Raw genomic sequence first — 72,089 nt, forward strand, 5'->3', positions numbered from 1 at the left:
TGGACTAGGCTACATGCAGACAGTTTTGGACTAGGCTACATGCAGACAGTTCTGGATTAGGCTACATGCAGACAGTTCTGGACTAGGCTACATGCAGACAGTTTTGGACTAGGCTACATGCAGACAGTTTTGGACTAGGCTACATGCAGACAGTTTTGGACTAGGCTACATGCAGACAGTTCTGGACTAGGCAGAATTCAGAGGAATTCATGTGGAGAGACTTTTATAAGACTCTTCTGACCAGCATCCCGTTGACCCTCCCAACTAGCCCAACCCCTAACCTTAACCCTAACCCAAACCAGTTGACCCTCCCAACTAGCCCAACCCCTAACCTTAACCCTGAACTAATTGTAACCAATTCAGAAATTAAATATTGGTTTGCACGTCATCCACGTCTCCTTACTTTTTATGGCCGTCATATTTCAGGGCCCTCGAAGGCGTGGCCTGGAGAGCAATGTAAACATTCTGTGTTCCCACCATTGAAACTGAACCCCTCTCCACGTACAGACACACCATGTGACCCTCCCACAGCCTAGTGGTCTACAGCTACATATCAAATGGCAACCAATTCCCTCTATAGTTTCACCAGGGCAACAGTAGTGGACTACAGTATAAAGGGAATAGGTTGCCATTTAGGACACACCCTCGTGGTTCTGGTCTGGTGGTCCTCTCAGAATAGCTAGTGGCCTTTACTTAGGGACTCTACCATGTGTAATGACAGTCAGTGGTGGGCTGGGGCTGAGGGCTGGGGCTTAGGCTGGGATATATCTGGGTCAGGGAAGGGGAATGTAATCACGTATGGCGGGTCATATTTTCAAACCTTTTATTGGATAGTTCAAAATAATGTTAGGTTAGAATGTTATAGAACGTTAGGTTAGAATGTTATAGAACGTTAGGTTAGAATGTTCGGTTAGAATGTTATAGAATGTTAGGTTAGAATGTTATAGAACGTTAGGTTAGAATGTAATAGAACGTTAGGTTAGAATGTTAGGTTAGAATGTTATAGAATGTTAGGTTAGAATGTAATAGAACGTTAGGTTAGAATGTTAGGTTAGAATGTTATAGAATGTTAGGTTAGAATGTAATAGAATGTTAGGTTAGAATGTTAGGTTAGAATGTTATAGAATGTTAGGTTAGAATGTTAGGTTAGAATCTAATAGAACATTAGGTTAGAATGTTATAGAATGTTAGGTTAGAATGTTGTAGAACGTTAGGTTAGAATGTTAGGTTAGAATGTAATAGAATGTTAGGTTAGAATGTTAGGTTAGAAAGTTATAGAATGTTAGGTTAGAATGTAATAGAATGTTAGGTTAGAATGTTATAGAATGTTAGGTTAGAATGTAATAGAACGTTAGGTTAGAATGTAATAGAATGTTAGGTTAGAATGTTATAGAACCTAATATAATGTTAGCTTACGATGTTAGTTTTCTTTTCACTCAATGACTCCTGTTTCTATGACTGTGCAGACTACTGTCTCTATTGGTAACACACTCTATGACTGTACAGACTCCGGTCTCTATTGGTAATACACTATATGAATGTACAGACTCTTGTCTCTATGACTGTGCAGACTCCTGTCTCTATTGGTAATACACTATATGACTGTACAGACTCCTGTCTCTAATGGTAACACACTATATGACTGTACAGACTCCTGTCTCTAATGGTAATACACTATATGACTGTACAGACTCCTGTCTCTAATGGTAACACACTATATGACTGTACAGACTCCTGTCTCTATGACTGTACAGACTCCTGTCTCTAATGGTAATACACTATATGACTGTACAGACTCCTGTCTCTATGACTGTACAGACTCCTGTCTCTATGACTGTACAGACTCCTGTCTCTAATGGTAATACACTATATGACTGTGCAGACTCCTGTCTCTAATGGTAATACACTATATGACTGTACAGACTCCTGTCTCTATGACTGTACAGACTCCTGTCTCTAATGGTAATACACTATATGACTGTACAGACTCCTGTCTCTAATGGTAACACACTATATGACTGTACAGACTCCTGTCTCTATGACTGTACAGACTCCTGTCTCTATGACTGTACAGACTCCTGTCTCTAATGGTAATACACTATATGACTGTACAGACTCCTGTCTCTATGACTGTACAGACTCCTGTCTCTATGATTGTACAGACTCCTGTCTCTAATGGTAATACACTATATGACTGTACAGACTCCTGTCTCTAATGGTAATACACTATATGACTGTGCAGACTCCTGTCTCTAATGGTAATACACTATATGACTGTACAGACTCCTGTCTCTATGACTGTACAGACTCCTGTCTCTATGACTGTACAGACTCCTGTCTCTAATGGTAATACACTATATGACTGTACAGACTCCTGTCTCAATGGTAATACACTATATGACTGTGCAGACTCCTGTCTCTAATGGTAATACACTATATGACTGTACAGACTGCTGTCTCTATGACTGTACAGACTCCTGTCTCTAATGGTAATACACTATATGACTGTGCAGACTCCTGTCTCTAATGGTAATACACTATATGACTGTGCAGACTCCTGTCTCTAATGGTAATACACTATATGACTGTACAGACTCCTGTCTCTAATGGTAATACACTATATGACTGTACAGACTCCTGTCTCTATGACTGTACAGACTCCTGTCTCTATGACTGTACAGACTCCTGTCTCTAATGGTAATACACTATATGACTGTACAGACTCCTGTCTCTATGACTGTCTCTAATGGTAATACACTATATGACTGTACAGACTCCTGTCACTATGACTGTACAGACTCCTGTCTCTATGACTGTACAGACTCCTGTCTCTAATGGTAATACACTATATGACTGTACCGACTCCTGTCTCTAATGGTAATACACTATATGACTGTACAGACTCCTGTCTCTAATGGTAATACACTATATGACTGTACAGACTCCTGTCTCTAATGGTAATACACTATATGACTGTACAGACTCCTGTCTCTATGACTGTACAGACTCCTGTCTCTAATGGTAATACACTATATGACTGTGCAGACTCCTGTCTCTAATGGTAATACACTATATGACTGTGCAGACTCCTGTCTCTAATGGTAATACACTATATGACTGTACAGACTCCTGTCTCTATGACTGTACAGACTCCTGTCTCTAATGGTAATACACTATATGACTGTACAGACTCCTGTCTCTATGACTGTACAGACTCCTGTCTCTAATGGTAATACACTATATGACTGTACAGACTCCTGTCTCTATGACTGTACAGACTCCTGTCTCTATTGGTAATACACTATATGACTGAACAGACTCCTGTCTCTATGACTGTACAGACTCCTGTGTCTATGACTGTCTCTAATGGTAATACACTATATGACTGTACAGACTCCTATCTCTATGACTGTACAGACTCCTGTCTCTAATGGTAATAAACTATATGACTGTACAGACTCCTGTCTCTATGACTGTACAGACTCCTGTCTCTAATGGTAATACACTCTATGACTGTACAGACTCCTGTCTCTATGACTGTACCGACTCCTGTCTCTAATGGTAATAAACTATATGACTGTACAGACTCCTGTCTCTATGACTGTACAGACTCCTGTCTCTATGACTGTCTCTAATGGTAATACACTATATGACTGTACAGACTCCTGTCTCTAATGGTAATACACTATATGACTGTACAGACTCCTGTCTCTATGACTGTACAGACTCCTGTCTCTAATGGTAATACACTATATGACTGTACAGACTCCTGTCTCTATGACTGTACAGACTCCTGTCTCTATTGGTAATACACTATATGACTGTACAGACTCCTGTCTCTATGACTGTCTCTAATGGTAATACACTATATGACTGTACAGACTCCTGTCTCTATGACTGTCTCTAATGGTAATACACTATATGACTGTACAGACTCCTGTCTCTATGACTGTCTCTAATGGTAATACACTATATGACTGTACAGACTCCTGTCTCTATGACTGTCTCTAATGGTAATACACTATATGACTGTGGAGACTCCTGTCTCTAATGGTAATAAACTATATGACTGTTCAAATGAGAATTTGAATTAGAAAATCATTATTGTTCACCAAATGTGTGCATTCGTCTTTGACTTCAGAATAACACGATTGACATACAACCAAAATAAAAACGTTGAAAAGATGAATGTTTGTGTTTTCTCCCAACGTTCCAGAGAGACAACGACAGAGAGCACAAAGTCAGGCTGGCCATTGGTAACGGTGTGAGAGCAGAGATATGGAAGGAATTCCTGAACCGCTTTGGGAGCATCTACGTGAGGGAGTTTTATGCTTCAACGGAGGGCAATGTGGGATTGATCAACTACACCGGGAAGATAGGAGCTATCGGACGAGTCAACTACCTGCACCGGGTAAGGACTGACTCCTGAACAGCCCTGTCTCCTGGGCCCGGATTCATAATGTCTCACTACCTGCACCGGGTAAGGACTGACTCCTGAACAGCCCTGTCTCCTGGGCCCGGATTCATAATGTCTCACTACCTACACCAGGTAAGGACTGACTCCTGAACAGCCCTGTCTCCTGGGCCCGGATTCATAATGTCTCACTACCTAGGACCAGGTAAGGACTGACTCCTGAACAGCCCTGTCTCCTGGGCCCGGATTCTGATGAATGTCTCACTACCTACACCAGGTGGACTGACTCCTGAACAGCCCTGTCTCCTGGGCCCGGATTCATAATGTCTCACTACCTACACCAGGTAAGGACTGACTCCTGAACAGTCTCCTGTCTCCTACCTACACCAGGTAAGGACTGACTCCTGAACAGCCCAGTCTCCTGGGCCCGGATTCATAATGTCTCACTACCTACACCAGGTAAGGACTGACTCCTGAACAGCCCTGTCTCCTGGGCCCGGATTCATAATGTCTCACTACCTACACCAGGTAAGGACTGACTCCTGAACAGCCCTGTCTCCTGGGCCCGGATTCATAATGTCTCACTACCTCAGGTAAGGACTGACCTGAACAGCCCTGTCTCCTGGGCCCGGATTCATAATGTCTCACTACCTACACCAGGTAAGGACTGACTCCTGAACAGCCCTGTCTCCTGGGCCATAATGTCTCACTTCATAATGTCTCACTACCACACCAGGTAAGGACTGACTCCTGAACAGCCCTGTCTCCTGGGCCCGGATTCATAATGTCTCACTACCTACACCAGGTAAGGACTGACTCCTGAACAGCCCTGTCTCCTGGGCCCGGATTCATAATGTCTCACTACCTACACCAGGTAAGGACTGACTCCTGAACAGCCCTGTCTCCTGGGCCCGGATTCATAATGTCTCACTACCTGTCACCAGGTAAGGACTGACTCCTGAACAGCCCTGTCTCCTGGGCCCGGATTCATAATGTCTCACTACCTACACCAGGTAAGGACTGACTCCTGAACAGCCCTGTCTCCTGGGCCCGGATTCATAATGTCTCACTACCTACACCAGGTAAGGACTGACTCCTGAACAGCCCTGTCTCCTGGGCCCGGATTCATAATGTCTCACTACCTGCACCAGGTAAGGACTGACTCCTGAACAGCCCTGTCTCCTGGGCCCTGGACTGACTCCTGAACAGCCCTGTCTCATTCAATGTCTCACTACCTACACCAGGTAAGGGACTGAGCCCTCCTGATACAGTCTCACTACCCTACTCTGAACAGCCCTGTCTGGGCCCGGATTCATAATGTCTCACTACCTACACCAGGTAAGGACTGACTCCTGAACAGCCCTGTCTCCTGGGCCCGGATTCATAATGTCTCACTACCTACACCAGGTAAGGACTGACTCCTGAACAGCCCTGTCTCCTGGGCCCGGATTCATAATGTCTCACTACCTACACCAGGTAAGGACTGACTCCTGAACAGCCCTGTCTCCTGGGCCCGGATTCATAATGTCTAACCTAGACAGGTCTGACTCCTGAACACTGGGCCCGGATATATAATGTCTCACTACCTACACCAGGTAAGGACTGACTCCTGAACAGCCCTGTCTCCTGGGCCCGGATTCATAATGTCTCACTACCTACACCAGGTAAGGACTGACTCCTGAACAGCCCTGTCTCCTGGGCCCGGATTCATAATGTCTCACTACCTACACCAGGTAAGGACTGACTCCTGAACAGCCCTGTCTCCTGGGCCCGGATTCATAATGTCTCTACCTACACCAGGTAAGGACTGACTCCTGAACAGCCCTGTCTCCTGGGCCCGGATTCATAATGTCTCACTACCTACACCAGGTAAGGACTGACTCCTGAACAGCCCTGTCTCCTGGGCCCGGATTCATAATGTCTCACTACCTACACCAGGTAAGGACTGACTCCTGAACAGCCCTGTCTCCTGGGCCCGGATTCATAATGTCTCACTACCTACACCAGGTAAGGACTGACTCCTGAACAGCCCTGTCTCCTGGGCCCGGATTCATAATGTCTCACTACCTACACCAGGTAAGGACTGACTCTGAACAGCCCTGTCTCCTGGGCCCGGATTCATAATGTCTCACTACCTACACCAGGTAAGGACTGACTCCTGAACAGCCCTGTCTCCTGGGCCCGGATTCATAATGTCTCACTACTACACCAGGTAAGGACTGACTCCTGAACAGCCCTGTCTCCTGGGCCCGGATTCATAATGTCTCACTACCTACACCAGGTAAGGACTGACTCCTGAACAGCCCTGTCTCCTGGGCCCGGATTCATAATGTCTCACTACCTACACCAGGTAAGGACTGACTCCTGAACAGCCCTGTCTCCTGGGCCCGGATTCATAATGTCTCACTACCTACACCAGGTAAGACTGACTGACTCCTGAACAGCCCTGTCTCCTGGGCCCGGATTCATAATGTCTCACTACCTACACCAGGTAAGGACTGACTCCTGAACAGCCCTGTCTCCTGGGCCCGGATTCATAATGTCTCACTACCTACACCAGGTAAGGACTGACTCCTGAACAGCCCTGTCTCCTGGGCCCGGATTCATAATGTCTCACTACCTACACCAGGTACAGGACTGACTAAGGACCTGAACAGCCCTGTCTCCTGGGCCCGCATTCATAATGTCTCACTACCTACACCAGGTAAGGACTGACTCCTGAACAGCCCTGTCTCCTGGGCCCGGATTCATAATGTCTCACTACCTACACCAGGTAAGGACTGACTCCTGAACAGCCCTGTCTCCTGGGCCCGGATTCATAATGTCTCACTACCTACACCAGGTAAGGACTGACTCCTGAACAGCCCTGTCTCCTGGGCCCGGATTCATAATGTCTCACTACCTACACCAGGTAAGGACTGACTCCTGAACAGCCCTGTCTCCTGGGCCCGGATTCATAATGTCTCACTACCTACACCAGGTAAGGACTGACTCCTGAACAGCCCTGTCTCCTGGGCCCGGATTCATAATGTCTCACTACCTACACCAGGTAAGGACTGACTCCTGAACAGCCCTGTCTCCTGGGCCCGGATTCATAATGCCCCCCTGTTCATGAAACCTTATTCATTATGATCTAAAAGGCAAAACTGGATCCCTAGATCAGTACTCCTACTCTGAGACACTTTATGACTAAGGGGCCTGAAGATCTGACTCCTAAAGAACCATGGTTGGGGACAATTCCATTTAATTTCAGTTACTGAATTGAAATGGAATTGACTCCAACTCTACTGAGATATCATGCTTTCCTCTACATTTAAATGCCATTTGAATAATTTAGAAGACGTTCTTATCCAGACTCACAGTTAGTACATTTATCTTAACATAGCTAGATACTTATATTTGTATTAAATTGGTAAAGCTTGTACTTCTTACATTGGACATTTTACCAGGGTTGGGATCCGAACATCAACTGAAATGCTGTGTCTTTGTCATAATGATGTCTCTCCTGTCTCTGTTATAGAATCTGTTTCACTATGTTCTGATCATGATGTCTCTCCTGTCTCTGTTATAGAATCTGTTTCACTATGTTCTGATCATGATGTCTCTTATAGAATCTGTTTCACTATGTTCTGATCATGATGTCTCTCTTATAGAATCTGTTTCACTATGTTCTGATCATGATGTCTCTCCTGTCTCTTATAGAATCTGTTTCACTATGTTCTGATCATGATGTCTCTCCTGTCTCTTATAGAATCTGTTTCACTATGTTCTGATCATGATGTCTCTCCTGTCTCTTATAGAATCTGTTTCACTATGTTCTGATCATGATGTCTCTCCTGTCTCTTATAGAATATGTTTCACTATGTTCTGATCATGATGTCTCTCCTGTCTCTTATAGAAGCTGTTTCCTTATACTCTGATTAAATACGACACAGAGAGAGATGAACCAATCAGAGACTCTACCGGACTGTGCGTAGAAGCTCCTAAAGGTGAGATGCTCTTTCGTAGCTGTGTTAGTATTGGCCTTTATTTAACCAGTGAGGTTACTGTGGACACATTCTGGTGTACAATAATGACCTGAAAATCACACACATCTCAATGTACATTATGCTATTCATGTTTGGGTGTTCGGCCCGTTCCCTAAGGAAGAGACAGGACTGTTCGTGTGGGTATACATTATTGTGCGTGTGTGTGTGTGTGTGTGTGTGTGTGTGTGTGTGTGTGTGTGTGTGTGTGTGTGTGTGTGTGTGTGTGTGTGTGTGTGTGTGTGTGTGTGTGTGTGTGTGTGTGTGTGTGTGTGTGTATGTGTGTGTGTGTGTGTGTGTGTGTGTGTGTGTGTGTGTGTGTGTGTGTGTGTGTGTGTGTGTGTGTGTGTGTGTGTGTGTGTGTGTGTGTGTGTGTGTGTGTCTTCCTGAAGATGAAACAGGACTGTTGGTGTGCCGGATCACAGGCATCGCTCCTTTTGTTGGATACGCTAACAGCCAGCAGACAGAGAGGAAGAGACTGAGAGACGTGTTTCAGAAAGGAGATCTGTACTTTAACAGTGGAGACCTGCTGAAGATAGGCCAGGACAACTTTATTTACTTTCAGGATCGAGTCGGAGATACATTCAGGTACGTATTCTGACCTACAGTATGGCATTATATTTAGTTGAGTTGTATTGACCCCTACAGGTGGAAGGGAGAGAATATATTATATTATATTTAGTTGAGTTATATTGACCCCTACAGGTGGAAGGGGGAGAATATATTATATTATATTTAGTTGAGTTATATTGACCCCTACAGGTGGAAGGGAGAGAATATATTATATTATATTTAGTTGAGTTATATTGACCCCTACAGGTGGAAGGGAGAGAATATATTATATTATATTTAGTTGAGTTATATTGACCCCTACAGGTGGAAGGGAGAGAATATATTATATTATATTTAGTTGAGTTACATTGACCCCTACAGGTGGAAGGGAGAGAATATATTATATTATATTTAGTTTAGTTACATTGACCCCTACAGGTGGAAGGGAGAGAACATATTATATTATATTTAGTTGAGTTACATTGACCCCTACAGGTGGAAGGGAGAGAATATATTATATTATATTTAGTTGAGTTACATTGACCCCTACAGGTGGAAGGGAGAGCATATATTATATTATATTTAGTTGACTTGTATTGACCCCTACAGGTGGAAGGGAGAGAACATATTATATTTAGTTGAGTTGTATTGACCCCTAGAGGTGGAAGGGAGAGAATATATTATATTATATTTAGTTGACTTGTATTGACCCCTACATGTGGAAGGGAGAGAACATATTATATTATATTTAGTTGAGTTGAATTTACCCCTAGAGGTGGAAGGGAGAGAATATATTATATTATATTTAGTTGAGTTATATTGACCCCTACAGGTGGAAGGGAGAGAACATATTATATTATATTATATTTAGTTGAGTTATATTGACCCCTACAGGTGGAAGGGAGAGAACATATTATATTATATTTAGTTGAGTTGGATTGACCCCTAGAGGTGGAAGGGAGAGAACATATTATATTATATTATATTTAGTTGACTTGTATTGACCCCTACAGGTGGAAGGGAGAGAACATATTATATTATATTTAGTTGAATTGACCCCTAGAGGTGGAAGGGAGAGAATATATTATATTTTATTTAGTTGAGTTATATTGACCCCTACAGGTGGAAGGGAGAGAATGTGGCCACAACTGAAGTAGCTGACATCCTCACCCTGATAGACTTTGTCCAAGAGGCAAATGTCTACGGCGTTCAAGTACCAGGTAAATCTAACCCTAACCTTAATCCAAGTAGCAGGTAAATCTAACCCTAACCTTAATCCAAGTAGCAGGTAAATCTAACCCTAACCCTAATCCAAGTAGCAGATAAATCTAACCCTAACCTTAATCCAAGTAGCAGGTAAATCTAACCCTAACCCTAATTCAAGTAGCAGATAAATCTAACCCTAACCTTAATCCAAGTACCAGGTAAATCTAACCCTAACCTTAATCCAAGTAGCAGGTAAATCTAACCCTAACCTTAATCCAAGTAGCAGGTAAATCTAACCCTAACCTTAATCCAAGTAGCAGGTAAATCTAACCCTAACCTTAATCCAAGTAGCAGGTAAATCTAACCCTAACCTTAATCCAAGTAGCAGGTAAATCTAACCCTAACCTTAATCCAAGTAGCAGGTAAATCTAACCCTAACCTTAATCCAAGTAGCAGGTAAATCTAACCCTAACCTTAATCCAAGTAGCAGGTAAATCTAACCCTAACCTTAATCCAAGTAGCAGATAAATCTAACCCTAACCTTAATCCAAGTAGCAGGTAAATCTAACCCTAACCTTAATCCAAGTAGCAGGTAAATCTAACCCTAACCTTAATCCAAGTAGCAGGTAAATCTAACCCTAACCTTAATCCAAGTAGCAGGTAAATCTAACCCTAACCTTAATCCAAGTACCAGGTAAATCTAACCCTAACCTTAATCCAAGTAGCAGGTAAATCTAACCCTAACCTTAATCCAAGTAGCAGGTAAATCTAACCCTAACCTTAATCCAAGTACCAGGTAAATCTAACCCTAACCTTAATCCAAGTACCAGGTAAATCTAACCCTAACCTTAATCCAAGTACCAGGTAAATCTAACCCTAACCTTAATCCAAGTAGCAGGTAAATCTAACCCTAACCTTAATCCAAGTACCAGGTAAATCTAACCCTAACCTTAATCCAAGTAGCAGGTAAATCTAACCCTAACCTTAATCCAAGTAGCAGGTAAATCTAACCCTAACCTTAATCCAAGTAGCAGGTAAATCTAACCCTAACCTTAATCCAAGTAGCAGGTAAATCTAACCCTAACCTTAATCCAAGTAGCAGGTAAATCTAACCCTAACCTTAATCCAAGTAGCAGGTAAATCTAACCCAAACCTTAATCCAAGTAGCAGGTAAATCTAACCCTAACCTTAATCCAAGTAGCAGGTAAATCTAACCCTAACCTTAATCCAAGTAGCAGGTAAATCTAACCCTAACCTTAATCCAAGTACCAGGTAAATCTAACCCTAACCTTAATCCAAGTAGCAGGTAAATCTAACCCTAACCTTAATCCAAGTACCAGGTAAATCTCATCTTAATCCAAGTAGAAGGGAACCCTAACCTTTACCTTAAAATCAAACAGTACAATAATCCCCATAATAATCTGTCAGTTTAAACTAGAGATATCTTGCATTGGCGTCTCAATCCACCACATCTGCCGTTGTCGCACTTCTGCAGTGATCGGTGACGGAGCGGTGTTGTCAGACCAATAGGACAGGCACTTCAGAACAAACTTGTTATTCAATGTGTTCGTATGGGCTAATAGCAGTAAGGACAAATTCACTTTGACATCAAATCAGTGCTTTCTATCTTTTTTTTATACTTCAAGGGGTCTTAGAATTCTAAATCAAATATGTGGTCCTTCTGTGGCTCAGTTGGTAGAGCATGGCGCTTGTAACGCCAGGGTAGTGGGTTCGATTCCCGGGACCACCCATACGTAGAATGTATGCACACATGACTGTAAGTCGCTTTGGATAAAAGCGTCAGCTAAATGGCATATATGCCCCGTTTAGACAGGGTTTAGAGACTGTAGAGGTGTTTAAAGGGTTTAACAGTCCATTCACTCTTACATGTAATTAACCAGTAGGTCCCAATCATAAGAATACAAAAACACAACCGTGACTATAAGCATTTCCCAAATGAAATGTACAACTATTGCTTCCCATTGCAAACATATTTTTCACATTCAGCACTAAAAAGTAACCAGTGATCTAAAGATGAACTAAAACAATGTTTCGCACAGCAAGCGAGCTGGTATAAAAAGTACAGTTCCACTCACCACATGATCATAATTTCAAACTTAACTTCGTAATAAAAGTGAAAGGAAAATTCCCATCCAAAAACGATCTTTTGGTATTGTTTTCATTCGTCCACTGTTGATACAGTCCCAAAATGTTTTGCATGTCAAAGGACTGGAACTTTAAAATACAGGACGTGTCGTCACCGAATGATGCGTTCTGATGGTTTAGTTGTTGGAATGAGGCATTGTTGTATTCTGTCTCCAAGGCAACGAGGGGAGGATAGGAATGGCTGCCGTCACGGTGAAGGGAGGAGAACAGTTTGATGGCAACAAAACGTTCAGCCATGTAGCCAGCTTCCTACCGGCGTATGCACGGCCCCGCTTCATACGCATCCAGGTAACTATTCAAAAGTCTTTCTTCCTTATATTTACATCATTAATTGTAGACAATTCATGTTATTATTTATTTGAAAGTAGATTAAAAAAAAATGTTTGCTTTTGTTTCAACCTACGGGTTGAAAAACGCTATGTGGGAGCATATCGGAGTGCGTGGACTCTTTTTGTGGTTATGAGATCAGGGGGTTATCTGGATTAAAAATTAACGTAAATGCTGGAGGTGACAGGGAGCGCTATCAGCCCGTCGGCTTGGCTGCATTTTGGAGACAATTTTAGAGGCCCCCATCTTGGAGAGAAATATTTGCATTTTGAAGTCAATTTCCTACAATTCTACACGTCTCAATGGAGCTGAAACAAGTTTTTGCAGGTTTAAAGCTAATTTCCTTCAATTCTAGGCATTTAGTTGAATGCTGTGTTCTTTTGTTCAACCTAAAAAACAAAATCTATACGATCCAGGCTGTATCACATCCGGTTCCGGCCGTGATTGGGAGTCCCATAGGGGGGCGCACAATTGGCCCAGTGTTGGCCGGGGTAGGCCCTCATTGTAAATAACAATTTGTTCTTAACTGACTTGCCTCGTTAAATAAATCTTACATGTAAAAAATAAAACAAATCTATAATGCTAAATTCATTGTTTTTGTAATGTTCTATTCTCCCTGACTCTCTAGCTTTTATTTTGGTTATTGTTAGTTCTCAAAGATTATATTATTGAAAAATAATATTTTACTCGTTTAAGTTTACACTGAAATGTTTTTTTTTCACCCCAAAAAGGTATTTAAAAATACATTTTTACACTGTTTGGACTTAGTCGACCAGAAGAACCGCTTCGGCGGCCCGCCCAAGGATTTCAATGGCAGAAAAATCTCTGGAGATGAATAGTGAATAGTCCACTGAGCCCAAAGCCTGTGTGTGTTTACATGTCTCTCTCCTGTCTGTCTGTCTGTCTGTCTGTCTGTCTGTCTGTCTGTCTGTCTGTCTGTCTGTCTGTCTGTCTGTCTGTCTGTCTGTCTGTCTGTCTGTCTGTCTGTCTGTCTGTCTGTCTGTCTGTCTGTCTGTCTGCCCCCCCATCCATCCAGAATGAGGTGGAGATGACGGGGACCTTCAAGCAGATGAAGGTGAGGTTAGTGGAGGAAGGTTTCGACCCGGCAGGCATCACAGACCCTCTGTACATCCTACAGGAGAGTAATCAGAGTTACACACCAATGACTGGCCAGATCTACAGCTCCATAGTGTCAGGCATCATCAAGCTGTGAACAGATCTGTGGTGATACTACTCCTGGGTCCTATTCATTAGGACATGCAATTGAAAACGTTTCAAAAATGTTTTGCAACGGAAAACAAAAATTAGTATTACTTAGTCCCTCCCTGTTTTAGTCCACGCCAGCCCTCATTCTTTACCTGCGGCATCGTCTGAGACCGGCCACCCGGACAGCTAATGAAACTTAGGAGTATTTCTGTCAGTAAGTAATAAAGCCCTTTTGTGTGGAAAATCTCATTCTGATTGGCTGGGCCTGTGTTGAAGTGATTTAAATGTTGAAAGATAATGATGAAATAATTCCACTCTGAAACCTTATAACTGTATGAAATTGATTAGAATCATATAATTATTATCTGATGGTTTTGTGTAGTTTTAGTCAGTAAAATTATATATCTGTGAGTGTAGTTTTAGTCAGAATTAGGGTTAAACAATATATCTGTACAATATGTCTTTAGCGTATCTTAAACACAGACTCTCTGAGAAACATTCAGTGCCGACCTGGCTAGAGGTTTGGGAGAGTACAGGGAGTACTTTTCAAGGTCTCCCTAATCTTTGTCGGTTGGGTAATGATACAGTATGTGCGTAGGATACCTACTGTTTGTGTGTGGAAGTATGTGCGTAGGATACCAACTGTTTGTGTGTGAATGTAAGTGCATAAGGAGCCAGTATATAATGAATGGTTTTGTACAACGGACCAGCGCTCTCATGAATAAACATTTTGACTATCATAGCTGGGACTCGTCTGTTTCAATCAACCAGTATCTTACACATTCTGGGTTGCAGACTGAGTAGTTTAATTGAATTGGGTTTTGAACATTGAGAACATAATTCTCGTGACAGCCTGGGCCTGGCTCCCAAGTGGGTGGGCCTGGCTCCCAAGTGGGTGGGCCTGGCTCCCAAGTGGGTGGGCCTGGCTCCCAAGTGGGTGGGCCTGGCTCCCAAGTGGGTGGGCCTATGCCCTCCTTGGCCCATCCATGGCTAGCCTACACCTTGACCAGGGGTCAGAGAGCAGATATTCCATCTATATAGACTAGGTAGAGCCTACACCTTGACCAGGGGTCAGAGAGCAGATATTCCATCTATATAGACTAGGTAGAGCCTACACCTTGTCCAGGGGTCAGAGAGCAGATATTCCATCTATATAGACTAGGTAGAGCCTACACCTTGTCCAGGGGTCAGAGAGCAGATATTCCATCTATATAGACTAGGTAGAGCCTACACCTTGTCCAGGGGTCAGAGAGCAGATATTCCATCTATATAGACTAGGTAGAGCCTACACCTTGACCAGGGGTCAGAGAGCAGATATTCCATCTATATAGACTAGGTAGAGCCTACACCTTGTCCAGGGGTCAGAGAGCAGATATTCCATCTATATAGACTAGGTAGAGCCTACACCTTGTCCAGGGGTCAGAGAGCAGATATTCCATCTATATAGACTAGGTAGAGCCTACACCTTGTCCAGGGGTCAGAGAGCAGATATTCCATCTATATAGACTAGGTAGAGCCTACACCTTGACCAGGGGTCAGGGCAATGATATTGGCTGTATACCACCCTCATATTCATATCTGGGCATCGAAGACGGTTCCACTGCTTTAAGAAACATCTATTGTTCATATCCGTGATTATTTTAGACCTGGGACACCAGGTGGGTGCAATTAATGATCAGGTGGAACAGAAAACCAGCAGTCGTCTGGCCCTGGTGCATTTCAATACCCCTGGTAGAAGACAGGGGTCAACAATGAAACCCTTTTACACAAATAGGAAATAAAAGAATGAAAACTGATATGTTGGTTGATGTATTTATGAAGGTCTAATGTAAAACCCACAGCCATAAACACAGAGACAGTGATTGAACGGTGTTGCTGAGATTTATTACAATGTAATAAAAAGGTCTGTTTGAGCCTTCTGACTCTCTCAACAGGACCGGCATGTAGCCTGCCTATGCTGTTACAGCCCCACAGGCCATAACACAATAACATGTCTACTCTCAAACAAGGAGAAGTTATATAGATCTATGGATAGAGGTCAGCAGGGGTAAACTGGGACCAGAAATCAGCTCTGGCATTTCCAACACCCCCCCCAAAAAAAGTTGGATTGGCCCTATAGGCAAAAGATGCCAGATGGCCAGTCTGCCCATGGAGGTCAATGTCCTAGAGGTGTCTGTCTGTAACATGTCACTGCCATGGTCATAATTAGAAGAATAGAATATCCTACTACTTCCTTTCTTTATAGTCTTCGCAACGTCATTGGCTGTTGGGGATTTCACGCCGACATGCGTCCAAAGGTCGTGGAGAGTTGTGGACTGGAGGTGTTGCAATAACCTGTTACTTTCTTAAATAGCACGGCCAAGAAGGAGACACCTTTTATTGACAATCACAAATAAGTAGACCTTAACTTTCAACATGTACGTGTTATTTTATACCATTTTGGCAGGATTGGCTATACTGCCACTCTTCCTTTATCTCAGAAATCCTTATTTTACGCAGGACCTGCGCTACACAGTAACTTGCATCTTACTCGGGTTACGAATTAACAGAATCAAGAGGAGCAAACCGTTCTACAGCATGCTGGACTGTTTTCTCGATAAGGTCAAAAAACACCCCAACAAACAGTTTATTGTATTCGAGAAGAGTTCGTATACATACCGGGACGTTGACAAGCAGAGCAACAAGTTGGCCCGGGCGCTCTCACAGCACGCCAGCGTGAAGGAAGGGGACACTGTCGCGCTCTTCATGGGTAACGAGCCCATGTATGTGTTTATCTGGCTGGCCCTGGCTAAACTTGGATGCACAGCCGCTCTGCTCAACTACAACATCAGGTCCAAGTCCTTATTGCACTGTTTCACCTGCTGCGGAACCAACCTGCTCCTGGCTGCTTCAGGTAAGTCCAGCCCACTTACCTTGGTGTTGCCGTTTACAATATCATTGTTAATACAGCTATTTTGAATAATAATTAATATATCTATAATAACTAGTGTAGAGACCTATGGTGTCTAGATCGGCAGGTAGCCTAGTGGTTAGAGCGTTGGGCCAGTAACCGATATGTAGGCTAGTGGTTAGAGCGTTGGGCCAGTAACCGATATGTAGGCTAGTGGTTAGAGCGTTGGGCCAGTAACCGATATGTAGGCTAGTGGTTAGAGCGTTGGGCCAGTAACCGATATGTAGGCTAGTGGTTAGAGCGTTGGGTCAGTAACCGATATGTAGGCTAGTGGTTAGAGCGTTGGGCCAGTAACCGATATGTAGGTTAGAGTGTTGGGCCAGTAACCGATATGTAGGCTAGTGGTTAGAGCGTTGGGCCAGTAACCGATATGTAGGCTAGTGGTTAGAGTGTTGGGCCAGTAACCGATATGTAGGCTAGTGGTTAGAGCGTTGGGCCAGTAACCGATATGTAGGCTAGTGGTTAGAGCGTTGGGCCAGTAACCAATATGTAGGCTAGTGGTTAGAGCGTTGGGTCAGTAACCGATATGTAGGCTAGTGGTTAGAGCGTTGGGCCAGTAACCGATATGTAGCCTAGTGGTTAGAGCGTTGGGTCAGTAACCGATATGTAGGCTAGTGGTTAGAGCGTTGGGCCAGTAACCGATATGTAGGCTAGTGGTTAGAGCGTTGGGCCAGTAACCGATATGTAGGCTAGTGGTTAGAGCGTTGGGCCAGTAATCGATATGTAGGCTCGTGGTTAGAGCGTTGGGCCAGTAACTGATATGTAGGCTAGTGGTTCGCGCGTTGGGCCAGTAACCGATATGTAGGCTAGTGGTTAGAGCGTTGGGCCAGTAACCGATATGTAGGCTAGTGGTTAGAGCGTTGGGCCAGTAATCGATATGTAGGCTCGTGGTTAGAGCGTTGGGCCAGTAACCGATATGTAGGCTAGTGGTTCGCGCGTTGGGCCAGTAACCGATATGTAGGCTAGTGGTTAGAGCGTTGGGCCAGTAATCGATATGTAGGCTAGTGGTTAGAGCGTAAAAATATGTCGTTCTGCTCCTGAGCAAGGCAGTTAACCCACTGTTCCCTGGATGCTGAAAACATGGATGTTGATTATGTCAGCCTCTCTGATTCAGAGGGGTTGGGTTAAATGTGGAAGTTCAATGCGTTCAGTTGTACAACTGACTAGGTATCCTCCATTCCCTCTATGCAGCTAGTGGGAGGCAATGCTAGTAGTGCACAGGCCAGAATTCATAGGATTCTGTCTCATGCTTGCTCTGTCTGTGTCCCTCACTCTCTCCTCCCCCAGAGTTGCGTGGAGCGGTAGAGGAGGTTCTCCCCACCCTGAGGGAGCAGAGTGTAAGTGTGTTTGTGCTGGGTGAGGAGGAGGAGAAGTGTGTGACGGAGGGAGTGAAAACTCTGAGCAGCAGCAGGATACAGCAGGCCTCAGATCAACCTCTGGACCCACAGCTCAGGTCAAAGGTCACCTTAAAGAGCCCTGCCCTCTACATCTATACGTCAGGAACTACAGGTAAGCTGGGCCAAACCAAGCTGGACTGGACTGCCTGGTTATGCATCCAGCATAGTTGCAGGAAGTCTGCTAGAAAGAACAATGTGAAAAATAAAATGTCCAGACCAGTACAGTATGTCTCTGGTCAGCCCTGTAGTGTGAATTAGACAGAATACTACTGATGTCCAGACCAGTACAGCATGTCTCTGGTCAGCCCTGTAGTGTGAATTAGACAGAATACTACTGATGTCCAGACCAGTACAGTATGTCTCTGGTCAGCCCTGTAGTGTGAATTAGACAGAATACTACTGATGTCCAGACCAGTACAGCATGTCTCTGGTCAGCCCTGTAGTGTGAATTAGACAGAATACTACTGATGTCCAGACCAGTACAGTATGTCTCTGGTCAGCCCTGTAGTGTGAATTAGACAGAATACTACTGATGTCCAGACCAGTATGACTCTGGTTGGCCCTGTAGTGTAAATTAAATAGAATACTACTGATGTTTATGGCAGACAGGTAAATATTTTTAGATTACACAACTCTGATTGGTCAAAGATATAAGGTACCATTTGAGATTTTCATCAGCCTTGATTCTCTGTTTCCTGCCCTTCCTGTTGTCTTGTCCTCAGGTCTGCCGAAGGCTGCGGTGATCACACAGGAGAGGCTGTACATGGCCTCCTCTATGCAGGCCATCTCAGGTGTGGCCTCTGATGATGTCATCTACATCTACCTGCCTCTCTACCACACCGCCGGCTTCATAATGGGTTTCACTGGAGCCATAGAGAGAGGTACACTACTGCACTGTATGGCACAGTTGGTGAGAGTGTTGTTCTCGCAGTCGCCAGGTCGTGGGTTCAATTCCTGCATGGATAACATGCACCTCATAGTAGTGCAGTATATGGGAGAAAGATATGAAGAGGTGTGAAGAACTGAACTAGTTCAGAACTTCTTAAGAAATGGTTCAGAACTTCTCTCGATCTGGTTCAGAACTTCTTTAGATTTGGTTCAGAACTTCTCTATATCTGGTTCAGAACTGGTTCAAAACTTCTTTAGATCTGGTTCAGAACTTGTCTAGATCTGGTTCAGAACTGGTTCAGAACTTCTTTAGATCTGGTTCAGAACTGGTTCAGATCTTCTTTAGATCTGGTTCAGATCTTCTTTAGATCTGGTTCAGAACTAGTTCAGAACTTCTCTAGATCTGGTTCAGAACTGGTTCAGAACTTATTTAGATCTGGTTCAGAACTGCTTCAGAACTGGTTCAGAACTGGTTCCATGCCATCTCTAGCAATTACAATGACTACATTCGAATGGAATACAAATGGAGAGAGAAAAACATAATAATTGAAATTCTCTGTAAAAATCACTCCTGACTTGGCACTGATGATGAAGATAAAAAATGCAAATGTCTCTGAATACACGTTCCATGTTATTTGAGGGCCGTCATGTGTAATAACGTTGTTATGATGTTGACCAGGGTTTACTAAGGGTTGTTTAACGGAGTGTCTCTTTACTCTGGGCATTGGAGTAGAGGTGACTTGGCTCTGAGGTGACTTCTAGTACTTCCAGTTCCTGAGTGCATTCAAAATGGCATCCTATTCCCTTTATAGTGCACTACTTTTGTTTTTTGACCAGGGTCTATATGGCTCTGGTCAAAAGTAGTGCACTATATAAGGGAATAGGGTTACATTTGAGACGCACCCACAGAGTTCCAAGCTGTTTATGTCAACAATGACCTTAGACTCTCAAATCAACCAGGAAAAACTCATAGGCCTTAGTGGTGCTGTAGCCTTTAACTAGGGCCCAGAGTTATTCCTTCCTGGTCCGGTCACATGGTCAGGAACAACTCCTGGCCCTAACCAGAACCATTCAGAGGGGACTGCTTTAGTTAGTTAGCTAGCTAGTTAGTTAGTTAGTTAGTTAGGTAATCATTTAGTCAGTCAGTGAGTTAGTTTGTTAGGTAATCATTTAGTCGCTCAGTAAGTTAGTTTGTTACGTAATCATTTAGTCAGTCAGTTAGTTTGTTTGTTAGTTACGTAATCATTTAGTCAGTCAGTCAGTTTGTTAGTTAGTTACGTAATCATTTAGTCAGTCAGTCAGTTTGTTAGTTAGTTAGGTAATCATTTAGTCAGCCAGTTAGTTAGTTAGGTAATCATTTAGTCAGTCAGTGAGTTAGCTAGTTAGGTAATAATTTAGTCAGGCAGTGAGTTAGTTAGTTAGCTAGGTAATCATTTAGTCAGTCAGTGTGTTAGTTAGTTAGTTAGTTAGTTAGTTAGTTAGTTAGTTAGGTAATCATTTTGTCAGTAAGTTTGTTAGTTTGTTTGGAAATAATTTAGTCAGTTAGTGAGTTAGTTAGTTAGGTAATCATTTAGTCAGTCAGTGAATTAGTTAGTTTGTTAGCTAATCTTTTAGTCATTTAGTGATTTAGCTTGTTAGGTAATCATTTAGCCAGTCAGTGAGTGAGTTAGTTAGTTAGGTAATCATTTAGTCAGTCAGTAAGTTAGTTAGTTAGTTAGTTAGGTAATCATTTTGTCAGTATGTTTGTTAGTTAGTTAGGAAATAATTTAGTCAGTTAGTGAGTTAGTTTGTTAGGTAATCATTTAGCCAGTCAGTTAGTGAGTTAGTTTGTTTGTCCATGAGGTTGTGAGCTCTGTTGAATGTTGGTGCTTTATCTTCTCCTCTCAGGCAACACCGTTGTCCTGAGGTGTAAATTCTCTGCCTCTAACTTCTGGGATGACTGCAGGAAACACAAGGTGACAGTGATCCAGTACATAGGAGAGATCATGAGGTACCTCTGTAACTCACCCAAGGTACTGAAACACACGCCACCTGTTACTTTCATCATTCAGACCATTAAAGACCCTAAATAAATGGGCTGATAGTATTAAATCATTTATCAATGTAAACCAAATGCCTGTACATCCTATCCTCTCTTCTCTTCTCTCCTCACCTCACCTCTCCTCTCCCTACCTCTTCTCTCCTCCCTTCTCCCCTCCCCTTGTCTCTTCACCTGTCCTCTTCTCTCCTCAGAAAGATAATGACAGGCAACACAAGGTACGTCTGGCCATGGGTAACGGGCTTAGAGCAGACACCTGGTCAGAGTTCCTGCAGCGTTTTGGTGACATCCGTGTCTGTGAATGTTACGGAGCCACAGAGGGAAACGTCGGCTTCATCAACTACATCGGGAAAGTCGGAGCGATTGGCAAAGAGCACTTCCTTCATAAAGTGAGACTACTGTCTGGGGCAATAATGGCTGTTGTATTCCAAATACCAGCCTATTCACTTTCCAGTGCACTACTTTCAACCAGGGTCCCTAAGGCTCTGGTCAAATGTAGTGCACTATAGAGGGAATAGGGTGCCGTTGGGATGCAGACACTGAGCTTCTGAGAAAGACTACCTCGTTTCTGTTCCTTAACAGTCTATGTGAGATGTATTACGTTAGTGTGATGAAGTGTGTCAGGACACTATTTTTTATGGAAACTCAAAGAGAAGTAGAACATCTTTGTTTTCTGGTGGCACTATACTATCTTCATTGTTATTGTAATGCAGCAAAATAGGAAAAATGCCAAGGCTGAATACTTTTGAAAGATTCCTTTTTGTGACATAGATACAGTATATTACCCTGTTTATGTACATACAGTGTTATGATTTGACCCTGCTGGTCATCTATGAACATTTGAACGTCTTGGCCATGTTCTGTTATAATCTCCACCCGGCACAGCCAGAAGAGGACTGGCCACCCATTATAGCCTGGTTCCTCAAGGTTTCTTCCTAGGTTCTGGCCTTTCTAGGGAGTTTTTCCTAGCCACTGTGCTTCTACACTTGCATTGCTTGCTGTTTGGGGTTTTAGGCTGGGTTTCTGAATAGCACTTTGTGACATCAGCTGATGTACGAAGGGCTTAATAAATACATTTGATTGATTGTTTTCTCTTGTTATGTGTTGTCTGTCTGTCTGTCTGTCTGTCTGTCTGTCTGTCTGTCTGTCTGTCTGTCTGTCTGTCTGTCTGTCTGTCTGTCTGTCTGTCTGTCTGTCTGTCTGTCTGTCTGTCTGTCTGTCCGCAGGCAAACTTCTCCTACGTTCTGATTCAGTATGACACAGAGAGAGAGGAACCTGTCAAAGACTCTAGAGGTTTTTGTATCAAAGTCCCTAAAGGTGAGAACACACACACACACACACATAAACACACACAAACACACACCTCATTACTTGTTGTTTTGGTCCTCAGGAGAAACTGGATTGCTGGTTGCCAAGATTACGGCGCAGGCTCCGTTTAGTGGCTATGCTAATAACGAGCAGCAGACAGACAGGAAGAAGCTGAGAGATGTGTTTGTTAAGGGAGATCTGTACTTCAACAGTGGAGACCTGCTGAGGATCGACCACGAGGGCTTTGTTTACTTCATGGACCGCATCGGAGACACCTTCAGGTCAGAAACGCTTTAGCTGTTTTTACTTTAGTAGTTATCAACTAAAGGTTTAATAATGAGCTGGGTTATTAAAGTTATTTATGGGGTGGCAGGGAACCTAGTGGGTAGAGCGTTGGACACTTAACCGAAAGGTTGCAAGATCGAATCCCTGAGCTGACAAGGTAAAAAAAATCTGTCGTTCTGCCCCTGAATAAGGCAGTTAACTGTCATTGAAAATAAAAATTAGTTCTTAACTGACTTGACTAGTTAAATAAAGGTTAAAAAAATACAATGTCCTGTTCTGTGAATCACCTGCAGGTTGAGATATGAGTTGGGTTTAATACTATAGATGTCATGTTACTGTCCTGTTCTGTGAATCACCTGCAGGTTGAGATATGAGTTGGGTTTAATACTATAGATGTAATGTTACTGTCCTGTTCTGTGAATCACCTGTAGGTTGAGATATGAGTTGGGTTTAATACTATAGATGTAATGTTATTGTCCTGTCCTGTGAATCACCTGCAGGTTGAGTTATGAGCTGGGTTTAATACTATAGATGTAATGTTATTGTCCTGTCCTGTGAATCACCTGCAGGTTGAGTTATGAGTTGGGTTTAATACTGTAGATGTAATGTTATTGTCCTGTTCTGTGAATCACCTGTAGCTCAGTTGGTAGAGCATGGCGCTTGTAACGCCAGGGTAGTGGGTTCGATCCCCGGGACCACCCATACGTAGAATGTATGCACACATGACTGTAAGTCGCTTTGGATAAAAGCATCTGCTAAATGGCATATATTATTATTATTATTATATTACCTGCAGGTTGAGATATGAGCTAGGTTTAATACTGTAGATGTAATGTTATTGTCCTGTCCTGTGAATCACCTGCAGGTTGAGTTATGAGCTGGGTTTCTCTAGGTCTCTTCCTTCTTGGAAGGGTTTGAAGTCTGCTTCTGCTTGCTCTTTGGGTTCTATGCCAGGCTACTGTCTGAATTAATTTGATATGAGTCAACATCCAGGTGGAAAGGAGAGAACGTGGCCACCACGGAGGTGACTGAGCACCTGATCATGGTGGAATGTATCGAAGAAGCCAACGTCTACGGTGTCAAGGTTCCAGGTGATTTGACTTTTGATTTTAGTCATTTAACAGACGCTCTCATCCAGAGGTAGCTAGGTTCATTTAACAGACGCTCTCATCCAGAGGTAGCTTGGTTCATTTAACAGACGCTCTCATCCAGAGGTAGCTTGGTTCATTTAACAGACGCTCTTATCCAGAGGTAGCTAGGTTCATTTAACAGACTCTCTCATCCAGAGGTAGCTTGGTTCATTTAACAGACGCTCTTATCCAGAGGTAGCTAGGTTCATTTAACAGACGCTCTCATCCAGAGGTAGCTTGGTTCATTTAACAGACGCTCTCATCCAGAGGTAGCTTGGTTCATTTAACAGACGCTCTTATCCAGAGGTAGCTAGGTTCATTTAACAGACTCTCTCATCCAGAGGTAGCTAGGTTCATTTAACAGACGCTCTCATCCAGAGGTAGCTAGGTTCATTTAACAGACGCTCTTAGCCAGAGGTAGCTAGGTTCATTTAAGACTCTCTTATCCAGAGGTAGCTACTTTCATTTAACAGACTCTCTTATCCAGAGGTAGCTAGGTTCATTTAACAGACGCTCTCATCCAGAGGTAGCTTGGTTCATTTAACAGACTCTCTTATCCAGAGGTAGCTAGGTTCATTTAACAGACTCTCTCATCCAGAGGTAGCTAGGTTCATTTAACAGACTCTCTTAGCCAGAGGTAGCTAGGTTCATTTAAGACTCTCTTATCCAGAGGTAGCTAGGTTCATTTAACAGACTCTCTTAGCCAGAGGTAGCTAGGTTCATTTAACAGACGCTCTTATCCAGAGGTAGGTAGGTTCATTTAACAGACGCTCTTATCCAGAGGTAGCTAGGTTCATTTAACAGACTCTCTCATCCAGAGGTAGCTAGGTTCATTTAACAGACTCTCTTATCCAGAGGTAGCTTGGTTCATTTAACAGACTCTCTCATCCAGAGGTAGCTAGGTTCATTTAACAGACTCTCTCATCCAGAGGTAGCTAGGTTCATTTAACAGACGCTCTCATCCAGAGGTAGCTAGGTTCATTTAACAGACTCTCTCATCCAGAGGTAGCTAGGTTCATTTAACAGACGCTCTCATCCAGAGGTAGCTAGGTTCATTTAACAGACGCTCTCATCCAGAGGTAGCTAGGTTCATTTAACAGACTCTCTTAGCCAGAGGTAGCTAGGTTCATTTAACAGACTCTCTTATCCAGAGGTAGCTAGGTTCATTTAACAGACGCTCTTAGCCAGAGGTAGCTAGGTTCATTTAACAGACTCTCTTATCCAGAGGTAGCTAGGTTCATTTAACAGACTCTCTCATCCAGAGGTAGCTAGGTTCATTTAACAGACGCTCTCATCCAGAGGTAGCTAGGTTCATTTAACAGACTCTCTTAGCCAGAGGTAGCTAGGTTCATTTAACAGACTCTCTCATCCAGAGGTAGCTAGGTTCATTTAACAGACGCTCTCATCCAGAGGTAGCTAGGTTCATTTAACAGACTCTCTTAGCCAGAGGTAGCTAGGTTCATTTAACAGACGCTCTCATCCAGAGGTAGCTAGGTTCATTTAACAGACTCTCTTAGCCAGAGGTAGCTAGGTTCATTTAACAGACTCGTTCATTTAACAGACTCTCTTAGCCAGAGGTAGCTAGGTTCATTTAACAGACAGAGGTAGCTTGGTTCATTTAACAGACTCCAGCCAGAGGTAGCTAGGTTCATTTAACAGACTCTCTTATCCAGAGGTAGCTAGGTTCATTTAACAGACGCTCTTATCCAGAGGTAGCTAGGTTCATTTAACAGACTCTCTTAGCCAGAGGTAGCTAGGTTCATTTAACAGACTCTCTCATCCAGAGGTAGCTAGGTTCATTTAACAGACGCTCTCATCCAGAGGTAGCTAGGTTCATTTAACAGACTCTCTTAGCCAGAGGTAGCTAGGTTCATTTAACAGACTCTCTCATCCAGAGGTAGCTAGGTTCATTTAACAGACTCTCTTAGCCAGAGGTAGCTACGTTCATTTAACAGACTCTCTTAGCCAGAGGTAGCTAGGTTCATTTAACAGACGCTCTCATCCAGAGGTAGCTTGGTTCATTTAACAGACGCTCTTAGCCAGAGGTAGCTAGGTTCATTTAACAGACGCTCTTGTCCAGATGTAGCTAGGTTCATTTAACAGACTCTCTTTGCCAGAGGTAGCTAGGTTCATTTAACAGACTCTCTTGTCCAGATGTAGCTAGGTTCATTTAACAGACTCTCTTTGCCAGAGGTAGCTTCTTTCATTTAACAGTCTCTCTTATCCAGATGTAGCTAGGTTCATTTAAGACTCTCTTATCCAGATGTAGCTAGGTTCATTTAAGACTCTCTTATCCAGAGGTAGCTAGGTTCATTTAAGACTCTCTTATCCAGAGGTAGCTAGGTTCATTTAAGACTCTCTTATCCAGAGGTAGCTTCTTTCATTTAACAGTCTCTCTTATCCAGATGTAGCTAGGTTCATTTAAGACTCTCTTATCCAGAGGTAGCTAGGTTCATTTAAGACTCTCTTATCCAGAGGTAGCTAGGTTCATTTAACATATGCTCTTTTCCAGAGGTAGCTAGGTTCATTTACCAGATACTCTTACCTCATGAAACATTTTATTTTTTATAGAATAGGTTTATTCATAGAATGTTTTATATACACTACGCACAGTTGACATAATATATATAACTACATATAACAATACACACCTACAACACTCACAGTCACATCATTGTGTAGTTGTCATCCCAGTGTGTTCTTCTCATGTCAAGCTGTGAATGACCAGGACATTATAAAGGGGGAGAATTCAAAATCAATAGTAATTTCTGAACACGTATCAAAGTCAGCTGTCTCTCTTGGTGATCGTGCTTGGTGACGTACCCCACAGGACACGAGGGGCGGGTTGGAATGGCAGCGATCAAACTGAAAGATGACATGGAGTTTGACAGTAAAGCCACGCTGGAGCACGTCAAGACCTCCCTGCCCAGCTACGCTCGACCGCGTTTCATACGCATACAGGTGATCCCGTGGAAATAATGTCCTAATTACAATCATCGTCATGGCACCTTTTATTTGCACTCAAAGCCACCGTCTGGGACATGTTGAAGAGATTCCCTGATCCCAGGTTGTACCTTTAATTAAACATATATTTTAATGTAATGTATTTTGTATTTTAAATATCCCAGAATTCCCTGACTGTGACTGGAACATTCAAGCATATGAAGGTGAAGCTAGCCGAAGAGGGATTCAACCCATCCATGATGCAGGATCGATTATACTACCTGGAGGACAGTAAGGGATACATCCCCATGACACAGGAGATGTACCACTCTATTTCTGATGGAAAGATACACTTATGATTGATTTTTTTTATTTACATATTTTCTAACTGTTAATCTCTTATTTTAAAATTAACTGTCAAATTATTCATCTGATGTACATTTTATGACTATAGAAAAACAATGTGAAAATTGAAAACTGTATGGAACATTTATAAATAAATAAATATAGATTGATTTTGTAATAAATACAAAAAACACATTGTATATCTATCTGAGATGTGTGGCTGTGTCACTTAAAAAAATGATATCTGATAAAACAAATCTAAAATAAATTAAAGAGCTCTGCCATCTCTACACCCTGAAACCACAAAGGTGTTTTTTGGGAAACATTTGGTAGGGAGACTACAGGGTCGTATGCATCAGGCACCAAATGGAAGAAAATGGATTGGACCAAGGTGGTCTTATACAATAAGAAACATTAATTTTCATTTTCCATTGCAAAACATTTGTTGTGCCTAATGAATACGACCCAGGAGCTAACCTTGGCTACAGTAGAGCAGGAAAGTTAGCGGTTATCTACTGGAGTCACAGGGGAACAAGACCAACGGCGGAGTCTCCTACACCCAGAGGAGGACCAGGGTTTTGGGGAGATCTGAGCTTTGGGGCGATCTGAAGTCCCCTGACAGGGCAGCACACCTGGTAGTGCCCACACTGCACCCACAGGTGGCAGAAACTGGGCAAGCTGTAGAACTTGGTGAGCTTCCTCAGGACCCGTTTTCCCAGCTGGTTGGAATTGGTTGGAGAAGGCCACTCTGGGATCTGAAAGAGGCCTGAGGGGCTTGGGCTGGAAGAGAGACGTCTGAGCTGGGTGTCATTTAGGGGGTGGACGAGGTCTGGGTCTTTATGTCCAGGCTGCGTGTCCGTGACAGAGCTAGAGAGATGCTTAGAAAGGGGGTCAGTGTTATGACCAAACAGGGGCCCAATGGGGCCAGGTAAGGGCTCACTGCTGCAGCTCAGAGAGCGTACTGTCCTCCTCGGCCTGTTCTCAGACCCAGACTTTTCTTTATCCATCCAGAATGGTGGTTGTGGTCTAAATCCAGTCTTATCACTGTCCAAGCGGAGCTGTGGTTGGACCCTCTGAACTCTGAAGGCAGCAGTACAGGGGATCTCCTCAGGGCCGTCTCTGGCTCCTGTCTCTGGGTCCTGGCTGGTCTGGGCCAGGCTGGTCCCAAGCTCTCTGGGTCCTGTCTTGGGGCTGGTCTGGGCCAGGTTGGTCCCAAGCTCTCTGGGTCCTGTCTTGGGGCTGGTCTGTGTCGGGCCGACCTCTAGCTCTTTAGATCCTGTCTTGGGACTGGTCTGTGTCGGGTCGACCTCTAGCTCTTTGGATCCTGTCTTGGGACTGGTCTGTGTCGGGCCGACCTCTAGCTCTTTAGATCCTGTCTTGGGACTGGTCTGTGTCGGGTCGACCTCTAGCTCTTTAGATCCTGTCTTGGGACTGGTCTGTGTCGGGTCGACCTCTAGCTCTTTAGATCCTGTCTTGGGACTGGTCTGTGTCGGGCCGACCTCTAGCTCTTTAGATCCTGTCTTGGGACTGGTCTGTGTCGGGTCGACCTCTAGCTCTTTAGATCCTGTCTTGGGACTGGTCTGTGTCGGGCTCTCCAACTCTTTCGGTGTTTTCATTGGTTCGTCCTCTGTGTCACTGATGGCCTTTTCAATCTCCTTTGGTTTCCTAGTCATGAGAGAGGCAGCCAAGCCCTCTGCTGCTGTTGTTGTGTGATTCCCCGAATCACTATTTGTCTCTGACAGCTTCTCAACAGTTTTTCTGACTGGAGACTGCTGCTCCTCCATTTTACTGACCGCCTGTTTTTTGACCTCCTCGGCCAGAAGGTCGGCGGCCATTTTGCGAATGATGTCCCAGTCCCTGATGATGTCCTCTGAGGTGGTCAGCTGTGACGTCACGGTGAAGCGGATGATGCGTTTCCCATCGATGTCGGCGGGGACAAGGTACATGGTGCGGGACCGCGTCAGTCGCCGTAGCAACTCCTGAGTCAGAGCATTCCCTTCCTGAGAGAGAGAGAGAGAGGGAGGGAGGGTGAGACAGAGAGGGAAGGGGGGAGAGAGAGATGGGTAGACAGAGAGGGAAGGGGGAGACAGAGAAAGAGAAGGGGGAGATGGGGGAGACAGAGAGAAGGGGGAGAGAGGGGGGGAAACAGAGAGAGATTTGATAGTTGAGAGAAACCTGTGTTTGGCCCTTTTCTCATTCATGTAAGTTTGAGGAGAGGCAGTGCGACGAGATTTCAATTGACATAATATGTAAGTAAGCTCTGTATTTATATCCTAAAGTAGGCCCATTTATTTGTGATCAAATTTGAATTTTTCATTCAAACTAGAGTTGGGTTCAATACTTAGGCTCGGATCTAATCCAGTCAGGTTGGAGTTGGGTTCAATAGTTAGGCTCGGATCTAATCCAGTCAGGTTGGAGTTGGGTTCAATACTTAGGCCGGGATTTAATCCAAATCAGGTTGGAGTTGGGTTCAATACTTAGGCTCGGATCTAATCCAGTCAGGTTGGAGTTGGGTTCAATACTTAGGCTCGGATCTAATCCAGTCAGGTTGGAGTTGGGTTCAATACTTAGGCTCGGATCTAATCCAGTCAGGTTGGAGTTGGGTTCAATAGTTAGGCTCGGATCTAATCCAGTCAGGTTGGAGTTGGGTTCAATACTTAGGCTCGGATCTAATCCAGTCAGGTTGGAGTTGGGTTCAATAGTTAGGCTCGGATCTAATCCAGTCAGGTTGGAGTTGGGTTCAATACTTAGACTCGGATCTAATCCAGTCAGGTTGGAGTTGGGCTCAATAGTTAGGCTCGGATCTAATCCAGTCAGGTTGGAGTTGGGTTCAATACTTAGGCTCGGATCTAATCCAGTCAGGTTGGAGTTGGGTTCAATAGTTAGGCTCGGATCTAATCCAGTCAGGTTGGAGTTGGGTTCAATACTTAGGCTCTGATCTAATCCAGTCAGGTTGGAGTTGGGTTCAATAGTTAGGCTCGGATCTAATCCAGTCAGGTTGGAGTTGGGTTCAATACTTAGGCTCGGATCTAATCCAGTCAGGTTGGAGTTGGGTTCAATAGTTAGGCCGGAATTCAATCTATTCAGGTTGGAGACAATGCTGCTTTTAAAGGCAATGTTCCCACGTTAGCAGAGACCTCATTAAAATGCTGCGTATGTAGACTCAACCAGAAATAACCTTTAAGTGGAGCATTGTCCAAAGACTGTGATTAGATTGAATCCCAGTCTATAAAGGTGGGTTGGGCACACCCAGGTTATCCATGTGAAGGAATGATCTCTGTCAGTGCTCTGCCCTTTACGGGGTGGCAGGTAGCCTAGTGGTTAGAGCATTGGAATAGTAACCAAATCCCCGAGCTGACAAGGTAAAAATCTGTTGTTCTGCCCCTGAACAAGGCAGTTAACCCACTGTTCCTAGGCCGTCATTGAAAATAAGAATTTGTTCTTAACTGACTTGCCTAGTTAAATAAAGGTAAAATTTTAAAAACTAAACCTTGACCATCATAATAACACACATACCTGTTACCTCATAGGCTTAAACCTGCAATGACTGACCTTTGAACTCCTCGCTGTAATAGCAGTTGCCAATTGCCATGAACAAGCCTTGTCAATCATTATCCAGCTCAGAGCAACAGACTGACTTAAGACCTATACAGTGTGTTCACAGGTGACAATGACATCTAAGAACTAGCTATGTGGACATTGCAGAGACCTATCTCTATCTCTATACTGTGTTCTGTCTCTATCTCTATACTGTGTTCTGTCTCTATCTCTATACTGTGTTCTATCTCTATCTCTATACTGTATCTCTATCTCTATACTGTGTTCTATCTCTATACTGTGTTCTTTATCTCTATACTGTGTTCTATCTCTATACTGTGTTCTATCTCTATACTGTGTTCTATACTGTGTTCTATCTCTATACTGTGTTCTATCTCTATCTCTATACTGTGTTCTGTCTCTATCTCTATACTGTGTTCTGTCTCTATCTCTATACTGTGTTCTATCTCTATACTGTGTTCTATGTCCCTATCTCTACTGTGTTCTATCTCTATACTGTGTTCTCAATCTCTGTGTCTTCTATACTACAATACAACACAACTATTTTACAATACAACACAACTTACAACACAGATGTTCTATCTATCTCTATATGTCTATACTGTGTTCTATCTCTATGTCTATACTGTGTTACAAAACAACTGTACAACACAACTTTACAATACAACACAACTTTACAATACAACTTTACAATACAATACAACACAACTTTGTGAGATGTACAACACAACACAATCCTGTACAATCACAATGTTACAACACAACTTTTCAATACAATACAATACAACACAACTTTACAACACAACTTTACAATACAACACAACTTTACAATACAATACAACACAACTTTACAATACAACACAACACAACTTTACAAACAACACAACTTTACAACACAACTTTACAATACAACACAACACAACTTTACAACACAACTTTACAAACACAACAGAACTTTACAACACAACTTTACAAAACAACTTTACAATACAACACAACACAACTTTACAACACAACACAACTTTACAAAACAACTTTACAATACAACTTTTACAACACAACTTTACAATACAACACAACTTTACAACACAACTTTACAACACAACTTTACAATACAACACAACTTTACAACACAACTTTACAATACAACACAACAACTTTACAAAACAACTTTACAACTTTACAAAACAACTTTACAAACAAAACAACTTTACAATACAACACAACACAACTTTACAAACACAACTTTACAACTTTACAATACAATACAACACAACTTTACAATACAATACAACACAACTTTACAATACATTACAACACAATTACAACACAACTTTACAATACAACACAAATGTACAATACAATACAACACAATGTAAAATACAATACAATACAACACAACTTTACAATACAACTTTACAATACAATACAACACAACTTTTACAATACAACACAACTTTACAATACAACACAACTTTACAATACAATACAATACAATACAACACAACTTTACAATACAACACAACTTTACAATACAACACAACTTTACAATACAACACAACTTTACAGTACAACACAACTTTACAATACAATACAACACAACTTTACAATACAATACAACACAACACAAGTATAGGCCACATACCTTGAGACAGAAGACCACCAATCCAAGGTGTCTATCAGCAGGAATGTCAAAGTTAGGGTCACATCTAACCAGGGACTCCAGTAGCTTAGCCATCTCTACACCCTGAAAACACAAACGTAGAGGTCAGTCCCTGTAATGTAGCATCTCAAATTACAGAGGGAGAAAGAAACAGACAGACAGGCAGACAGACAGACAGACAGACAGACAGACAGACAGACAGACAGACAGACAGACAGGTTACATACGTGTCTGATGTGTCCCTGAAGGTTCTTCAGACCGAAGCAGCGCATCACAAACCACAGCTTCAGAGAGCGGAACCGTCGACTCAGGGGGATCTGCCAATGCTGATAGACACACAGACAGACTCAGGGGGATCTACCAATGCTGACAGACACACAGACAGACTCAGGGGGATCTGCCAATGCTGACAGACACACAGACAGACTCAGGGGGATCTGCCAATGCTGACAGACACACAGACAGACTCAGGGGGATCTGCCAATGCTGACAGACACACAGACAGACTCAGGGGGATCTGCCAATGCTGACAGACACACAGACAGACTCAGGGGGATCTGCCAATGCTGACAGACACACAGACAGACTCAGGGGGATCTGCCAATGCTGACAGACACACAGACAGACTCAGGGGGATCTGCCAATGCTGACAGACACACAGACAGACTCAGGGGGATCTGCCAATGCTGACAGACACACAGACAGACTCAGGGGGATGCTGACAGACACACAGACAGACTCAGGGGGATCTGCCAATGCTGACAGACACACAGACAGACTCAGGGGGATCTGCCAATGCTGACAGACACACAGACAGACTCAGGGGGATCTGCCAATGCTGACAGACACACAGACAGACTCAGGGGGATCTGCCAATGCTGACAGACACACAGACAGACTCAGGGGGATCTGCCAATGCTGACAGACACACAGACAGACTCAGGGGGATCTGCCAATGCTGACAGACACAGTGGATCAGGATCAAGGTTAACATTCAAATCAACATTAACATATATAGTAAGATAATGATCCAGATCAGGTTCCAGATCAGGTTCAAGATCCTGATCAGTTTCAAGATCCAGATCAGTTTCAAGAAGATTTGCATGCTTTCCCGACAGTGGTTAATGTTAGGATTTGGGTACTGCTGATCCTAGATCTGTGTTAAAAGGCAGAGGTTGGACCAACAATGTTGATCATCAAATGTATTTATAAAGCCCTTTTTACATCAGCCGATGTCACAAAGTGCTGGACAGAAACAGTCTATGTTATGGAAAGAGCAGGTGTCCTTAATGTTTTGTACACTCAGTATATGTTGTGTCTTATCAGCTCATTCCCACAATAAAACTGCAGAGGGAAGCCGTACCACCCAGTCAACCATCAGACTCCATTGTGAGATGTCTCACGGAGGATATTCAAACATAATTGCAAATCCAAGATCTCAATATCTTTACAGTAGAAGCTAACAAAACACACAACCTGACAAGGTGCACACTGATCAGTAAAGAGAAGAGAGGCTACCATTCTAGAATGCTCCCTTCTTTCTGCACGGTTCTCACAGTGAGGATTAGGATTACAAGACTGCTCTACTACTTTCTTCATTTGATCCAATTCAAAGTTGCCAATTATTTTATGGGATGAGAATTAGGTGGAGTGACTAATCTGAGTTGATGAGATTATCACATGAGTATACAAAAGGTAGGTAGTGTGTACTGTGAAGTAAAGGTCAAAAATACAGTCTGCAAATTGGTAGATTAGTATAGAGTGTGGCTCAGTTTGCAACACCAGGGTTGTGGGTTCGATTCCCACGGCGGACCAGTCCGAAGAAAGTAGGAAAATGTCTGCACTCACTACTGCAAGTCGCTCTGGATAAGCGCGTCTGCTAAATGACTAAAAAAGTAAAAATGTAGGTAGTTTGTACCATGAAGTCGGTGGCTTGGTCTGAGTTTTCGTGTCTGAGGTAGACAGGGTCGACACTGAAGGTTTGTTGGAGCTTGACCTTGTCCTTCACCCTGTTAGGACCACCGTAGAAAAACATGTCAAATCAAATTACATTTTGAGTTTGTATCCCAATATTACATTTTATATACATCACAGAAGTCTAAATATAACACAACCGTTTGACATAGAAACACAGGATTTCCGTCTGTCTTTCTGAAAGAATGTTAATTTAATTATTGTTAATATTCCACCCATGAGGCCACTAGAGGGTGTTTTGGTCATTAGACTGCAGGACAGGATGACAACCAGGTCTTCCTCCCTCTCTCCCCTTCCTCTCTCTCCTCTCTCTCCCTCCCATTCCTCTCTCCCTCTGCATTCTCTCTCCCTCCCATTCCTCTCTCTCTCCCCCCTTTTTTCCTCCCTCTCTCTTCCTTTCTCCCCTTCCTCTCTCTCCCGCTCTCTCCCTCCCCTTCCTCTCTCTCCCTCCCCTTTCTTCCTCCCTCTCTCTTCCTTTCTCTCCCTCTCTTCCTCCCTCCCTCCCCTCCGCATTCTCTCTCCCTCTCTCCTTCTCTCCCTCCCTCCCTTCTCTCTCACCAGAAGGCAGTGCAGTCGAAGTGGACCATCATCCATTTGGAGGGGTTGAACGCGAAGGAGTCGGCGTACTCCATACCCCCCAGAGGTCCTCTCAGCTCAGGGCAGAGAAACGCTGAGCCTGCGTACGCTGCATCCACATGTAGCCACAGACCTTCCTCTGCACCTAGGTCAGGCAGGGGGAGGAATACAAACACGTTTTGCAGAGAATCTGGGGGGGGGGCGGTGGGAGTCCGAGTGGAACTTGAACCTGCGACCCTGATCTGTATTCATACAGCGTCTCAGAGTAAGTATGAAGTAGCCTTGTGGGAACCTTGGCTTGTGCGAGCAGGAATGGCTCACAGGGGCAGAGCAACCCGTCCATTCATGATCAGCGCTGTTACTCTGAGACTCTTTATGAATACGGACCCAGGACACTGAGATTCTCCAAAGTCATACAAAGGTCATATGTCATACATGTTATGTGTGGTACATGTTGTATGTCATACAGGTGTGTATGATAATGAGGAGGTAGGGGGGTACAGACGTACACACTGGTCCCAGCTCTGACAGGTCGTCGAAGGCACACACCCCCGTGGTCCCCAGAGTGGCACACAGCTGAAACAAACAAACAAACATGATCTTTGGTTTGGTTACGACCTTGGTTACAACTGTTTATGAACTACTATGACCTACCATCCCCTAATATACCCTACATTGACTAACACACCATGACCTACCACCCCCTAATATACCCTACCACCACCTAATATACCCTACCATGACCGCCCCCTAATATACCCTACCATGACCTACCACCCCCTAATATACCCTACCATGACCTACAGCCCCTAATATACCCTACCATGACCTAATATACCCTACCATGACCTACCATACCTACCATGACCTACCCCTAATATACCCTACCATGACCTACCACCCCCTAATATACCCTACCATGACCTACCGCCCCCTAATATACCCTACCATGACCTACCACCCCCTAATATACCCTACCATGACCTACAGCCCCCTAATATACCCTACCATGACCTACCGCCCCCTAATATACCCTACCATGACCTACCATGACCAGCCCCTAATATACCAGTACCATGACCTCCTGTCCTCCTGGATCGCCTGACCTTCAGCCCCTAATGTCTCCTCTCAGGGAGAAGTAATATACCCTACCTGAGGGAGGAACCTGATCACCACCTAATATACCCTACCATGACCTACAGCCCCCTAATATACCCTACCATGACCTGAGCCTAATATAGGCATGAGATGACCTACCACCCCTAATATACCCTACCATGACCTACCACTAAGACCAGACACCTAATATACCCTACCATGGCAGACAGGTACCAGTCCTCTCCTCCTGTCCTCCTGGACCTGACAGACAGACAGACACCTTCACCTCAGACAGACAGTGACAGACAGGAGGCAGGCAGATGGACGGACACACGGACACACGGACAGACAGACAGGCAGATGGACGGACACACGGACAGACAGACAGACAGACAGACAGACAGACAGACGGACACACAGACAGACAGACAGGCAGATGGACGGACACACGGACAGACAGACAGGCAGATGACACACGGGCAGACAGACACGGACAGGCAGATGGACGGACACACGGGCAGACAGACAATCTCTCATTATGCAGAACTCACTATTTGTGTGTGTGTGTGTGTGTGTGTGTGTGTGTGTGTGTGTGTGTGTGTGTGTGTGTGTGTGTGTGTGTGTGTGTGTGTTTGCAAACGTTGCATATGTGCGTGTGTGTGGGTCCCTAACCCATCCCATCTTGACCTGGTCTGATGCGTAGGCCACCAGTCTGGAGTTGACCACTGAGTCGTCCAGGTCTCTGTCTGCTGGATCTGTCCTCTTCAGCTGTTGGATCCTGTGCTTCCTGGCAGCTAACAGAGCTACCAGACTACTCTCACTCACTGTGCTCTGAGAGGAGAGAGGGATGGGGGGGGGAGGGAGGAGGGGAGGAAGGAAGGGGGGAGGGAGGAAGGAAGGAAGGAAGGGAGGGAGGGAGGGAGGGGGAGGGGGGAAGGGGGGAAGGGAGGGAAGGAAGGGGGAGGGAAGGAAGGAAGGAAGGGGGAGGGAGGAAGGAAGGAAGGGAGGGAAGGAAGGAAGGGGGGAGGGAGGGGGAGGAAGGAAGGAAGGAAGGGAGGGAAGGAAGGAAGGAAGGAAGGAAGGGGAAGGAAGGAAGGAAGGAAGGAAGGAAGGAAGGAAGGGAAGGAAGGAAGGAAGGAAGGGAGGGAGGGAGGGAGGGAGGGAGGGAGGGAGGGAGGAAAGGAAGGAAGGGGGAAGGAGGGAGAGAGAAGGGAGAGAGACAAAGAGGGAGAGAGGGATGGGGACAGGGAGGGAGGGAGGGAGACAAAGAGGGATGGGGACAGAGGGAGGGAGGGGGACAAAGAGGGAGGGAGGGAGACAAATAAGGAGGGGGAAGGGAAAGAAGGGGGAGTGAGGAGGGAGGGAGAGGGGAGAGAGACAAAGAGGGATGGAGGGAGACAAAGAGGGAGGGAGGGAGACAAAGAGGGATGGGGACAGGGAGGGAGGGAGACAAAGAGGGATGGGGACAGGGAGGGAGGGAGGGAGGGAGGGAGACAAAGAGGGATGGGGACAGGGAGGGAGGGAGGGAGACAAAGAGGGATGGGGACAGGGAGGGAGGGAGGGAGGGAGACAAAGAGGGATGGGGACAGAGGGAGGGAGGGGGAAGGGAAGGAGAGAGAGGAGAAAGGGAGAGGATGGAGGGAGAGAGGAGGGGGAGAGAGGAGGGAGGGAGAGATGGGGACAGAGAGAGGAGAGAGGGGGACAAAGAGGGAGGGAGGGAGACAAATAAGGAGGGGAAAGGGAAAGAAGGGGGAGTGAGGAGGGAGGGAGGGGAGAGAGACAAAGAGGGAGGGAGAAAAGTGAACTGAAACACCTGAGAGCTCTTATTTACTGCTCTCTGAGAGGAGTGTAGAGAATGGTATTCCCATTCACCACTAGGTGGTGCTGTGAGAGTACACGTCTCTCTCCAGTAGACAGTCAGGTACATGTCTACCTGCCTATTCCTCCCCTGGTGCTGTATGGGTGTACTGTAAGGTGAGTATGGTCAGGTATGGTCAGGTGTATCTATCCTACCTGCAGTATTCCTCCCCTGGTGCTGTCTGGTTGGTACTGTAAGGTGAGTATGGTCAGGTGTGGTCAGGTGTATCTATCCTACCTGCAGTATTCCTCCCCTGGTGCTGTCTGGTTGGTACTGTAAGGTGAGTATGGTCAGGTATGGTCAGGTGTATCTATCCTACCTGCAGTATTCCTCCCCTGGTGCTGTCTGGTTGGTACTGTAAGGTGAGTATGGTCAGGTATGGTCAGGTGTATCTATCCTACCTGCAGTATTCCTCCCCTGGTGCTGTCTGGTTGGTACTGTAAGGTGAGTATGGTCAGGTATGGTCAGGTGTATCTATCCTACCTGCAGTATTCCTCCCCTGGTGCTGTCTGGTTGGTACTGTAAGGTGAGTATGGTCAGGTATGGTCAGGTGTATCTATCCTACCTGCAGTATTCCTCCCCTGGTGCTGTCTGGTTGGTACTGTAAGGTGAGTATGGTCAGGTATGGTCAGGTGTATCTATCCTACCTGCAGTATTCCTCCCCTGGTGCTGTCTGGTTGGTACTGTAAGGTGAGTATGGTCAGGTGTATCTATCCTACCTGCAGTATTCCTCCCCTGGTGCTGTCTGGTTGGTACTGTAAGGTGAGTATGGTCAGGTATGGTCAGGTGTATCTATCCTACCTGCAGTATTCCTCCCCTGGTGCTGTCTGGTTGGTACTGTAAGGTGAGTATGGTCAGGTATGGTCAGGTGTATCTATCCTACCTGCAGTATTCCTCCCCTGGTGCTGTCTGGTTGGTACTGTAAGGTGAGTATGGTCAGGTATGGTCAGGTGTATCTATCCTACCTGCAGTATTCCTCCCCTGGTGCTGTCTGGTTGGTACTGTAAGGTGAGTATGGTCAGGTATGGTCAGGTGTATCTATCCTACCTGCAGTATTCCTCCCCTGGTGCTGTCTGGTTGGTACTGTAAGGTGAGTATGGTCAGGTATGGTCAGGTGTATCTATCCTACCTGCAGTATTCCTCCCCTGGTGCTGTCTGGTTGGTACTGTAAGGTGAGTATGGTCAGGTATGGTCAGGTGTATCTATCCTACCTGCAGTATTCCTCCCCTGGTGCTGTCTGGTTGGTACTGTAAGGTGAGTATGGTCAGGTATGGTCAGGTGTATCTATCCTACCTGCAGTATTCCCCCCTGGTGCTGTCTGGTTGGTACTGTAAGGTGAGTATGGTCAGGTATGGTCAGGTGTATCTATCCTACCTGCAGTATTCCTCCCCTGGTGCTGTCTGGTTGGTACTGTAAGGTGAGTATGGTCAGGTATGGTCAGGTGTATCTATCCTACCTGCAGTATTCCTCCCCTGGTGCTGTCTGGTTGGTACTGTAAGGTGAGTATGGTCAGGTATGGTCAGGTGTATCTATCCTACCTGCAGTATTCCTCCCCTGGTGCTGTCTGGTTGGTACTGTAAGGTGAGTATGGTCAGGTATGGTCAGGTGTATCTATCCTACCTGCAGTATTCCTCCCCTGGTGCTGTCTGGTTGGTACTGTAAGGTGAGTATGGTCAGGTATGGTCAGGTGTATCTATCCTACCTGCAGTATTCCTCCCCTGGTGCTGTCTGGTTGGTACTGTAAGGTGAGTATGGTCAGGTATGGTCAGGTGTATCTATCCTACCTGCAGTATTCCTCCCCTGGTGCTGTCTGGTTGGTACTGTAAGGTGAGTATGGTCAGGTATGGTCAGGTGTATCTATCCTACCTGCAGTATTCCTCCCCTGGTGCTGTCTGGTTGGTACTGTAAGGTGAGTATGGTCAGGTATGGTCAGGTGTATCTATCCTACCTGCAGTATTCCTCCCTGGTGCTGTCTGGTTGGTACTGTAAGGTGAGTATGGTCAGGTATGGTCAGGTGTATCTATCCTACCTGCAGTATTCCTCCCCTGGTGCTGTCTGGTTGGTACTGTAAGGTGAGTATGGTCAGGTATGGTCAGGTGTATCTATCCTACCTGCAGTATTCCTCCCCTGGTGCTGTCTGGTTGGTACTGTAAGGTGAGTATGGTCAGGTATGGTCAGGTGTATCTATCCTACCTGCAGTATTCCTCCCCTGGTGCTGTCTGGTTGGTACTGTAAGGTGAGTATGGTCAGGTATGGTCAGGTGTATCTATCCTACCTGCAGTATTCCTCCCTGGTGCTGTCTGGTTGGTACTGTAAGGTGAATGGAAGGTCAGGGTAGATCCTACACAACCAGTCCATCATTCATCTCCAGCTCTGGTGCTGTCTGGTTGGTACTGTAAGGTGGATGGTCAGGTATGGTCAATCTATCCACAACAATTCCTCCCCTGGTTATTCTATCATAAATAGTCATTACAATTATAATATACTACTATAGGATTTCATTCATGTTATTCTATAAATAATCATATCCTACCTGCAGTATTCCTCCCCTGGTGCTGTCATTATAATTATAATATCACACTACTATAGGATTTCTGGTTCTGTCTATTGGTACTCATAAATAATCATTATAATTATAATATCTGGTGCACTACTATAGGATTTCATTCATGTTATTCTATCATAAATAGTCATTATAATTATAATATCACACTACCTAGCAGTATTTCATTCTGTTATTCTATCATAAATAGTCATTATAATTATAATATCACACTACTGTAGGATTTCATTCATGTTATTCTATCATAAATAGTCATTATAATTATAATATCACACTACTGGATTTCATTCAAGTTATTCTATCATAAATAGTCATTATAATTATAATATCACTACTATAGGATTTCATTCTGTTATTCTATCATAAATAGTCATTATAATTATAATATCACCTACCTGCAGTATTTCATGGTGCTGTTATTCTATCATAAATAGTACTACTCTAAGGATTTCATTGGTTATTCTATCATAAATAAATATGGTCATTATAATTATAATATCACACTGGTGCTGTCTAGGTTGGTACATTCATGTTATTCTATCAGGTAAATGGTCATTATAATTATAATATCACACTATTTCCTCTAGGATTTCATTCATGTTATTCTATCATAAATAGTCATTATAATTCTAATATCACACTACTGTAGATTTCATTCATGTTATTCTATCATAAATAGTCATTATAATTCTAATATCACACTACTCTAGGATTTCATTCAAGTTATTCTATCATAAATAGTCATTATAATTATAATATCACACTACTGCTAGTATTTCATTGCTGTTATTCTATCATAAATAGTCATTATAATTATAATATCATCACTACTCTAGGATTTCATTCTGTTATTCTATCATAAATAGTCATTATAATTATAATATCACACTACCTCTAGTATTTCATTCATGTTATTCTATCATAAATAGTCATTATAATTATAATATCACACTACTCTAGGATTTCATTCATGTTATTCTATCATAAATAGTCATTATAATTATAATATCACACTACTCTAGGATTTCATTCATGTTATTCTATCATAAATAGTCATTATAATCAGGTAATATCTACACTACCTAGGTATTTCATTGCTGTTATTCTATCATAAATGGTCATTATAATTATAATATCACACTCTCTAGGATTTCATTCATGTTATTCTATCATAAATAGTCATTATAATTATAATATCACACTACTCTAGGATTTCATTCTGTTATTCTATCATAAATAGTCATTATAATTATAATATCACACTACTCTAGGATTTCATTCATGTTATTCTATCATAAATAGTCATTATAATTATAATATCACACTACTGTAGGATTTCATTCATGTTATTCTATCATAAAGGTCATTATAATTATAATATCACACTACTGTAGGATTTCATTCAGTTATTCTATCATAAATAGTCATTATAATTATAATATCACACTACTATAGGATTTCATTCATGTTATTCTATCATAAATAGTCATTATAATTATAATATCACATTCTACTCTAGGATTTCATTCATGTTATTCTATCATAAATAGTCATTATAATTATAATATCACACTACTCTAGGATTTCATTCATGTTATTCTATCATAAATAGTCATTATAATTATAATATCACACTACTCTAGGATTTCATTCATGTTATTCTATCATAAATAGTCATTATAATTATAATATCACACTACTCTAGGATTTCATTCATGTTATTCTATCATAAATAGTCATTATAATTATAATATCACACTACTCTAGGATTTCATTCATGTTATTCTATCATAAATAGTCATTATAATTATAATATCACACTACTCTAGGATTTCATTCAAGTTATTCTATCATAAATAGTCATTATAATTATAATATCACACTACTCTAGGATTTCATTCATGTTATTCTATCATAAATAGTCATTATAATTATAATATCACACTACTCTAGGATTTCATTCAAGTTATTCTATCATAAATAGTCATTATAATTATAATATCACACTACTCTAGGATTTCATTCATGTTATTCTATCATAAATAGTCATTATAATTATAATATCACACTACTCTATCATAAATAGGATTTCATTCATGTTATTCTATCATAAATAGTCATTATAATTCTAATATCACACTACTCTAGGATTTCATTCAAGTTATTCTATCATAAATAGTCATTATAATTATAATATCACACTACTCTAGGATTTCATTCATGTTATTCTATCATAAATAGTCATTATAATTATAATATCACACTACTCTAGGATTTCATTCAAGTTATTCTATCATAAATAGTCATTATAATTATAATATCACACTACTCTAGGATTTCATTCATGTTATTCTATCATAAATAGTCATTATAATTATAATATCACACTACTCTAGGATTTCATTCATGTTATTCTATCATAAATAGTCATTATAATTATAATATCACACTACTCTAGGATTTCATTCAAGTTATTCTATCATAAATAGTCATTATAATTATAATATCACACTACTCTAGGATTTCATTCAAGTTATTCTATCATAAATAGTCATTATAATTATAATATCACACTACTCTAGGATTTCATTCATGTTATTCTATCATAAATAGTCATTATAATTATAATATCACACTACTATAGGATTTCATTCATGTTATTCTATCATAAATAGTCATTATAATTATAATATCACACTACTATAGGATTTCATTCATGTTATTCTATCATAAATAGTCATTATAATTATAATATCACACTACTATAGGATTTCATTCAAGTTATTCTATCATAAATAGTCATTATAATTATAATATCACACTACTCTAGGATTTCATTCATGTTATTCTATCATAAATAGTCATTATAATTATAATATCACACTACTCTAGGATTTCATTCATGTTATTCTATCATAAATAGTCATTATAATTATAATATCACACTACTATAGGATTTCATTAAAGTTATTCTATCATAAATAGTCATTATAATTATAATATCACACTACTCTAGGATTTCATTCAAGTTATTCTATCATAAATAGTCATTATAATTATAATATCACACTACTCTAGGATTTCATTCATGTTATTCTATCATAAATAGTCATTATAATTATAATATCACACTACTCTAGGATTTCATTCAAGTTATTCTATCATAAATAGTCATTATAATTATAATATCACACTACTATAGGATTTCATTCATGTTATTCTATCATAAATAGTCATTATAATTATAATATCACACTACTCTAGGATTTCATTCATGTTATTCTATCATAAATAATCATTATAATTATAATATCACACTACTCTAGGATTTCATTCATGTTATTCTATCATAAATAGTCATTATAATTATAATATCACACTACTCTAGGATTTCATTCATGTTATTCTATCATAAATAGTCATTATAATTATAATATCACACTACTCTAGGATTTCATTCATGTTATTCTATCATAAATAGTCATTATAATTATAATATCACACTACTCTAGGATTTCATTCATGTTATTCTATCATAAATAGTCATTATAATTATAATATCACACTACTCTAGGATTTCATTCAAGTTATTCTATCATAAATAGTCATTATAATTATAATATCACACTACTATAGGATTTCATTCATGTTATTCTATCATAAATAGTCATTATAATTATAATATCACACTACTCTAGGATTTCATTCATGTTATTCTATCATAAATAATCATTATAATTATAATATCACACTACTCTAGGATTTCATTCATGTTATTCTATCATAAATAGTCATTATAATTATAACATCACACTACTCTAGGATTTCATTCAAGTTATTCTATCATAAATAGTCATTATTTCCTGCAGGGGTTTCCTGTAGCAGATGATTGTATCCTAAGTAGCTTAATAGATTTTAAAAAACTCACAAACTTGATGTCACAGTTAATGTTTTGCCAGGAAATATATATTTTTTTAAACAAACATGATATTCGAGTCTTTAAACCAAAAGTTGAATTAAGTGAGTTAATTTAGTGTAGTTCCACACTAAGTGTAAGTCAAGTTTGACGTGGTGATATATAGTTACCCAGGTGAATCCGATGTTGTTGATGGCGTCAGCCAACATGTCTCCTAACATGGAGGGCCAGGAGGTCAGGGCTGGATAGTACGCATGCATGTAGGGGCTCTGCCAGTGGACCACCTGACACAGAGACACACACACACACACACACACACACACACACACACACACACAGACACACACACACACACACACACACACACACACACACACAGACACACACACACACACACACAGACACACACACACACAGACACAGACACACACACACACACACACACACACACACACACACACACACACACACACACACAGACACAGACACAGACACAGACACAGACACACACACACACAGACACAGACACACACACACACACACACACACACACACACACACACACAGACACACACACACACACACACACACACACACACACACACACACACACACACACACACACAGACACAGACACAGACACACACACACACACACACACACACACACACACACACACACACACACACACACACACACACACACACACACACACACACACACACACACACACACACACACACACACACACACACACACACACACACAGACACACACACTCCATCATTAGTGCCAGAAAGATACTTTGGGGGACAGAATATCCTTACAGTGAACAATCGATGTTTGATCCACAATGGTCCTGGTAACGTCTCATAGTCACTCGGCAAGAAAAGAAACGTCCTGTCACTGTCAACTGTGTTTATTTTCAGCAAACTTAACATGAGTATATATTTGTATGAACATAACAAGAATCAACAACTGAGACATAAACTGAACAAGTTCCACAGACATGTGACTAACAGAAATTGAATAATGTGTCCATGAAAAAGGGGGGTCAAAATCAAAAGTAACAGTCAGTATCTGATGTGGCCACCAGCTGCATTAAGTACTGCAGTGCATCTCCTCATGGACTGCACCAGATTTGCCAGTTCCTGCTGTGAGACTGTACCCCACTCTTCCACCAAGGCACCTGCAAGTTCCCGGACATTTCTGGGGGGGAATGGCCCTAGCCCTCACCCTCCGATCCAACAGGTCCCAGACGTGCTCAATGGGATTGAGATCTGGGCTCTTCACTGGCCATGGCAGAACACTGACATTCCTGTCTTGCAGGAAATCATGTACAGAACGATCAGTATGGCTGGTGGCATTGTCATGCTGGAGGATCATGTCAGGATGAGCCTGCAGGAAGGGTACCACATGAGGGAGGAGGATGTCTTCCCTGTAACGCACAGCGTTGAGATTTCCTGAAATGACAACAAGCTCAGTCCGATGATTCTGTGACACACCGCCCCAGACCACGACGGACCCTCCACCGCCAAAGGCGACGTGGTTGCCGGTGATGTCTGGTGAGGACCTGCCTTACAACAGGCCTACATGCCCTCAGTCCAGCCTCTCTCAGCCTATTGCGAACAGTCTGAGCACTGACGGAGGGATTGTGCGTTCCTGGTGTAACTTGGGCAGTTGTTGTTGCCATCCTGTACCTGTCCCGCAGGTGTGATGTTCGGATGTACCGATCCTGTACAATCAGCTGTCCGTCCTGTCTCCCTGTAGCACTGTCTTCGGCGTCTCACAGTACGAACAATGCAATTTATTGCCCTGGCCACATCTGCAGTCCTCATGCATCCTTGATGCATGCCTAAGGCATGTTCACGCAGATGAGCAGGGACCCTGGGCATCATTCTTTTGGTGTTTTACAGAGTCAGTAGAAAGGCCTCTTTAGTGTCTTAAGTTTTCATAACTGTGACATTAATTGCCTACCGTCTGTAAGCTGTTAGTGTCTTAACAACCGTTCGACAGGAGCATGTTCATTAATTGTTTATGGTTCATTGAACAAACATGGGAAACAATGTTTAAACCCTTTACAATGAAGATCTGTGAAGTTATTTAGATTTTTACGAATTCTCTTTGAAAGACAGGGTCCTGAAAAAGGCACGTTTCTTTTTTTGCTGAGTATATAATGTGTGAACATAACGTACCCCAGGCATGATGACCTTCTCTATGTCCCTGAAGATACAGTCCCAGTCCTCCGGGTCAGTGGGGGCGCTGTCTGGCAGCAGCTCTTTCATATAGCCAGGCTTCACCTCTGGGCCTGGGGTCACCTTCCTCTCTCTGATGGTGGTCAGGTACCTAGTGATGTAATCCACCATCTCTTTACCTGGACGACGGACAACACACAACAGTCAGATTACACAATATTAGATAGCATATTACATTATATAGGATATCAATCACAAACAATGTTCAACCACTCTTTGAGATCTATAGAAATAGATGTAAGAGGATTAAAATCACTGTGTTTTGGTCTTCTTCAGGGTATAACAAAACAACAGACAGATTACACAATATGAGATAGCATATTATACTGAGCAAATATATAAACGCAACATGCAAAAAAATGTCAATGATTTTACAGTTGAGTTACAGTTCATATAAGGACTTTTTTTCCCCAAAGGAAATCAGTTCATTTAAATAAATTCATTAGGCCCTAATCTATGGATTTCACATGACAGGGGCGCAGCCATGGCTGGACCAGGGAGACATAGGCCCACCCATTTGGGAGCCAGGTCCATCTACTGGGAAACCAGGCCCAGCCAATCAGAATATTTTTTCTCCCACAAAAGAGCTTTATGACAGTTTCATCAGCTGTCTGGGTGGCTGGTCTCAGACGATCCTACAGGTGAAGAAGCCGGATGTGGAGGTCCTGGGCTGGCGTGGTTAACGAGGCCGATTGGACGTACTGCCGAAATTCTCTAAAACATTGTTGGAGGCGGCTTATGGTAGAGAAATGAACATTCAATTCTCTGGCAACCGCTCTGGTGGACATTCCTGTAGTCTGCATGTCATTTGCACGCTCCCTCAAAACCTGACACATCTGTGGCATTGCGTTGTACAGTATGACAAAACGGCATATTTTAGAGTGGCCTTTTATTGTCCCCATCTACCTGCCTACAATACCAACCATCAATCTACCTACAATACCAACCATCAATCTACCTACAATACCAACAATCTACCTACAACACCAACCATCAATCTACCTACAATACCAACCATCAATCTACCTACAATACCAACCATCTATCTACCTACAATACCAACCATCTATCTACCTACAATACCAACCATCAATCTACCCAATATCTTACAATACCAACCATCAATCTACCTACAACACCAACCATCAATCTACCTACAATACCAACCATCTATCTACCTACAATACCAACCATCTATCTACCTACCAACCATCAATCTACCTACAATACCAACCATCTATCTACCTACAACACCAACCATCAATCTACCTACAACACCAACCATCTACCTGCCTACAATAACTACCTAAAATAACTACCTAAAATACCTACCTAAAATAAATACCTACAATAATTACCTACAATACCTACCAAAAATACCTACCGGTACCTACAATAAGTACCTACAATAACTACCTAAAATAACTACCTAAAATACTTACAATAACTACCTACAATAACTACCTAAAATAACTACCTAAAATACTTACAATACCTACCTACAATAACTACCTACAATAACTACCTAAACTACCTACCTACAATAACTACCTACAATAACTACCTACAATACCTACCTAAAATACCTACCTAAAATACCTACCTACAATAACTACCTAAAATAACTACCTAAAATAACTACCTACAATAACTACCTAAAATACTTACAATAACTACCTAAAATAACTACCTACAATAACTACCTAAAATACTTACAATAACTACCTACAATAACTACCTAAAATATTTACAATAACTACCTAAAATACTTACAATAACTACCTCCAATCTAAATACGTGGTTGTAGCTTTACTCAGCACTATATAGAGAAGAAGCCCAGCTCACCTCTACGATTGTATTCCTCTGCCTGCATCGTTGTAACAATAGAGTTGTCAGCTGAGAGGTGTACAGTAGTGTGTTAGATCAGTGTTTCTCTCTGCTGGTGTTGTTTAGTTAAGAGACAGAGGTACAGACATATATATATATATATATATATATACAGGGCCACCGATGGAGACCGCCCTAAAGGTACTGACGTAGACTGACATAGAAACTAATGCTCGTCTCTCTACCTTCCCACCTACAGTTAAATAAACATCAAGGGCTGCATCTCATTTCACAATAGATGTCCTCTCTCCACGTGCCCTGGTGCAGTGCACTCCCACTCTCCCCTTCATGGGTCTATCTGTCTGGGATGAATAGGTAAATGTGACGGTCACACACACACACAGACACAGACACACACACACACACACACACACACACACACACACACACAGACACACACACACACACACACACACACACACACACACACAGACACACACACACACACACACACACACACACACACCCACACACACACTCACACACACACACAGACACACACATCCACAGACACACACACCCAGACACACTCACACACACACTCACGCACGCACGCACACACACACACAGACACACACACACACAAAGCAGTGTTGAAAGTAAAATAAACTTTCGTTCACTCCTCATTTTCCCTCTGTGAACTAAATAAACGAACATGACACACTGATGTTGTTTGAAGAGAATAATGTCAACGAGGTAAAGAAACCTGTTGTGACGTGATTTAACAGAACAGAACGCTACTTCATGGAATCACGGTCAAATGCCTCCAATCACATATCACAGCGGATGTGGCTTGTGTTTTCCAGTATCTCTGACTGATGTAGGCATAGAGATGCATCCCAAATGGCCCCCTGCACCCTATATAGCCCTATAGGCCCTGGTCAAAAGTAGTGCCCTGTAAAGGAGATAGGGCTCCATCTGGAACACAACCAGGTCTAGGATGTCTTACTCAGTGAACCAGCAGATGTTATCATATACAGATGTTATCATATACAGATGTTATCATATACAGGATGTCTTACTCAGTGAACCCTTCATTCAATTTCTGTGTTCTATTCATGTGCTGTTCTATAAAGCAATTTCTGTGTTCTATTCATGTGCTGTTCTATAAAGCAATTTCTGTGTTCATGCAAGTGGCTGACTGTACAAATCACAGTAGCTGCAATTTGGCAGTACGCCCAGAACGTGTCTTGAAAACGAACAACCGTGTTTTGAGAACAAACGAAAGATATCTCAGTTTCAAGGTTTCAGCTCAGAGAGAAAGAAGCCTCGTGAGGTGTTGGTCTGTCACATGTCATGAAACAATGATGAATTAATTATGCAAAATCATGCAACTATAACTTGTCTGTTTGAGTGTCCCTGTATCCCTGTGTCTCTGTGTCCCTGTTTGAGTGTCCCTGTGTAAGAATTTCCACGACAAAGGCATTTTGCTCGTCTGGTAGGTTCGCGTTACTGGGCAGCTCTGGTCTCTGGAAAGTAGTCCTCTACATCGGACTCATTAAAGAAAAAATCTCCGTCCACCTTACGGTAAACCTCCCATTGACAGATGAATGAGATGGAATAACTCTTATGACATAATCTCTATTTCTCCATTTCCCTCATCTATGTGTAATTTCAAATGACCATTGAGAATGTATCCATCCATCTAAAAAATACAGAATGAATCATTTGGTCCTTAGAACAGAAAAGACGGCAGTATTTTGAAGAGCATCCCAACTCCATTGGTACTTTGGAAAGCATCGGCTGTGCAGTTACTCTGATTGCCTTTTAATGTACAAAATGAAGATGGAAACGTAGGTCCTCCTGTGTAAACAAAATATTTGACATTGTGTTCCCATTTGAACTTTGCTGTGCTTTTAGATGGTTGAAAGTGCAGTGATAGACATTTGGGTGACAACTACATTTTTAAAAATCAGACATTGTTTTTCCATTGGAATTGGGTTTGTTTTTAGATGGTTGAAAGCATGGTGATAGTACATTGGAAATTCAACTAACTTTTTGTCTGTCTTTTTGAGTAGGTGAATATAAGTTATAATCTCATTTATCAACGTCTCAACCAAATATTTCCCCAGTTATCCACATTGAAATGAGGTTCTGTACCCAGTGGGCTGTGACTCCCAGTTATCCACATTGAAATGAGGTTCTGTACCCAGTGGGCTGTGACTCCCAGTTATCCACATTGAAATGAGGTTCTGTACCCAGTGGGCTGTGACTCCCAGTTATGACACATTGAAATGAGGTATCCACATTGAAATGAGGTTCTGTACCCAGTTGGCTCCCAGTTATCCACATTGAAATGACTCCCAGTTATCCACATTGAAATGAGGTTCTGTACCCAGTGGGCTGTGACTCCCAGTTATCCACATTGAAATGAGGTTCTGTACCCAGTGGGCTGTGACTCCCAGTTATCCACATTGAAATGAGGTTCTGTACCCAGTGGGCTGTGACTCCCAGTTATCCACATTGAAATGAGGTTCTTGGGCTGTGACTCCCAGTTATCCACATTGAAATGAGGTTCTGTACCCAGTGGGCTGTGACTCCCAGTTATCCACATTGAAATGATACCCAGTGGGCTGTGACTCCCAGTTATCCACACATTGAAATGAGGTTCTGTACCCAGTGGGCTGTGACTCCCAGTTATCCACATTGAAATGAGGTTCTGAACCCAGTGGGCTGTGACTCCCAGTTATCCACATTGAAATGAGGTTCTGTACCCAGTGGGCTGTGACTCCCAGTTATCCACATTGAAATGAACCCAGTGGGCTGTGACTCCCAGTTATCCACACCCAGTGGGCTGTGACTCCCAGTTATCCACATTGAAATGAGGTTCTGTTATCCACATTGAAATGAGGTTCTGTACCCAGTGGGCTGTGACTCCCAGTTATCCACATTTGAAATGAGGTTCTGTGAACCCAGTGGGCTGTGACTCCCAGTTATCCACATTGAAATGAGGTTCTGTACCCAGTGGGCTGTGACTCCCAGTTATCCACATTGAAATGAGGTTCTGAACCCAGTGGGCTCCCAGTTATCCACATTGAGGTTCTCCCAGTTATCCAGTTACATTGAAATGAGGTTCTGTACCCAGTGGGCTGTGACTCCCAGTTATCCACATTGAAATGAGGTTCTGTGACTCCCAGTTATCCACATTGAAATGAGGTTCTCCCAGTGGGCTTGACTCCCAGTTATCCACATTGAAATGAGGTTCTGTACCCAGTGGGCTGTGACTCCCAGTTATCCACATTGAAATGAGGTTCTGAACCCAGTGGGTGTGACTCCCAGTTATCCACATTGAAATGAGGTTCCCAGTTATCCACATTGAAATGAGGTTCTGTACCCAGTGGGCTGTGACTCCCAGTTATCCACATTGAAATGAGGTTCTGTGACCCAGTATCCACATTGAAATGACTACCCAGTGGGCTGTGACTCCCAGTTATCCACATTGAAATGAGGTTCTGTGACCCAGTGAAATGGTTCTGTGACTCCCAGTTATCCACATTGAAATGAGGTTCTGTACCCAGTGGGCTGTGACTCCCAGTTATCCACATTGAAATGAGGTTCTGTACCCAGTGGGCTATGACTCCCAGTTATCCACATTGAAATGAGGTTCTACCCAGTGGGCTTGATCCACATTGAAATGAGGTTCTGTACCCAGTGGGCTGTGACTCCCAGTTATCCACATTGAAATGAGGTTCTGAACCCAGTGGGCTGTGACTTTCATGAAGATTTTCAAAACCTAACTCCAACATTTCTCAAAGTTGTCACCATCATAGTAAAGCCCTAGTTAATGTGTACCGATTTGACTCCCACAGAAATGAGGTTCTTTAAGAAAGCTGTGACTCCCAGTTAAAAAAAGGTCCCTCATTTTGACTCCCAGTTATTCATTTAATGTGATGAAACTATTATTTTTCACTGTAAATAGAAATCTAATAGTCAAATCACAAAAATGAGGTGAGTGCTTTTGGCCATCCTCATTTACAAAACTGAAGTTGAACCCAACTGTGACTCCCTGTTACCCAACACGAAATCAACTCTGTTACCCAGTGGGCTGTACCCAGCACTCCCTGTTATCCAACGTCAACTGTTACCCAACACGTTCTGACTTGTTATCCACAACACAATCGATGTGACCCAACACGTTCTGTGTGACTCCCTGTTACCCAACACGTCAACTCTGTTACCCAACACGTCAACTCTGTTACCCAACACGTCAACTCTGTTACCCAACACTGTTACCCAACACTCCTCTGTTACCCAACACATCAACTCTGTTACCCAACACGTCAACTCTGTTACCCAACACTCTGTTACCCAACACGCCAACACGTTCAACTCTGTTACCCAACACGTCGACTCTGTTACCCAACATCAACTCTGTTACCCAACACGTCAACTCTGTTACCCAACACGTCGACTCTGTTACCCAACACGTCAACTCTGTTACCCAACACGTTACCCAACTCTGTTACCCAACACGTCAACTCTGTTACCCAACACGTCAACTCTGTTACCCAACACGTCAACTCTGTTAACACATCAACTCTGTTACCCAACACGTACCCAACTCTGTTACCCAACACGTCAACTCTGTTACCCAACACGTCAACTCTGTTACCCAACACGTCAACTCTGTTACCCAACACGTCAACTCTGTTACCCAACACGTCAACTCTGTTACCCAACACGTCAACTCTGTTACCCAACACGTCAACTCTGTTACCCAACACAACACGTCAACTCTGTTACCCAACACGTCGACTCTGTTACCCAACACGTCGACTCTGTTACCCAACACAACACGTTCAACTCTGTTACCCAACACGTCGACTCTGTTACCCAACACGTCAACCCTGTTACCCAACACGTCTGACTCTGTTACCCAACACGTCAACCTCTGTTACCCAACACGTCGACTCTGTTACCCAACACGTCAACTCTGTTACCCAACACGTCAACTCTGTTACCCAACACGTCGACTCTGTTACCCAACACGTCAACTCTGACTCTGTTACACCCACTCTGTTACACAACACGTCACCCTGTTACCCAACAACTCTGTTACCCAACACGTCGACTCTGTTACCCAACACGTCAACTCTGTTACCCAACACGTACCCAACACGCCAACTCTGTTACCCAACAACTCTGTTACCCAACACGTCAACTCTGTTACCCAACACGTCAACTCTGTTACCCAACACTGTCAACTCTGTTACCCAACACGTCAACTCTGTTACCCAACACGTCAACTCTGTTACCCAACACGTCAACTCTGTTACCCAACACGTCAACTCTGTTACCCAACACAACACGTCAACTCTGTTACCCAAACACGTTCAACACTCTGTTACCCAACACCAACACGTCAACCTGTTACCCAACACGTCAACTCTGTTACCCAACACGTCAACTCTGTTACCCAACACGTCGACTCTGTTACCCAACACGTCAACCCTGTTACCCAACACGTCAACTCTGTTACCCAACACATCAACCCTGTTACCCAACACGTCAACTCTGTTACCCAACACATCAACTCTGTTACCCAACACGTCAACTCTGTTACCCAACACGCCAACTCTGTTACCCAACACGTCAACCCTGTTACCCAACACGCCAACTCTGACTCTGTTACCCAACACGTCAACCCTGTTACCCTGTTACCCAACACGTCAACTCTGTTACCCAACACGTCTGTTACCCAACACTCTGTTACCCAACACGTCAACTCTGTTACCCAACACGCTGTTCGTCAACTCTGTTACCCAACACGTCAACTCTGTTACCCAACACGTCAACTCTGTTACCCAACAGGTCAACTCTGTTACCCAACACGTCAACTCTGTTACCCAACACGTCAACTCTGTTACCCAACACGTCAACTCTATAACCCAACACGTCAACTCTGTTACCCAACACGTCAACTCTGTTACCCAACACGTCAACTCTGTTACCCAACACGTCAACTCTGTTACCCAACACGTCAACTCATAACTAGACAGGCTAGAAATGTTTTAACAATTATTGTCATTTCTTTTGGTGAAGCTTGCATTCAATTGCCCCTCCCTGTTCCACACAACAACAAGCTTCCATTTCCCTTGTCAAAATGTGATTCATGGCTGATTTAAGATTACATGTTGGCTGAGATCCCTGTTACTTTACTTGGCACTTAATAGTTACTTACTATAGTCGTTTTTTTTATTCAACCACTTGAGATGGGAAACATTGTTTTTTATTCAGTTTAACATTGTTTTGACAGAATGTTAAAATGAGGGGAAATCAATAGTTCCACATCTCAAAACTAATTGGTGGAACGCCCCACCTCTCTTCTCCCAACGTGTGTCTGTCTGTGGGCGAGAGACTCAGGGAAGAGCTCACATTGATCATGTTTACAATAGCATGATAGCCACACAACGAAAAGCCCCACGCCATCACCTTTTGTGAGAACATATTCCATGCTAAAATACCCATTGTTCTGATTCAACACAGAAGGCATCAAGATAACGTAAGGTCATTCTGAGTTGGAAATACAAACCTTAAATAAACAATAATTGCCAACATTAAAACAAGAAGAAACTATATATGCCATTTAGCAGACGCTTTTATCCAAAGCAACTTATAGTCATGTGTGCATACATTCTACGTATGGGTGGTCCCGGGAATCGAACCCACTACCCTGGCGTTACAAGCGCCATGCTCTACCAACTGAGCTACAGAAGGACCACAAACTAAACAGTATAAAACACAGAGAATGACAGACGTTACCACTGCATCAGAATGGTTTACAGGTGTAACATTGGTAAGAAGTGGAGTTCTCAGATCACAATGTGGAGGTCAATGACAGACTGGAATAATAACAGTCATCAGGTCCACCAGACGTCCCTGTAGATACATATACACACACACACACACACGATACATACACACACGATACATACACGCACGATACATACACACACACACACATACACGCACACACACACACACACACACACACACACACACAAACACGCGCACGATACACACACACACACACACACACACACACAAACACGCGCACGATACACACACACACACACACACACACACACACGCACGCACGATACATACACGCACACACAAACACGCGCACGATACATTCACACACACACATACACACAAACACGCGCACGATACACACACACACACACACACACACACACACACACACACACACACACACACACACACACACAATACACACACAAACACAAACACAAACACGCACGATACACACACACACACACGCCGCACAATACATACACGCACACACACACACACACACACACACACACACACACACACACACACACACACACACACACACACACACAAAACCTATTCTGTGAAAGTACATTGTTCCATTTCCTGTCTGACTAGCTGAATGTATTGACGTTGGTTTCCTGTCTAACTAGCTGAATGTATTGACGTTGGTTTCCTGTCTGACTAGCTGAATGTATTGACGTTGGTTTCCTGTCTAACTAGCTGAATGTATTGACGTTGGTTTCCTGTCTAACTAGCTGAATGTATTGACGTTGGTTTCCTGTCTGACTAGCTGAATGTATTGACGTTGGTTTCCTGTCTAACTTCCTGAATGTATTGACGTTGGTTTCCTGTCTAACTAGCTGAATGTATTGACGTTGGTTTCCTGTCTGACTAGCTGAATGTATTGACGTTGGTTTCCTGTCTGACTAGCTGAATGTATTGACGTTGGTTTCCTGTCTGACTAGCTGAATGTATTGACGTTGGTTTCCTGTCTGACTAGCTGAATGTATTGACGTTGGTTTCCTGTCTGACTAGCTGAATGTATTGACGTTGGTTTCCTGTCTGACTAGCTGAATGTATTGACGTTGGTTTCCTGTCTGACTAGCTGAATGTATTGACGTTGGTTTCCTGTCTAACTAGCTGAATGTATTGACGTTGGTTTCCTGTCTGACTAGCTGAATGTATTGACGTTGGTTTCCTGTCTAACTAGCTGAATGTATTGACGTTGGTTTCCTGTCTGACTAGCTGAATGTATTGACGTTGGTTTCCTGTCTGACTAGCTGAATGTATTGACGTTGGTTTCCTGTCTGACTAGCTGAATGTATTGACGATGGTTTCCTGTCTAACTTGCTGAATGTATTGACGTTGGTTTCCTGTCTGACTAGCTGAATGTATTGACGTTGGTTTCCTGTCTGACTAGCTGAATGTATTGACGTTGGTTTCCTGTCTGACTAACTGAATGTATTGACGTTGGTTTCCTGTCTGACTAGCTGAATGTATTGACGTTGGTTTCCTGTCTAACTAGCTGAATGTATTGACGTTGGTTTCCTGTCTAACTAGCTGAATGTATTGACGTAGCTGGTTTCCTGTCCGACTAGCTAAATGTATTGACGTTGGTTTCCTGTCTAACTAGCTGAATGTATTGACGTTGGTTTCCTGTCTGACTAGCTGAATGTATTGACGTTGGTTTCCTGTCTGACTAGCTGAATGTATTGACGTTGGTTTCCTGTCCGACTAGCTGAATGTATTGACGTTGGTTTGGTTTCGCTCACATCTGTGATGTTTGAGTTGTATGATGGTTTCAAAACAAACAAGGTGAAACATTACAGAATGGAGACCAAACACTGAATCAAAGGTCTTAATCACACATGTCTATTTCACTGGCTGAGGATACCATGGGCCCGTTCTAATTGGCTCCCTATTCCCTATGGGCTCTGGTCAAAAGTAGTGCACTATATAGGGAATAGGGTGCCAGAGTCCTTACTGACCCTGGTCAAAAGTAGTGCACTATATAGGGAATAGGGTGCCATTTGAGACACCGTCCATATGTATAACCCTGCCACAAGCCCAGGCACCAGCTGCACTGTTCACATCATTCTCATCCTCTGACATTTAAACACTGTGAAATACACACTTCCTCTCGTTCATTTCTCACGGGACAGAAACCAATCCATTAGTGCAAATATACACAGCAAACAGGGTACAGATTAGTATTTAAAAGGCAGGAAGACATATTTCAGAAGGTTATGGATTAAAGGGGCATTCTGTAAGTATCATTTCAGGTCAAAGTGATACCCCCTTTAAAAAATAAATAAACTTTACATCGTCATAACACAAAATGCCTCTCTCAAGTCTACACCCATCCGGAAAATGATTATCGTCATTGAGATAGTTTGAATATTTTATTTTTTACCTTTATTTAACTAGGCAAGTCAGTTAAGAACAAATTCTTATTTTCAATGATGGCGGGTTAACTGCCTGTTCAGGGGCAGAACGACAGATTTGTACCTTGTCAGCTTGGGGATTTGAACCCTGTTACCCAACACATCAACCCTGTAACCCAACACGTCGAACCCTAGTCCAACGCTCTAACCACTAGACTACCCTGCCGCACCTCAGTTTACTTCCTTTAACGAATTGTAATGGAATTGTAATGGAATTGTAATGGAATTGTAATGGTATTGTAATGGAATTGTAATGGAATTGTAATGGTATTGTAATAGAATTGTAATGGAATTGTAATGGAATGGACCACCACCGCTTTGTTAACACATCCAGTACTCTGAACCTGTAGGATCTCAGCCAGCTGGTCGTCGACGTTGTCGAGGGCGAGTTCACAGAACTTGCTGGATGTTCACTGGATCAGCAGATCCACCACCTCTCTGTCGCTGTGCTGCACAGCCCAGCGGAGAGATCTTCAGCATGTCTGTAGTATTCACATCAGCCCGTGCTGCACAGCCCAGCGGAGAGATCTTCAGCATGTCTGTAGTATTCACATCAGCCCTGTGCTGCACAGCCCAGCGGAGAGATCTTCAGCATGTCTGTAGTATTCACATCAGCACCGTGCTGCACAGCCCAGCGGAGAGATCTTCAGCATGTCTGTAGTATTCACATCAGCCCCGTGCTGCACAGCCCAGCGGAGAGATCTTCAGCATGTCTGTAGTATTCACATCAGCCCTGTGCTGGAACACAGAAGAGAGAGATAGCAGGGAGGGGAGGGGAGGGGGGGATGTCAGTCAATCTATTGATCCATCAAATTGATCTCGATCAATCGAATGAATCAAACTTGATCAATTGATCTCAATGAATCAATCAATTGTTCGAACGAAGGAGCAGAAGTCTTCTCACTCACTCATTCATTCATTTATCAATATAAACAATTAACAACAACAAAAACATCAACATATAGCATTACTGTCCCAGACGGTTGGGACATTCATTATGCAGTAAAGAATGTCCCCTGTACAGCAGGCCTCGTCATTGACGTCAGCGGATCCCATGCTACATGCTACAGCAGAGCAGAGATCAATGGGGCCATTGTCCTGTGCTCCCTGTTCCCTACAGTCCCTGGGCATGTCCCAAATGGCACCCTATTCCCTAAAAAGTACACTACTTTTGCGCAGGGCCCTATTAGAGATCAGTCTTTCTACTATTCTACCCTATGGGTCCTGGTTAAAAAGTAGTGCACTATATAGGGAAAAGGGTGGCATTATGAACGTGTTCCCTATGACAGTGGATGAGTGTGTAGTTAATAACAGCATTAGCTCGGTGGCCCTGCAACAGCAGTTATTAATGGCATTAGCTCGGTGGCCCTGTGACAGTGGATGACTGTTGCTGATGGCAGGAGATCACAGGGGAATGGGGCTGTAATGGTAGAATGACCACTGATCTTCTGTAATGGAGGTCTGAACAGAGCCGGGAGTTTTAGACAGACATCAAAGTCGTCCCGGTCAATCTGAATCGTGAATCTCACAGTCCTTTCTTCATAACAGCATCAATTCATTTTTGAACATCATGTTGTTTTATGAATGAATTAAACAACGTTTTTATTTTGTGAATAATTTCTGACATTTTTTCATATGTAAAATTAAACATATATATTAATTAAGAGCATTATAAGCTACTATGTTGTTACGTAATGCCAAATAAAAATGTGATTCAGATTTTTTTTTTAAATAAAAAATCTTCACATTTTCAAACAGTCCCTTTTATATTTTCCAACGGGGCTCTATGCATTTGGGTGAGGTATTTTTCTCCCATGAGTAGCCTCGTTTCACTGCCCAAAATCAAATGAAACCATCTCGTGTTCAGCGAACTAACAACACAATGTCAAATACAGGTAGTCTTGTCAAATCATTAACATCCAATCACATTCACCGTTACTGCACGATGACGAGTTTCTCACACGACGGGCCTATCTAGGAGTTGTTTTTTTCCCGCCTGAATGATCTGAGTCTAGGATTACAGGGGACACTCCGCAACTATATCCAATGTGCGAGACAACGCACAGTCCTTTCCATCATTGTATGATGTATCCTGCTTTCGCAAATCGCGCTGTTAAGATACTGATGCCCTTAGCAACCACGTACCTATGTGAAAGTGGATTCTCTGCTCTCTCGCGTGAAACTAAATACGGGCACAGACTGTGTGTGAAATTATTTAAGACAGATTCTCCAATAGAACCCAACATTGCAGAGTTATGTGCATCCTTCAAGCACAACCTTATTAACCTGTGGTGAGTTATTCACATTTTCGATGAACAAATTAGGTTTTATATGTAAAATGGTAAAAAAAAGAGCAACATTATTGATTATTATTATTTGTGCCCTGCTCCTATGAGCTCTTTGTCAATTCCCATGAGCCTTATGTTTAATTAATGTATCGTATAGTGTGTGTGTGTGGCAGGCTTAACATGATGGCAAAAAAACAACATTTGAGAGTGCGCTGATCCTGATGCTAGAGGGGCTACGCAGCTGGAAGTTGAATGTTTGAAGGGGTAAGGGCTTTAAAAAGTTTGCAGCCATGGGGGCAGGACCTCTACGATGCCTGTCCCTGCTGGAGCAGCCATGTAGAGGGAGGCTGTACCTGGAGCAGGACCTCTATGATGCCTGTCCCTGCTGGAGCAGCCCTGTGGAGGAGGCTGTACCTGGAGCAGGACCTCTACGATGCCTGTCCCTGCTGGAGCAGCCCTGTGGAGGGAGGCTGTACCTGGAGCAGGACCTCTACGATGCCTGTCCCTGCTGGAGCAGCCATGTAGAGGAGACTGTACCTGGAGCAGGGCCTCTACGATGCCTGTCCCTGCTGGAGCAGCCCTGTGGAGGAGGCTGTACCTGGAGCAGGACCTCTGGAGCAGCCATGCCTGTCCCTGCTGGAGCAGCCCTGTGGAGGAGGCTGTACCTGGAGCCAGGACCTCTACGATGCCTGTCCCTGCTGGAGCAGCCATGTAGAGGGAGGCTGTACCTGGAGCAGGACCTCTACGATGCCTGTCCCTGCTGGAGCAGCCATGTAGAGGGAGGCTGTACCTGGAGCAGGACGATGCCTGTCTGGAGCAGGCCTGTGGAGGAGGCGATGCCTGTCCCTGCTGGAGCAGCCATGTAGAGGGAGGCTGTACCTGGAGCAGGACCTCTACGATGCCTGTCCCTGCTGGAGCAGCCATAGAGAGGGAGGCTGTGGAGCAGCCTGGAGCAGGACCTGGAGCAGGACCTCTACGATGCCTGCTGGAGCAGCCATGTAGAGGGAGGCTGCTGGAGCAGTCATGTGGAGCAGCCCTGTGGAGGGGGGTGTGGTCCACCTTGGTCCGGGCATCATGGCTGACCCCTGGCCTCAGTAGAACCTCCGTTGGGGAGTACTGATCGTACTGGGCAGACAGGTCCCCAGCTACACTCACAGGTAGAGTAGAGAGATCTCAGTCAGTCAGACAATCAATCAGTCAGTTAATCATCCAAATGTAAAAGTTTGTCCAGTAACCCAACCCGCTTGTCCATGTAATCTCAATAATAATTAAATGGTCAAACTGATCCAAGATCAGCACTTCTAATCTGAGATGCTTTGCTGCGTACCGAATGGTCCTGGTCCAATGTAGTGGACTAAATAGGGAATAGGGTGCCATTTGGGATGCTAGTTTTATGAATAGGGACCCTGGTGAGAACTTGGCTGCTTCCACGAGCTTCCTTCACAGGTCCACTGTCTCAGGTCATATACCTTACCCTTTATCTCAGGTCCACCAGAGACATCTAGTGGTGGAAGGAGAGCATTAAAACACAGCACACGTTATCATCACCCGCTAACCCAAACTCTGTCTCAGGTCATATACCTGACCCTTTATCTCAGGTCCACCAGAGACATCTAGTGGTGGAAGGAGAGCATTAAAACACAACACAGTGTGAAACTGAAAAAACTGGATGTGGGAACTCCACTCAGCCGTTTCTTTCATATCTGCTAAATTAGGTTAAGGGGAAGGTGTTGTGTGAGATGAGGAGTTGGTAGATTTAGCCTATTAAGCCAATGACTATGTGCTTTTCCAGGTCTTCCTGTGTTGTCTGACCTGTTGGTACACCAGACTCTTGGCACATTTGGGCAGAAGTATCTAGAAACAAGATTAACCTAATCCTAACCCTGGCTCTGGCCCTAACCGTTACCCTGGCCCTAACCCTTACCGTTACCCTGGCCCTAACCGTTACCCTGGCACTAACCCTTACCGTTACCCTGGCTCTGGCCCTAACCCTTACCGTTACCCTGGATCTGGCCCTAACCCTTATCGTTACCCTGGATCTGGCCCTAACCCTTACCGTTACCCTGGATCTCTAACCCTAACCGTTACCTGGATCTGGCCCTAACCGTTACCCTGGATCTGGCCCTAACCCTTACCGTTACCCTGGCCCTAACCCTTACCGTTACCCTGGCTCTGGCCCTAACCCTTACCGTTACCCTGGATCTGGCCCTAACCCTTACCGTTACCCTGGCTCTGGCCCTAACCCTTACCGTTACCCTGGCTCTGGCCCTAACCCCGTTACCCTGGATCTGGCCCTAACCCTTACCGTTACCCTGGCTCTGGCCCTAACCCTTACCCTGGCCCTAACCCTTACCGTTACCCTGGCTCTGGCCCTAACCCTTACCGTTACCCTGGATCTGGCCCTAACCCTTACCGTTACCCTGGATCTGGCCCTAACCCTTACCGTTACCCTGGATCTGGCCCTAACCCTTACCGTTACCCTGGATCTGGCCCTAACCCTTACCGTTACCCTGGCTCTGGCCCTAACCCTTACCGTTACCCTGGCTCTGGCCCTAACCCTTACCGTTACCCTGGCTCTAACCCTTACCGTTACCCTGGATCTGGCCCTAACCCTTACCGTTTATACCAGGTCCAAATATCTAAGTTTCAAGTTGTATGTGTCACATGCACCAGTAGACCTACAGCTTTAACTTGCCAGCCCCCAACAGCAGTATTCAATAACAAAACAGAGGAAGTTATATACAGGGTCAGGGCCTGTAGCACATTTACAATGTGCAGGATACTGGAGTATTGAGGTAGATATGTACATGTAGACAGGGATACTGGAGTATTGAGGTAGATATGTACATGTAGACAGGGATACTGGAGTATTGAGGTAGATATGTACATGTAGACAGGGATACTGGAGTATTGAGGTAGATATGTACATGTAGACAGGGATACTGGAGTATTGAGGTAGATATGTACATGTAGACAGGGATACTGGAGTATTGAGGTAGATATGTACATGTAGACAGGGATACTGGAGTATTGAGGTAGATATGTACATGTAGACAGGGATACTGGAGTATTGAGGTAGATATGTACATGTAGACAGGGATTAGGAGAAAGTGACTGGTTGCAGGATTAATTAATATTAATATGGCAGCTGTGTGTGTGTGTGTGTGTGTGTGTGTGTGTGTGTGTGTGTGTGTGTGTGTGTGTGTGTGTGTCAGTGTAGGCATGATACGCGGAAAAGGGCTGTAGTAAAGTGACTGATAGCAGGAGTATATAAATACTTTTCGTCGTTGGGTTGGAGCACGAAAGACAGCAGACATGTAGTACGGCACCATTACCACCAGGGACATCTAGGGGTGGGAGGAGAGCATTACAACCCACCATTACTTTACCTTAACCTTCATCTCTGTTCAGCCGGAACTAAAATCTTACCTAGTTGGGTCAGATGGTCGATTCAATTCTGGGAACAAACGTGTTAGAAATGTAGATTTCCGGATTGAGAAGTCTCCACCCTCGCAAATGGAAACTGTAAGGCAAAGCCCCTCCCCTTCGGATCATTTCACCTGTATTTATCACACATGGGCTAGAAATTCCCACCCCCAGTTTAAGCACCGCCTTTGCCCAATCCTGATTCGTCCAAATAACCAGTGAGGAAGACCCAAGCACAGGAAATAATGCTTCTGATTATCTCACACATCCAATAGCCTGATGACAGACCCGCGGTACCATCTACCCTCCTTGTGTCTCTAAAACTGTGTAGAATTATTAGTTCAGTCAGCAACAGTAAACACAACACATTGTTTTGGTCAGAAAAACCCATGAGAATAAGTACTTTGGTTTCCCTTTCTGTTTATTATCTACCAATACATCATACATACATTTATTATACATACATACATACATACATACATACATACATACATACATACATACATACATACATACATACATACATACATACATACATACATACATACATACATACTGTAGCTTCCAAAGCAAGATAATATTGTGGAAACTCTACAAAAACACACAGATTATGAACAGCAGATACATGAGTTAAATATTTGATTATATAGACGATAACATCACAACACAGGCAAAATGAGACCTCTAAATATGTAGTTTGTTAAAATATGAATTTCACACCACTCCTTGTTTCTCACCAATAAATCCATGAAGGAGTAGTAATCAACATGCCTTTTCTCTCAAGCATTTCATATCCACCACTGACAGTGTTTGTATGCTAGTATCAGGGTCGGGTAAATTCAAATTCAAGTCTGTTAATTTAAAAAAAAACTGATTCGTATTCAATATGTATTTTCAATGACTTTTCAATTCAATGAAAAATGAAATATATTAATTTAAAACGTTTTTCAATTTTAGTATAAAAAAATCTAATCACTTCCTGAATTGAGTCCAATTTGAATTGGCCCCAACCCTGCTTGGTATGTTTAGTTTTAGGAAGATTGTTATGATGTGTTAAAAGAGATTCTAATAAACACTTTCAACTTTATTATTTAAATTGGAAATAAAGATGACATTTTAAATAAACTTGACAATTTATTTAAAACAATATGTTATTTAATTAACGGTAAAAGCTTGCTATCCTATTCCGTCATAATCATTTTACTTATCAATGATAGTGAATGACCAAATCACTAGTAACAGAGGAAGTTCCTCATCTCCTCACAGTCCCTGATTCCCCAAAGCTCTCCCTCTCTGGCCAGGGTCCCACAGCGGAGGTGTTGGGCGGGGCAGTGGGGCAGCCTCCCCGGTCCAGGCCTCGTACTCCAGGGGTCTCCATTCACCCACAACCAGAAACCACTGAAAAAGCGTAGACCGGTCCACACATGGTCCGTCTGGGCCCCCTTTGAATTCATAATTCTCTGGACGACGAGCTGCTCATTCTCAGACAGCAGGCTGGTGAGGTCAGTGTATTGCATCCTGCAGTGATCCAGCGCCTCTTCCCACGTCTTGTTCTCCTGTACCAGGACCACGTTCAGATCAAAGCACCAGAAAGGGTTTATTTGTTTGCACAAGCTGTCAGCCATCTCACCCTTTATCACACCGACACAGTCCTGGTTGGCAACACGTTGGTATGACAGGTCTGTACTCCAGAACCTGAATGTTGAGTTCCACCCTCCAGACCACTTCCACTCTGTTGAGTCATTGGTATCTCTGTACAGACCGATCCAAGTCAAACCAATCCAGTTGAATTCAGAAGTTAAGACGTTGGACAACAGCTCTGCTGCTTCCTCCTGGTCGGTGATGAAGGCCAGGTCAATGTATTTCTCTCTGCAGTACTGCTGAGCTTCTTGCCAGGTCAGCTGTTTATCCACATAGTAGAACTGTTTGGTAAGACCAGAGACTACTGCAAACAGAGCAGTGATGAGGAGCCCAGTGGAGATGCTCTTCCTCTGCATGATGTCCCAGTACTCAGTCAGTGTGGAGTGGAGTTGACCCTGCTGCTGCTCTTATGATCACCAACTACCAGGCGCTTCCTTAGCTCACCTCTTCACACAAAGCAAACCAATCAGAGAGGCTTCATTAACTCACCTGTACACCCAACCCACCAATGAGAACACTTCCCTAACTCACCTGTAAACACTGGCCCTTCTGCTGCCACTACCCCATCTTTCTCTTTCTCTGTCTCTGTCTCTCTCTTTCTCTCTCTCTCTCTCTCTCTCTCTTCTCTCTGTCTCTCTCTCTGTCTCTCTCTCTCTCTCTCTCTCTTTCTCTCTGTCTCTCTCTCTCTTTCTCTCTCTCTCTCTCTCTCTCTCTCTCTCTCTCTCTCTCTCTCTCTCTCTCTCTCTGTCTCTCTGTCTCTCTGTCTCTCTGTCTCTCTCTCTTTCTCTCTCTCTCTGTCTCTTTCTCTCTCTTTCTCTCTCTCACTCACCACTCACTCACTCACTCACTCACTCCACTCACTCACTCACTCACTCACTCACTCACTCAATAATTCATCCAAAACCCACTATCACTTATTCACTCAACCATTCACTTTCTCCCCCTTCTCACTCACTCTGTCTCTTTCTCTCCCTCACTCTCTTACTGGGTGGAAGGCTCATTTGATTTCCATCATTAGGTGTTCCCCCAATAGAATGGCCCAATGGGCACGATGCAAAACTAGCATGCCCCCCGTTCTCTTTCTTTTCTCTCTCTCTCTAGGTCACTTCCCTTCCCTCTACAGTCCTTCATTAGGTAAATCTCCTCACTGCCTCTCAGTCAAATGTTTCCAGCCATGCAAAGACCCTGGGTTGCTCTAGGTAGGTCTGGGCTGGGCTGGGTTGGGCAGGTCTGGGTGGGTCTGGTCTAGGTTTGTCTGGGTTGGTCTAGGTTGGTCTGGGTTGGGCAGCAGAAGAACAGAGAGGATGGTCCCCAGTTAAATCCCCCAGGTCATGGATCAGAGTGACTGTATTGTTTGGTTTGAGCTCACCCGCACACGCAGCCCACCAATCAGAGAGACTTCCTCAGCTCACTTATACACCCAGCCCACCAATCAGAGAGGCTTTCTTTAACAGTGGTGAGTTTTCATGGATCCCAAAGGGAAAACATTTCCATGAAAAAATACAAAAACATAAAATAATATATCTTTCATCTCTCTGTTTCATAATTTTTCTTCAATTTGCAAGAGACTATGTATCTCATCATAGAAAGCTTCCGAGCGAGTGGTCCAAAATAGGATAATATTGTTGGAGCATTGAATGCAAGGGAAGCCAGTGAGCATTTGGCCTCCCTTGATAAAAAAAAATAATGCAATAACAGTCAATCAGTGTTGAGCTAAACTGAGTGAGCTCAACTGTGAATGGTCCTGGCACACCAAAACAAAGTGCCAGACCAATCACATCACTTCAAGCCAAACATCATTGAAATATATATATTTTGTTGCATCCCGTTGTGTTGTTGTACTCCGGTGGCTAGCTAGCTAATAAAATGGTCCCTTCCATGGACGGAGATAAGGATTTAGACATGTGGTTTTACTTAATTATCCATACTGGCCTGAGAAGATGAAAGTTCAATATGTAGTTAGATGCATTTTAGCCAGGTAGCCTAGGACAACAAAAACTAAAAACGTGTATTGTCTGACAGAGTGATAGACCATTTCAGCAACATGAAAGAGAGGAGGATGGCATTTCTTTACAATCAACATGCGTTGTGACATGTGGTCTGCCACTGCGAGGACAATCAGATGTCCGTCCTGTCTCCCTGTAGCGATGTCTTCGGCGTCTCACAGTACGAACATTGCAATTTGTTGCCCTGGCCACTTCTGTAGTCCTCATGCCTCCTTGCAGCATGCCTAAGGCATGTTCACGCAGATGAGCAGGGACCCTGGGCATCTTTCTTTGGTGTTTTCAGGGTCAGTAGAAAGGCCTCTTTCGTGTCCTAAGTTTTCATAACTGTGACCTTAATTGCCTACTGTCTGGAAGCTATTACTGTCTTAACGACCTTTCCACAGGTGCATGTTCATTCATTGTTTAAGGTTCATTAAACAAACATGGGTAACCGTGTTTAAACCCTTTACAATGAAGATCTGTGAAGTTTTTTGGATTTTTACGAATTCTCTTTGAAAGACAGGGTCCTGAAAAAGGCACGTTTCATCATTCGCTGAGATTACATCACTGACAGATCAAGTAAACACAATAGGACAACAGGCCTGAAGAGTGAATAAAGACGATGATCCATGACCTTGGGGAATTAACTTGGGGACATCTTCCCTGCTGTGCTGCTGCCCAACCCAGGCTTGGCTGAAAAGGTCTGAAGGGTTTTTTACATGGCTGAAAAACATTTGACTGAGATGCAGAGAGGAGATTTACCTAAACAAAGAAATGTAGAGGGAAGGGAAGTGATCCTTGATGAAAATGTAAACATGTCAGTTTGTTCCTTTCACAAGGAGTAATAACATGTTCAACTACTTAAGACATTGTCTCGAATCATCTATGCTGAACAAAAATATAAACGCAACATGCAACAATTTCAACGATTTTACTGAGTTACAGTTCATATAAAGGAAATAGTCCATTTCAATTCATTAATAAGGCCCTAATCTATGGATTTCACCTGACTGGGCAGGGTGCAGCAATGGGTAGGTCTGGGAGGGCATAAGCCCACTCACTTGGAAGACTGGCCCACCCACTGGGGATCAAGGCGCAGCCAATCAGAATGAGTTTTTCCCCACAAAAGGGCTTTATTATAGACAGAAATACTCCTCCAGTTTCATCAGCTGTCCGGGTGGCTGGTTTCAGACGATCCCGCAGGTAAAGAAGCCGGATGTTGGTGGCTGATTGGCTGAGAAACCTTTCTTGTACTTTGATCTGAATGTGATCCTGGTACAGATGAACAAGACGTGGAGGAGGCTCTGGAGCACTGCAGGAAGCACTACACTGACCTCACCAGCCTGCTGTCTGAGAATGAGCAGCTCCTCGTCCAGAGAATGATGAATTCAAAGGGGGCCCAGACGGACCATGTGTGGACGCTTTTTCAGTGGTTTCTGTCTGTGGGTGAACGGGGACACCTGGAGAACCAGGCCTGGACTGGGAGGAGGTTGGCTCAGGCTGCCCCATCCAACACCTCCGCTGTGGGACCCTGGCCAGAGAGGGAGAGCATTGGGGATCCAGGGACTGTGAGGAGATGAGGAACTTCCTTTGTTACTAGTGAATTGGTAATTCAATGTAATTCTCTTATTAGAATAACATGTTATGTTTGTTTGTCAATTATTTAAAAAAGTTAACATGAATTTGTTCTAAAGCCAAAGATGTTGTTACATAAATAAAGATGAATGGAGAAGACAGCACAGCAGGCACCCGGGTTGTGAAGGAGTGGATGAGACATTTATTAATATACTAGCAGTGTTGGAACTTAAAGGGATACTTTGAGATTTTGGTAATGAGACCCTTTATGAACTCGTGGATGAACTTGTGGATACCATATTTATCTTTCTGTGTCCAGTATGAAGGAAAGTTAGAGGTGGTTTCGTTACCCAAAGCTAACTAGCTTTAGAGCAATGACTGCTAGCAGATACCAGTAGACTTCCAGTCATTGCGATAACGCTAAAATCCTGAAGTATCCCTTTAAGGACTCTGTGCGCTTCAAAAGCTGTTGTGTTGCAACAATAATAAAACGGAGGAATAAGCAGATTATGTCCTTTTTGTCAATCTTTCTTGTCTAGTTTACTAGGCTATTATTAGCCTACTGGAAAGGAATGTGCAAATAGACAAATCATAAAATCCAGTACAGACAGCACTTTGACAGCACGGGAGCTGGCATGCAAACCCACAGCTCTGCAGTGCACCGACTGCACAGGGTGTAGAGATTACTCCCTCTTGTTCAACCAAGATCCCAGACACCATTTTATTTTGTTGAATGTCACACATATAATATATTCCTGTATTTGATGGTGTTCTGACTTATTAAACGGTGGGATATCAATAAAATAAGTATTGGAAACATATTATCTGTAATGTCCAGCGAATCTAGTGCCCCGAAATCAGGCGTTTTAGTCTTAAGATGTATATAAATGTTCCATAAATGTAACTGCTAGAGAAAGGGACTGGCAGCGACCAGGAGTGGCGCAGTGATCTAAGGCACTGCATTGCAGTGCTGGCTGTGCTACTAGAGATCCTGGTTCGAGTCCAGACTCTGTTGCAGCTGGCAGCGACCAGGAGACCCAGTGATAGGGCATCGCAGTGCTGGCTGTGCTACTAGAGATCCTGGCCCAGTGTCGCTCCAGGTAGGGAGGGTTTGTCCCACAGTGCTGGCTGTGCATCCTGGTTCGAGTCCAGACTCTGCTGCAGCTGTAGACCCATGGGGCAGTGATTAAGGCAGGCACTGCATCGCAGTGCTGGCTGTGCTACTAGAGATCCTGGGAGTCCAGACTGTCAGCTGGCAGCGACCAGGAGAGATCTATGGGGCAGTGCACAATTGGCCCAGTGTCGTCCAGGTAGGAGGGTTTGTCCCACAAGGATGTACTTGTCCCATTGCATACTAGCAACTCCTGTGGTGGGCTGGGTGCAGTGTACACTGACATGGTCAGGTGTATGGTGTTTCCTCTGACACATTGGTTAAGCTGGCATTGTGTCAAGAAGCAGTGTGGCTTGACCTTCGCCTCTCCCGAGTCTGTACGGGAGTTTTTTTAAAAAATTTTTATTTTATTTTTTTTTAATGATGGGACAATAATGTAACTACGTAATTGGAAACCATGAAAAGGGGGTACAGAAAAAATAACAATAATTTAGCACTTGTTGGTAGTTTTGAAAAACTGCAAACAGGAAATCATAAGGTCGATTGATCTTCCGGGGAAGTGGAAGCAACTTTGTTTTTTTACAACTGAAAGAGATCCAACTTCCACATCCAACGGGCAAAATAAAGTTCCCTACTTCTCTATTTTTGTATTTAAAAATATATAGATATATTTAACCTTATTTAACTAAGCAAGTCAGTTAAGAACAAATTCTTATTTACAATGACGGCCTGAACAGTGGGTTAACTGCCTTGTTCAGGGGCAGAACGACAGAGTTGTACCTTTAACCACTAGGCTACCTGCCGCTCTACTTGTATATTTTCCCATTTTTTCCAATCGTATGGCATTAAAGCTATTTAAGGAGGAAACCGATGTCGTCGCAACCTTAATAGAGGGTGTTTTATGTATGAGCGGGGACATGAGTGTATTACTGGCTGTGCAGTTTAAAGCGATACATTTGGAATGTTGGCAATGAGGCTCTTTATCTACTTCCCCGGAGTCAGATTAACTCGTGGATACCATTTGTTTGTCTGTGTCCAGTATGAAGGAAGTTAGAGGTAGACATAGCATATGTGATAGCCTTAATGGTACTGCCCATCCCCACCCAGTTCAATATTTCAATGGCTCCAGCAATATCCATGCTAAAACGGGTTAGTCCTCTATCAGTATCTTAAGAAAACAAGCACAACTAGATTTTTACAAAGTTGCCGAAATGCCACGTCCACTTATGTTAGTACTGTAAAGACACTGGGTTTATAAGCGCGGATATCGACTCTGCCGGTCGAGCATGCTTTTGCGGCACAGTAAATAGCGCGCTGGACTTCTGGCGAGAAGGTCAACGGTTCGAGACCTGCTCCCGAGTGTTTCAGTACAGTAAATTCATAACAATCTAAACATTACGAAACTTCTAATCGATCAAATAGGCCTCACGTAGCAACGGTTGTTGTTTAGAAAAATCAGGTTGATTCTAGCAGTGGTGTGTTCTACATTGTTGATAAAGTTTTGCCATTTTGAACAAATACGCCCCTTGAGTTCTTCCGGGAAACAGGAGTCAGCTGACTTGGGCTCGTCACTAGTTACCACAGCCACACAGTCATAAACCCCGCCTGTTTCTAAAATATATATTATTAAAATGCGATTATAAACCTAACCGTAACCACTTTTAACCATACGCGTTTTTATAACCCTAAATTAAGCCCCCAAAACACTTTTTTTAAAATAACATTTTTCGACATAGCCAATTTTTACTTTGTGGCTGTGGTAACTATCGGAAAACACTAGAAAAAACTGAACAAGACAACAGTGCAACGTTATGGTAAGTTGTATTATTTCCTCTTTTCAAACGTATTCACTTGCTATCTCTTCATTGCAATAACTTAGAGGCTATTCGCCGTTATAGTTACGGTTATAACGTCTTTGTCGTTACCTAGCTAAACATCCATAAGCTGACAGAGCCTGTTCGAGTAAACAACTACAGTGAAAGCTAGCTAGCCTAATAAACTAGCTATCCTGCTAACAAACTAACTTGACAGATGGGGGGGTAGGCTAGCTACTGCACTTCCCGATGAAACATTACTTAGGAAGCTACCTGGCTTGCTAACTTAAAGTTTTGCGAACGTACTAGCTAGTAGCAAGTCCAATGTCACATATATTATATTTACAATTTCGTCAAAGAAATTGTCTGTGGTTTCGTTTCTTGGAAGCCTTGCTAAATGCACAGTTCATGTTTACATCTTGCTTGGATGCATTACTCCAGCTGAACCGCCAAAGATAATCAATCATACGTAACGT

General features: G+C 43.3%; 3 protein-coding genes, 4 long non-coding RNA genes and 1 pseudogene across 16 annotated transcripts; 6 read left to right on the plus strand and 2 right to left on the minus strand.

Moving 5' to 3' along the window:
* Window positions 1-4,180: 4,180 nt before the first annotated feature.
* Window positions 4,181-14,638, plus strand: LOC127918921 (long-chain fatty acid transport protein 2-like; the record flags this gene model as incomplete). Its single annotated transcript, XM_052502193.1, has 6 exons — window positions 4,181-4,411; window positions 8,313-8,403; window positions 8,832-9,027; window positions 10,114-10,211; window positions 12,521-12,651; window positions 13,727-14,638. Coding segments are annotated over 6 exons (924 nt in total), but the record flags the coding sequence as incomplete, so codon positions are not given.
* LOC127918915 (uncharacterized) lies at window positions 10,246-11,338 on the plus strand. 2 transcript variants are annotated; one of them, XR_008101363.1, is made up of 3 exons: window positions 10,246-10,279; window positions 10,416-10,449; window positions 11,028-11,338. It is a non-coding gene; the product is annotated as an uncharacterized LOC127918915 (long non-coding RNA). The 2 variants fall into 2 exon arrangements; XR_008101364.1 differs by having other exon boundaries at window positions 10,268-10,347; window positions 10,416-10,517; window positions 10,994-11,338.
* A 1,465-nt stretch (window positions 14,639-16,103) lies between the features above and the next one.
* LOC127918916 (long-chain fatty acid transport protein 2-like) lies at window positions 16,104-27,383 on the plus strand. Of its 2 annotated transcripts, XM_052502192.1 has the most exons (10): window positions 16,104-16,789; window positions 18,134-18,355; window positions 18,966-19,124; window positions 21,019-21,143; window positions 21,364-21,558; window positions 22,396-22,486; window positions 22,560-22,758; window positions 23,756-23,853; window positions 26,723-26,853; window positions 27,021-27,383. In XM_052502192.1, the coding sequence occupies exons 1-10, from the start codon at window positions 16,312-16,314 to the stop codon at window positions 27,192-27,194; spliced, it is 1,872 nt and encodes a 623-aa protein (XP_052358152.1). In that variant the 5' UTR covers window positions 16,104-16,311; the 3' UTR covers window positions 27,195-27,383. The 2 variants fall into 2 exon arrangements, with proteins under 2 accessions (XP_052358152.1, XP_052358151.1); XM_052502191.1 differs by lacking the exons at window positions 26,723-26,853; window positions 27,021-27,383 and adding an exon at window positions 24,898-24,916 and having other exon boundaries at window positions 16,106-16,789; window positions 23,756-23,902.
* Window positions 22,900-23,680, minus strand: LOC127918918 (uncharacterized). Of its 2 annotated transcripts, none has more exons than XR_008101371.1 (3): window positions 23,553-23,680; window positions 23,119-23,325; window positions 22,900-23,049 (listed from the first exon to the last, which is right to left on the minus strand). It is a non-coding gene; the product is annotated as an uncharacterized LOC127918918 (long non-coding RNA). The 2 variants fall into 2 exon arrangements; XR_008101370.1 differs by having other exon boundaries at window positions 23,040-23,187; window positions 23,257-23,394; window positions 23,553-23,648.
* A 147-nt stretch (window positions 27,384-27,530) lies between the features above and the next one.
* Window positions 27,531-48,825, minus strand: LOC127918913 (histidine decarboxylase-like). Its single transcript, XM_052502190.1, has 10 exons — window positions 48,487-48,825; window positions 46,582-46,760; window positions 44,518-44,670; window positions 36,737-36,880; window positions 35,461-35,569; window positions 34,934-35,096; window positions 34,320-34,410; window positions 32,629-32,727; window positions 32,384-32,485; window positions 27,531-29,180 (listed from the first exon to the last, which is right to left on the minus strand). The coding sequence occupies exons 1-10, from the start codon at window positions 48,512-48,514 to the stop codon at window positions 27,702-27,704; spliced, it is 2,547 nt and encodes an 848-aa protein (XP_052358150.1). The 5' UTR covers window positions 48,515-48,825; the 3' UTR covers window positions 27,531-27,701.
* Window positions 29,189-30,902, plus strand: LOC127918919 (uncharacterized). Of its 3 annotated transcripts, XR_008101374.1 has the most exons (5): window positions 29,189-29,591; window positions 29,638-29,772; window positions 29,818-29,862; window positions 29,953-30,132; window positions 30,178-30,902. It is a non-coding gene; the product is annotated as an uncharacterized LOC127918919 (long non-coding RNA). The 3 variants fall into 3 exon arrangements; XR_008101372.1 differs by lacking the exon at window positions 29,818-29,862; XR_008101373.1 differs by lacking the exon at window positions 29,818-29,862 and having other exon boundaries at window positions 29,638-29,727.
* Window positions 37,857-40,094, plus strand: LOC127918917 (uncharacterized). Of its 5 annotated transcripts, none has more exons than XR_008101367.1 (5): window positions 37,857-38,047; window positions 38,130-38,673; window positions 38,766-39,161; window positions 39,243-39,816; window positions 39,898-40,094. It is a non-coding gene; the product is annotated as an uncharacterized LOC127918917 (long non-coding RNA). The 5 variants fall into 5 exon arrangements; XR_008101368.1 differs by having other exon boundaries at window positions 38,848-39,161; XR_008101366.1 differs by having other exon boundaries at window positions 38,130-38,539; window positions 38,612-39,161.
* Window positions 48,826-71,494: 22,669 nt separating the features above from the next.
* The window catches only part of LOC127918914 (ubiquitin carboxyl-terminal hydrolase 8-like), a 12,114-nt pseudogene continuing 11,519 nt past the window's right edge, over window positions 71,495-72,089 (plus strand).

The sequence above is a fragment of the Oncorhynchus keta genome, unplaced genomic scaffold (genome assembly GCF_023373465.1).
Source record: "Oncorhynchus keta strain PuntledgeMale-10-30-2019 unplaced genomic scaffold, Oket_V2 Un_contig_15266_pilon_pilon, whole genome shotgun sequence".
NCBI lineage: Eukaryota > Metazoa > Chordata > Actinopteri > Salmoniformes > Salmonidae > Oncorhynchus > Oncorhynchus keta.

Bases quoted from the DNA above. Each gene is read 5' to 3' on its own strand.
- LOC127918916 (XM_052502192.1), top strand. From the start codon at position 16,312: ATGTACGTGTTATTTTATACCATTTTGGCAGGATTGGCTATACTGCCA. The intron at 21,559-22,395 runs GTGAGACTACTG...GTCTGTCCGCAG, and splicing joins AAGAGCACTTCCTTCATAAA to GCAAACTTCTCCTACGTTCT. The intron at 26,854-27,020 runs GTGATCCCGTGG...TAAATATCCCAG, and splicing joins CGCGTTTCATACGCATACAG to AATTCCCTGACTGTGACTGG.
- LOC127918913 (XM_052502190.1), bottom strand. From the start codon at position 48,514: ATGCAGGCAGAGGAATACAATCGTAGAG. The intron at 46,761-48,486 runs GTGAGCTGGGCT...TCCGTCGTCCAG, and splicing joins AGAGGAATACAATCGTAGAG to GTAAAGAGATGGTGGATTAC. The intron at 32,486-32,628 runs GTATGTAACCTG...TTGTGTTTTCAG, and splicing joins TTCAGGGACACATCAGACAC to GGTGTAGAGATGGCTAAGCT.